Source organism: Protopterus annectens, chromosome 1.part0, assembly GCF_019279795.1.
Source record: "Protopterus annectens isolate FY-2018-M chromosome 1.part0, PAN1.0, whole genome shotgun sequence".
NCBI classification, from domain to species: Eukaryota; Metazoa; Chordata; order Ceratodontiformes; family Protopteridae; genus Protopterus; species Protopterus annectens.
Window position 1 is genome coordinate 1,947,618,370 of NC_056725.1, and position 72,089 is coordinate 1,947,690,458.

The 72,089-nt window shown below is 38.0% G+C and overlaps 1 pseudogene; it reads left to right on the forward strand.

Moving 5' to 3' along the window:
* Positions 1–16,520: 16,520 nt before the first annotated feature.
* Positions 16,521–17,105, forward strand: LOC122801876 (annotated as a pseudogene).
* Positions 17,106–72,089: the final 54,984 nt, after the last annotated feature.

Consider the following 72,089-nt stretch of genomic DNA (forward strand, 5'->3'; position numbering starts at 1 on the left):
TTTCTATGGCAATACTTGGACTCTGCAATGCCCTTCTAATCATGTTGTTAAACTGTCCTGCTACTACTGACCTACCATACTTCCACTTATATACAAAATCCCGCCCGGCCCGCATGCCTAGACTCCTTCCCACTGCCATTCACTTCAGTGAGTACAACATATTGTCCATGTCCTTGCCCAATGTCACTTGTTGTTCTTTACAAACCTGGACTGTTTTTGCCCGACTCACCTAAACTGCAACTCCTACCTTAGTGATACATACATCCCGACATCTAAGTTTTCCCAACAATTACCCTGAATTCACCTACATACATACGTGAAAGGGTAGATCACAAGACACACCCACCATAGCCAAATACAAAGTCATAAAAACTCTTCAGCAATTCACGCAACAATTGCTTCCCCAAAGGAAGCCGAACATGAGTGTCCAAACCTCCAAAACCTTCCCAAACTTTATCATTCATAACCTCTATCAAAAAAAAGGTCAGAGAAATTACTGCTGTCTGACATGAAGCCTGCCTCTGCCAAAACCAGTGCAAGGGTAAACTAAATTTCTCTAAAGTGGTGCAGCCCATTATCATGGCCTTGTCAAAGTAAAACTTACCCTGAAGGTGCATACTTAACAATGGCCAATCTTGATGTCACAAAGGAAATGTGAAATATTGACTCAATGTCCAATTTTGCTAACCATGGATCAGAGAACTCCTGGATCACTTGCACTGTGTCATCTAAGGAAACATACTGTATGTCAATATTTATGTTGTTGATGCAATTGTTGAATGAACTGCCCCGCCCCATTAATGAAAGATGATATATCAGAAGAATTCCACTTGCCTCATTTTCAAGACCAGTGAAATTGGGGAAATCTTATAGGAATCACATGGAGGGACCTCAAGAGCCATCAATACCCTCCCAGCCTGCACCTCTTTGTGTAACAAAATGTAGAAACTGATCCTCGGGTGGAGGGGGACTGGAAGAATGTATTGGTTAAAAAAGAATTGCAGTGGCAGTTAAGGATTGCTGCCACTATACTGCCAAGTTTAAATGATTCTCTCTGTATAGCCCCAATCCTTAAAGAAAGAGCTGATATGTTGTGATGAAACAAAACTTTAAACAGAAAAAATAAGATGGTATTGTTTTTGTAATTATCTTGACTTCATGCTACATGGTTATATGGTAGTCATGACAGTTTTCAAAATGTAGAAGTTTTTAGTGTGAATTTTATAACATTGTAAATATTTGGTTTTAATTTATTCAAATCATTTTAAGTTGCAATTGGTTAACATTTGACCACTCATGAATTATGTTGTGGTACTTAAAGAGTTTTATGGTAACAATGTTTTTATTCTGATGAAGTCCCTGGTGTAGAAGGACGAAAGTGCTCAGTCATTTTAAATAAATGAGGTTTACTTTGTTGATTTCTGTGGTGCATTCTTTAATATATTGATGCCTGATTTATGCACTAATTCTCAGCTTTTTGGTTTTATTGGTGATTCTACTGAGATCCGGAATATCAGCATGGATACACTGGATACTTTTCATTTGATTCCCATTCCTACCCAAGATCCAGAGTTTTAAGCTCTGAAGGAGGATGTTGGAATACTAAAAGTGGAGCTTACATGATTAATAGAGCTCCTTTATCAAAAGAAGCTAGTACCGAGTACTTCGTACAACAGCCTTCAATGTACCAACTCATTGGACATGGCAGGTGTCCCTGGCAACTCCAATAGGGATGAGAACTCATGTCATGTGATCAGTGTAAGTGAAACGCGTGCTGACATGGATGCACGCAGTCTAGGGATCACCGAAAATGGAGGAATCAATGAACTTACACTCAGAAACCCGCTGCATCAACAAAGAACAAAAAAGACATGAGGGACAAAACACCCAACACACCTTGACAGCACTAACAGGTACTGTTTTACAGCTAGGCACTGATGTTATGCCATAGGATGCTAGCATTTTTACATGTTTAGTACAGAGAACTAATGGAACTGAAAGCAATACTATTAATATTCAGACAGACAAGTTCTCCAATATTGTGGCAGATATGTACTGTTTTCATAATCGTAGTTCTGCCGAAAACACCAATTGAACTCACAAAGAAAGTGACCATTTACAGTTCAATTCATTAATATTTTATTTTGAAAAAAGGTTGGTAAAGTTTAAAAGTGTACAAATTGAAATTGCCTATCTAAGAGAATGCATTAAATTGAAAGTGGTGCCACAGGGGTTACATATACATACGTTTCCATTTGGTCTTATTTACGATGAAGCTATTATAGATTATTTTGTGTCAGTGTTTGATATGTGAGGGTTGGAATTTTTGAACAAGTTTATTTTTTATAATGAACAATTAAGGATTAAAACTGAAAAAGAGTTACAGGAATTAAATAAAAGAATCACAACTGATGTAATATTTCCACAGTTTGATGGGCTGCATGACAGAGTTATTGGAAGGGTTGAAAAGAGATGTATCAACCTTTTTCATAAAAAAAAGGTGTAAACTAGATAGGTACATACAGCATTATAGAAATAAGATGGCATACCCCTCAGGTCATTTACTAGTACACAACAGCAGTTACAAGGACAAAATATACTACAATGACTTCAGATTTTCAGATAGTGAGTGGATGGATATGGCAGGGGAACAGAATTATATAGGGATAACAAGTAATTCTACCCATTATAACAATTACCAGCAGGATTTTCAGGAGGTCTGCTGCTCAGCAAGAATAGCGAACAAAAACAGATGGAAGAACTGTGCACCCACCAGTTTATCCAGCAAAGGTGCAGAAGAGGAATTACTACCCAGGGAAGGTGAAATATTAACCACCATATTATAAATTTCTATCAGGGATACAAAATATATAACTACACTGATAGAAAAATAACTCACAAATTTTGCACATTATTTTTTAAAGTTTTTAAGTATGTGCCTTCCATGGCTCCAAACATAGTGGATAGTGTAAATGATTTCAAAATTTATACTAGAAAACTTAATCTGGACATTTTGTTTGCTAACAATGAGTCAAACACTTGGGAGAGCCACAACATCAACAAGGGTGTATTAAAGAAAAAAGTACATATAACCCACCACTGCACCCTTTGATAAATACCTCTGAATCTGCAGTGGTGGAAGACATGTACTATCTTTGGGCCAAAGAAAAAAGATTTTATAACAATTTAACCAAAGAGGTACGTGTCTTATGACACAAATTAAGACAAGATAAAACTCTAAGAATTATGGCACCGACATATGGGAAGGTGTTTAATTCTCGGGATTACTCTAATGTTATGCACAACGTATTATTTGATGAAGCAGGTTATACCCAAGTTTCCAAAAATCAGATCAATATTTCATATGGTTGTATAAATTCTTATCTTGAGGAATGCTTTATTGATACAGGCACCTAAGAGTTTTCGATAAATAGTAACCCCAAAGTACCAGCTATGTTTGGGGTACACAAAAACATCAATGAGCCACCTTTTAGACCAATTATTTCAGCTAGCTGTTCAAAGATACATCCGCTGGCACTGATGGTAGATAGGATGGTTAAACACGTAGTAGAAAATGCACCCCCATCTAGTAAGGGATTCTTGGCAATTTTTAGGGCATCTAAAAAGGGACATATGGTCACAAGATCTAACATTTCTAACTGTTGATGTAAGATTTGTTTTCATCCATTCCTAAATCTGAAGGATTGAAGTTATTTGAAGAGGTGTTACATGCCCGTTCAACATTAAGTCATGATGACGTACATTTGGCATGTGAGTTAATGGCCCTAATTTTGGAAAACAACTACATCTTTTTTGAAGGCGAATATTTCCAACAGTTAAAAAGTGTAGCAATAGGGGTAGCTTGTGTCCCTGCATATGCCAATATTGTATTGCTAGGATGGGAAATGCATTATGTGTTTAAGAGTCAGTACTGGGCCGACATAGTAACATATATTAGATTTTTGAATGACAGTTTTATTTTATGGAGAGGTACAAAAGAAAGGATCTTGCAATTTATTAAATATTTAAACAATATTGCTGATTTTTTGCAGTTTACTTTTTAACGTGATAGTGTTAGTATTAATTACCTAAAAACTACTATTTCACACTCAAAGAATGGATTTAAATCCAATATTTTCACAAAAAAACATAATGTAATGCTTATCTACACTTTACTAGCTGTCATCCTTTGGTATAGAAAAAAATCCTAGTAAAAGGGCAAGCTATAAGAGTGACCTGCATGACATCAGAATTTGGAGATGTAAGGAAAGAACTAATTAATTTAAGCAATATTTTCCAAGATAGATGCTACCTCAACAATTTACTGGATGACATTATACAAAAGGTGTATGAACAACAGGGTAAAAATACATGCCCCTGTTAGGGGTAGACCTTACCCCTCAGAGCAATTGACAGGTAACTATGCAACATAAAATTTTTGAAAAAGCATGTGTCCTGCAATACAGTTCTTTTTCAGGAGACATTAAAGATATTATTAAAAAGAACTGGAATATTTTTAGGGTGAACCATGATATAAAAAAATTGATGTGGGAAGAACCCATATTTATCAACAGAGTAGGGAAAAACATCAATGTTTGTTAGAGAGAAAGTTAGAGATTAATAATGGACTCACCATGGGTACAAGACCTTGCGGTACTTGCAAGCAGTGTAACTTTATAAATAGAGAAGCATTCTTTTTTCTGAACAATATAATGAAAAGTAAGGTTACACTAAAGAAGGGGAATTGCCTTACATCTAGGGTAATTTATGTGGGCATGTGTGAATCCTACAAAGCATACTATGTGGGTAAAACTGAACAATCTTTGAGAAACAGAATCTACAAATTTAATTATGATATTAAAAGCAAAAAAGAGATGAATGTCCTTTATAGACACTCCCTACTATGTGGTAGATTTGTGAGATTTAGATTTGGAATATTAGAAACTGTAGAAATGGATCCGGGGGGGGGGGGCTGGAAGAATTTATTGGTTAAAAAAGAATTGCCTTGGCAGTTAAGGCTTGCTGCCATTATAACACCAGGTTTAAATGATTCTCTGTCTATAGCCCCAATCCATAAAGAAAGAGCTGAAAACTTTAAACAGAAAAAATAAGATGGTATTGTTTTGTAACTATCTTGACTTCATGCTACATGGTTATATGGTAGTCATAACAGTTTTCAAAATGTATAAGTTTTTAGTGTGAATTTTATAACATTGTAAATATTTGGTTTTAATTTATTCAAACCATTTTAAGTTGTAATTGGTTAACGTTTGACCAATCATAAATTATGCTATGGTACTTAAAGAGTTTTATGGTAAAAACATTTTTATTCTGATGAAGTCCCTGGTGTGGAAGAATGAAAGCACTCAATCATTTTAAATAAATTAAGTTTATTTTTCTGATTTCCGTGGTGCATTCTTTTATATATATTGGTTCCTGGTTTATGCACTAATTCTCAGCTTTTCATTTTTATTACTTCATTGTCACTAGAAATGTTACATTCACAGTTTACATTACTATACATAACCTGATCACCCAAACAGTGGGATTAAATAAACTGCATGTAGGCTTCGTGCAAAGCCTACACAGAGTTCACATGTTTGTGTGGTGAGCAACAGCACTAATTACATATTCATGCTGCACACTGTGTTTAAACATGAACAACCATGGCTTCATGGCTAGCAACAGTGTTTCTGACCAGGAAACCATTATAAAACAACATGGATCACAGCAGACATATAGACCTGTTTACCTACTGGCAAACTAGGTCTGCGGGATTGCACATAATGCCACAATGATTACCAGAGTTAATAATATAGCAATGCATATGGTCCAAATTCATTACAGGAAAGTGTATGCAGTGCACAGTATTGTGGGATACAATTTTATATTTCAGACATTCTAAACAAAAGTTATGTAAATGATCTGTAATGGTACATGGACTGCCATTTAAAATAAACCATCAGGGGAATTGTGTGTACTGAATAGAGACACACACAGATAAATTGTAGGAATGAACTCAGGGAAAGAGGACAGGGGAAACATTGCAATGTTCAACAGATAAGGGCATGTAAATGGAAGACAGTTGTAGCAGGAACACTAATCATATATTGACATGGTACAGTATGGACTGCACAGTGAAAATGTACAGTATATTATGCGACTGCCAGACAAGGTAACATAACAATGGAGAAGATGCCTTTGTGATATAAGCATCCTGACATCAACAACGGAGAAGAGACCTATCAGGGATGTTATATACAATCAAGGTTCGGTGCATATTGTGAATCTGTACAAACTGATTTGCCTGACTGACTGTAATTTCAGTAGAAGTCTCCAAGTGGAACATAGTTACAGACTCATGGACAACAGTAAACAGAAGCAAGCACAATAATGGACAATATCAGAATAATACCACCAGTAATCCCATGTCAATGATATCACATATGTGATTCTAAGTGATCATAGATGGTTCTGCGTGAACAAACTTGTACAATGATTATGACATGTCAGCAATCTATGAGGGTAATCAAGCACACCGTCCTGACACTGTAACATCTCTAGGAGGTGTTAGTAGGGATGTGGCTCTACCTGTATGTGACATTATGATAAATCCAGGCTAGTTGACTGGTGTGCATGGCATATATATGGTACAATCCACACTGTCACAAATCTAGCCCATGCCAACAATGTTGTCAAACAGTTATGTATGTACTGTGTGCATCACAGAAACAGATATCACACATGCATCTGGTATAACACCCTAATGGGGTTTCACCATCAGGCAGTAATGTTTATCCAACAAAAAGAATACCTAGCTATGGCCAATAAGATGTGTGGGAGCTCACTGTGGCAAAGGTGGTACACTTCAGTTGCACATTACTGGAAGATGTGTAGAGATGTACATAAAGAAGGGTTAATTGTACTCAGTTATTGGTGTTGGTGTAATGAAAGATGTGACCTATGGGGGTATTATGGTCTGTGAGGTAGATGTCCTGCACATACTAGTTGTGTTACATATAAGGCAGTAGTCACCATTGTGGCCACATGCTGGTGGATGTTCACACATACCATCTACCCCAGGAAACAGGTCACATATCACTTAGTCTGCTTATCAGTGGGTTGTGCATTTATTTCCATAACATAACAAACCTCCCATGTTTTTGATTAATCTGATGTGTTATAGCTATGGCAACAATCTTTGGTGTGTGTGTTGATACTGTCTATATTATACTAATATCACAGCTGGGGCGTCATTGATTTGCCAAAATCTGTAGTCCTCCAGACAGCTGTTTGGACATGGGATGTGTTATGTCATTCTTGACATCTGTGACATATAGACAGGAAAGGGGCAAGCAGATAGCCTTGATGTATGGACCTGTTCACTGGACTCAAGATATAGACCCCTTCACACATTTCAACATATTTAGATGCCACATATGTGATCCAGTGGTCTACCCACTTGGTGATATAGGTGTTTATGTCCACTTCTGACAGTGTTGAGTGAACACCTCAGTGTGGATTTGTGCCAAATACCTTGGCCTTGTCAAGTTCTACAGGATGATAGTGTTGCCATCACGCATGCCCTTGATGACCTCTTTGAGGACATTGTAAACCACCAACGACCAGCAAAAAATGATAGTGAACACGCAGTCATGAAGAAATAATGATTATTTATTTATAATTCCTTCAAATCCAGACCGGTTTCGGCTATTCAGCCTTTATCAATGAATACAATAAAGTTTTTTTGAACGAAATGAAGCAGCCTGCATTTATACCAGTCTCTTTGAGGACATCTAACAGGTGTAGCAGACATGGATGTAGCATTATTGACTCACACATGCCTTTTTCACACAGCCGGGATATTACCATTGTGCATTTAGAAAAGGCCCATGATTACATATTGGTCTACCTCACAGATGAGGAGAGTCAGGATGTGTCTATACATGCATGCATCAGGTGCTGTCCCCACTGCCCACTCCAATGGATGCATGTTGATGTACACCCTTCTATAAGAAGATATTGCATCTGGAGGGTGTGTTGGAAGTGTGTATCCAACCGTGTCAGGTAGGTGTATGTTCTGAGTCATGCTATAGATGATCTGTGAGATTGTCACAGCCTATTGATTCTGTGTGATAGGCCTGGATAAAGGTAAGACAGTGCATATTGCCTAGCTTGATCTGTCCTAGGGTTTTACACACTCCCCCACTCAAGTATCATTGAGAAACTCTCCCAGCTGAAGATTGACCCTTATGTCACTAGATGATTAACCAATTGACTCACTGACAGAGCACATACTGTGAGAGTTGGTGAATCAACCTCTACCAGTAGATCTGTCATCATTGGAGTACTCCAAGGATCTGTGCTGGGCCATTTACTTCTTGGAATCTATTTCTTGACACTCCAGGCTAAAGTGTATGTCCTTTGGCTTACCAGGTTTACTGATTATTGCATACTGGGTGCAATCATTGAATCCACCACTGATGTTAAAATCCTACAGGATGGGATAACATGGACAAATGATTGGTGCCAAAGCTACATGGTCTACAAATAAATGCAAAAAAATTGTCACTGTGTTTGTCTTCTGCAAGGTGGAATTCCCTGCTAATTGCAGCATTGACAACACCCCCATCATACTCAAAGCCAGTAGTGCAAGACAGGGGAATACACGTAGACAGAAATCTGAACTTTAAACACCAAGTTTCCAGAGTGGTATGAAAAGGCTGTTTGTGCACCTCATAAGTCAGGCCATCATATCCAGATCAGAGGATGTTATAACAGCACTGTACATGACCCTCATCAGTACACTAATAAAGTATAATGCTCCCTTTTGCATGTACCTCACCATACACCTGTAGCAGCTGGAGAGACAACATGGGTTTCTCACCAAGAAAATACTGGGTCAACAAACCATGCAATGATGTATGGGGATAGACTGAAAGCCCTGTCACTGTAATCTGTATAATATAGGATGAGGTGACCTGTCCCTGGCTTACAGGCCAGGTTCCAATCCTACCATGATGAGAATACTGCACATCTTCAAATCAGCTATAACTGATGACATCAGCAGAATCTGGTGAGAGGAAGATGGCAATCGCAGTATCCTACATGCTGGTGTAAAATGCCCTCTCTAATGTCAGACAAGTACCAACACACACACACACACACACACACACACACACACACACACACACACACACACACACACACACACACACACACACACACACATACCCCAGCCCAGTTGACTGCAGTGAGAACAGAACCCCTACCTATCTCTCTGTATCTAAGGCAAGTACAACAGCACAACTCTAACTTGGAGAGTGTCAAACAACAGTTTATAGGTGATGACATCTGCAGTGGCTGGTTAGGAGAAGCTGGTAATAACAGTGTCCCACATGCTGATGTAAAATGCTCTCTTTAATGTCAAGCAAGTGCACAGACACACACACACACACACACACACACACACACACACACACACACACACACACACACACACACACACACACACACACACACACACACACCTCAGTTGACTGCAGTGAGAATAGATCCCTACCTAAGATACACAGATTAGAAAACTCAGCATTCTACGCAAGTGCCATGGCACAAGTGTGACTTTTAAAAGGCTGCAGGACAACTTATAGTGGATGATTCAGCACTGGATGTTGGAGAGAAGATGTTGGGAGGCCTGAATGAAATGGATGTTTAGGCATGTGCAAGTGTCAAAATATTGGCAGCCCATGGGACTGGAGTGGTAACTGCAGGATACACACTTATGTTCTTCTGACTAGATAGACACACACCTCTCAGTTTACTACAGTGAGACTAGAATCCTTCCTTAACTAAAGACACAAATTACAGAACTCAGTACTTAACACAAGAACCATGGCACAAGTCTGTCTTTTGCAAGGCTGCAGGACAATTTATAGGGGATGACACCATCAATGGATGTTTGAGAGAAGATGTTGGGAGGCCTGAATGAAATGGATGTGTAGGCATTGTCAGCTTTCAAAATATTGGTACTCCATGGGATTCTAGTGATGACTACACAATACACATTTATGCTGTTCAGACTAGACAGAAACACACACACACACACACACACACACACACACACACACACACACACACACACACACACACACACACACACACTAGTTGACTGCAGTAAGATTAGAACCCATACCTGAGTATACTGACTATAGAACTCAGTACTTAATGCAAGCACCACAGCAGAAGTCTGACTTTTACAAGGCTGCAGGACAATTTATAGTGTATAACATCATCACTGGATGTTAAAAAGAAGATGTTGGGAGGCCTAAATATAATGGAAAGCTAGACATGTACAACTATCAAGATATTCAGGATCTGCATGTTACCAGATGGATGAATGTGCAAAGTGTAGCATTTACTTTGTGTTTCCAATGTGCAGCTATACCTTAAATAGACAGCTTTGCAAACTATATGTAAACAGCTGTCCACATTACTACATGTATTGGAAAATCTGAATGAGTACCATCAGTATAAAGATATCCATAGTATATAATAACACATTTTTTATTTATTTCTGTAGTGTAGTTGGTATATTTGGGAACAAGTACTAAGAGACCAAGTTTCTGGTGCATGGGTGCAGGTAACACATGGCTACAGTGTAAATATGTATTCTTACCTTTTAAAATTGCCTTCCCTTTGTTTGTGTACTTACATGTACTTTTTGGGATGAAGTCTAAATGGACATGAAATATAAGTATATCTGCCATTGTGCACTTTCCATAGTGAACCACAGAGCAGCTGGTTTGCACAGTGGATGGCAAAGTGTTTGTTCATGTGATATAGACATTTCTACCACTTTCCCTGTTTGTGTGCAGTCAAACAGTGTGCAAACATGAGCCTCATTGCTAATATTATGAGTTCTCAGTATTTTGGGTATGAATCACACCCGCTGTTTAGCTGACTCTGTGGCTACAGGTGTAAATGGATCCACACATTTTTTGGAACCCAAGTGACACATGGTTTAGTGATAATGCAATGAAATTATTCTGAATACCTCATTCACGATATGTGACTGTGTGTTGATGTAGCACAGTTTGTTTAAGTGGCATTACACAGAGGTAACCAGATTATAGGTGTTAAAATGGTGTGGACTGGAAAGTGTTGAAATGGGGGGGGGGCAAGCAAAGGGAAGAACAAAGGGAAAGCAATATAGGAATGTGCAGAAGGGAGGTAGGAAAGAACTATAGCTCTTTGTTTCTTCTACAGTGTAAAATGAAAATATGAATAGAATATTAGCTGAATTTGCAAACAAAAAACATGTGAATGACTCCACTGCTTTTTTTGTTTTGTTACTCATATGTGTTGCATGTGATTCTATTTTGTCACCAGATTATAAGTGTTAAAATGGTATCGATAGGAAAGTGTTGAAATGGGGGGACAAGCAGGGGAAGAACAAAGGGAAAGAAATATAGAGATGTGCAGAAGGGAGGTAGGAAAGAACTATAGCTCTCCATTTCTTCTACAGTGTAAAATGAAAATATGAATAGAATATTAGCTGAATTTGGAGTGTCACCTCCACAAATAGGGTGACAACAACACAATCAAGTTGGGTAGTCAGCTAGACCAAATCAAGTGTGTCAAGAAGACATGCAAAATGGAGAGCTATGTATGGGATGTTATTTGTTTGTGGGGCAGGTGCCCGTTTTTTTTTTTTTTTTGTTTTGTTTTGTTTATTTGCTTCAGTAAGAGAGGAATGCTGGGTAAATGTCATTGGTATTTCTGGGTCAGGTAAGTTTATCAGGTGAGGAAGCAAATGCAAACAAACAAGACAAGACACAGGAGCTGTGAGAGACACAAAAAGGTTGGGAGTCACCATGATTGAGGTGAGGAAGGAGATGCCACAGGCCCATGCCCATCAGACAGGGGGACAGTGAGAATCTAGTCCTCACCCACAGGACTGTCATCACTGTCCCCTTGCTCTGCTGGTTGCTGGAGTGCCTGTCATCTCCTACTCCTATAGACCATAAGGGAAAGCAGCCTCTCCATCCAGCATAGCTGTACACCAATGGTGATGTGTTAAAAAAAAGAGAAAAGGTTTGGCATGAGAGAAAACAAAGAGATAAAATTAGTACCATCATATGTGACACACAATGCATTCACACAGCAATACAACTATTTTATCTGAAGTTTTACATTCAAATATACTTCCTAACAACTGCAAACTGTAATTACAGATTGCTCAAAGTAATCCTTGCAATGTGTGCATGCTCCAGTTATACAAATTAAGGTTAACAGCAGGACATTTATGCCACTTGTGTCAAATTTAAATTATGTAATATTATTAAAGTATTTCTGTATTTTCTTATGTGTTACTTGTGGCAATTGAACCCACAACCTCTGACTACAGTCTTACACTTGACTCCTCAAGTTGAATTGTGCTACAGACTGATGCATGCATAATTGATTTTACAGTTAAGATACCCCTGCTTATTTTGTGACTGCTGTATAGAAAAGAAAATATTTTTCTTTACATTTTAAAGATACAGTAATACTTCTCTTGTGCTGCATGCATACCACTTGCTTCCCTCGGTCTCTCTAGATGCTCAACATGGGCCTGCATATTTGCATCTATTTCAGAATTAGCTGTGAAAAGAAAGAAAGAAAAGAAAAGAACAGAACAGAAGAACATTATGCATACCAGTGTTGCCTATATCTAGCTTTCTATGTGTTATAAATTCTCTTTAATTGTATACTTACACAACTATGGAATGTTGCTAGCTCAGAACTCATCCAACCCTAGTTAAGTGTACCCCTCTGGTGCCTTTGTAGGTCATTAAAGTGGTGTCTACACTGTTCTCCATTGCATGGAATGCCAGTCACATTGGATACACCTTTGTCCAGATTATTCCAAGCCTCAGATTTGTACTAGGAGACGATAATGATCCCTGCAAAAGCCTTTGGCTATGGCACATTATCAGGAGTCCAATAAAGATTATGGTCTCCTGAACACCCCACTTTTGTGCCATAAACTGGGCACCTTACCCTCTAACACCAGACATGTCTAATCCCAAAGCAGTATAACAGCAAAGAGGTTAAGTTATAGGACCAGAGAGGTAGCAGCTGCATTTTCCTAGCATCTTGAACTGTGCTTTTATTTGTGAAAAGAAAATGGGGTAAAAGGAAGGATTTTTAAGAAAAGAAGTAAGAGATTCCCACAGTTTGGGGCCAAAGACTGATAAAGCAGGGTCTGTGCAGCAAAGCCTAATTTGGGGGTTTGGGAGTTGGGACATGAGTAGTTAAGCTGTCTGAGGATGTATAATAGCGTGTCTCTGAAAAGTCGAGAAGCTAGTGGAGAGAAGGTGTCATTCTTGATAAGTTTACATACTTGAGAGGCAACAGAACATCATTACTTTGTTTGCAGATAGCCAGTTAGCTTTTTCAATGGTTTTACAGTGGTGTTCATTTCTTAGAGAGAGAGAGAGAGAGAGAGAGAGAGAGAGGAATCTGCAAATTGCATTTGAAATGGACTATATGGTGGAAGCTACAGCAAAAATTACAATTGGACAGTCACTAATATCCTTGAGTTGCTACACTACAATACAAAATCTTCATGCCAACAATTTGACTATTTATTGGGAATCCTTGTAATGTTTAGTCATGTTACTGTTTTATCAGTATTACAAGTAGATACCTTTTAGGGACATGTTCACTCATGTCCAAAAATTACAGTGAAACATTTTTAAAGGCCAAAAACATACGAAAATCAGCAGTTCTGCCCAAAAACACACCAACAGTCAAATTCCACCAAAGCTCTTTATTCCATCAACGATCTGGTACCTCGGCCATTCGCCTTCAAAGGATCACAATTCAACTTTCAAAATGAACTCATTTTATACTATTTAACTAATTAATTAATTGATAAATTAATTCAATTATACTTCAAAATTTAAAGTGACCTTTGTATAAAATTTGACATTTACTAGTCTATTTTAACTATTTAAACCATGTTGTACATTCATAATATAACTATTCAGCACATACATATGAAAAATATGTTTTAAATGTATAATAATAAAACATATATAAAAAAATAAACTTATTTAATACATATATATAAAAAATTATTTTGAAATATAAATATACACATAACAAAAAATATTTTTTTTAAGTGTATATAAAAAGAGTTAATTCCATACTAATAATTATAGAATAAATCACTTCCCAAATAATGTACTTATTTTAAAGGCCTGAATGCTTGTTAATAAGATTATGGCTGACCAATAAAATGAACAAAGGCTTAACAGAAGCTGTGATGACAAAAAAAAAAAAACATTTAATAAAATCTAATATACTTGTGATTGTTACTGCATAAAATAAAATTATTTTGACAGTGATTAAACCGCTACTAAGGTGGCTTTACACTAACTTTAGAATTACATTTTTTGTCAGTATTGAAAGTAAATGCCTTTCAAGACATGTCACTTCAAACATTGTAAATTACATTATAACATTTATGACTTCTTGAATATGGCTTGTCAGGGAATTAATGAAGTGTTCGGGCAAGTGGAAGCTGGGTAAGAGAAAACAATTGAGAAATGTTAATATTGTTGCAGTTTGCTGTGAGATAGAATAAACTCTTGTCTGGCAGCAGTTTGATTCATTATTAGAGAGTTTTTGCAACATTTTATTGAATTAAACGTTTCAGCATTAATGATAGTAGGTACCTTTCAGTGAAATGTTCCTTTATTTTCTATAAATTCCATTGGAACATTTTTAAAACGATGAATGTTTAGAAGGAAGGGTAGATGAAGCTACAAATAAGCACTATGAACAAGTGGTGTGGTAAAATACAGAGTAATCTGACTGTGACTTATTACCATTGCCTTAGCTTGATATGAAATGATCCCCAAAATACAATTATCTTGAAAAGCATCACATAAATACATTTTATAGACCACCTCCGTTAGTCTGGCAAAACAGTACAGTGGTAAGGAAGCATGTTAGGTTTTTGGTGATAAAGGCTAATTTAAAATAAAAAGAAGCACTTTTACTACTCAAATCCAACATTTTTGAATAACAGAATAGCTGTTCTAGACTTTTCTATCATTCTTAACTTTACCCTTTGCACTTGGCTTTATCACAAACAAAGTAGATTGTGAAGTGGTCCATGATATTTGTGCAAAATGAATGCTATTATTAAAAGGGAACCCCTTAAGTTGATGATTATGGTGGAAACGAAAAAAAATCAGATCATGTGTTGACCTTCATAGTACTTGGAATAACAGAGTGCTGTCAAACATTTTACTTTATAGACAATGTTAACTTTATGGATGCAAGGTAGTACAAATAGTCCTGAATGGGAGGCCAGAGCATTGCAGAATATGGACAAATAGACACACGCATGTGTGTGCGCTCGCACACACACACATACACACACATTGGCATGCACACTGACACACAAAAATATACAACCAAATATATGGATATAAACAAAGACACACACACACACACACACACACACACACACACACACACACACACACACACACACACACACACACACACAATAAATACAAATGCACAGATGCACATGCTATGAACACACATATAGAAGCACACATATGTATACACACATACACATTTAAACACACTTACATACATAGGCATGCAAACTGACACACAAAAATATACAGCCACATCTATGGGTAGATGCACATGAACACACACAGATGTGCAAACACAATGAATGCAAATGCACAGGTGGACATGACATGTACACAAATACAGAAGCACACCCATGTACACACATACACACACATAAACACACACACACACACACACACACACACACACACACACACACACACACACACACACACACACACAAAAAAAAAACAAAACATAAAAATGCACACAGACACAAACCAAAATATAAAAATACACACAGAGATGCACACACAGACACACAAACATAAATGTACATATGCATATGCCATGTACACACACACACACACACACACACACACACACACACACACACACACACACACACACACACACACACACACACACACACTTCATTTGCAAGCTTTCAGATAGTTTGGAGAATCACCAATTCACCTTTATCATGTCTACGTGGGCTGTAAAACACATATAAAATCTGCTCAGAATCTACTGTAACTGGGAACAAAAACTAAAAAAGTCAATTGCTATGAGGTAAGAGTGCTAATTATTTAAGCTAAACAAAATCAGTAGATCAGAGCTGATGAGTATGCTGAATGCTGGTAAAAGTGTATGTCTAAAGATACTGATTTTACATGCTGTTTAAATATATGAAGAGACAGTTACAGTAACATGCTCCAATATTCATGGAACGAGGGAGGTTTTGCATTGGCCAAATATTTAACTAAACATTGCTTTTTTTCATTAAATTACAATGAGAATTCAAGGCCAAAGTAAAACAAAAAGACCATCTCATGCCAGCATATAGAAAATCACCACAGAAAAAATGGTTGCATCACATGGCGGCTTTGTGTGAATCTGTTAGGTTGAAGAGAGATATTTCCAGGGCAGATGAACTATTGGAGAAGTTACAGTGAAGTGGAGAAGTGTCTCCCCAGAAGCTATTAGCTTTACAATGAATCCTTTAGAGTGAATTTTACAATGCTGTGCGAGAGGTTTACGCAATGTATATGAGACTGTAGACATCAATAGAAGCCAAAGCTACTGCCAAGGCAACAATAACAGCATTTGCTGCCACCGAAGGGCATTCACATCCAAGGGTTGTTGAATTACCTAAAATGGAAGGGGGTCTCGGATTTAACATAATGGGTGGAAAAGACCAAAACTCTCCTATTTACATCTCTTGCATCATTCCAGGAGGCACTGCAGACAGGCATGGAGGGTTAAAACAAGGAGACCACCTTTTCTCCATAAATAGAGTGAGTGTCAAAGGTGAACATCCTGAAAAAGCAGTGAAGTTGCTTAAAGCTGCTCAAGAAAGGGTCAGACTAGTTGTATGAAACACTCAAGTCCTGGAGGAAATGGAATCACAATTTGAGAAAATTGCGTCTGCAAAACACAAACAGCTAAACAACTTTTCATAGTCTTGCCCCCCCAGAAGTATCATCATTTTTTTCATTTTTATAAGTGGATGCAGTGTTGTATGACAGACTTTTATGGATCTTTTGTAGCTCAGCATTACAATTTGTGTGATATCTGCAGACAACACTTTTTGCCAGTGATGTTTTTTCCATATCTTAAACAGTAGATAGTGTTAGCATTGTGTTAAGAGATAAAATAAGTACATACAATTTTCTTTTTCTGTAAACACAGAGTGCATGCTTACATTAATTACAACGCTACCCATTAGCCTTATATTAAACAATAATATTTAATGGATTCAAGAATGTAATATCACAGATGGCAAATTCCTGTACGTTATTTATCACTTCTCAACTAAGGTATTTCATTCATGAGCATTTAAAATCATGACTCTGAAGCACTAAAGCTTCACTGTATACTTAATTATAGTATTTCTTAACTACAAACACTAGTTGTAAGTCCATTATTATTTTTTTTAATAAACTCTTCTGACATACCCTGTCAGAGATTTGGGGTCCATTACCATTTTTTTTTCTTTGGAATAAACTCTTTTGATGTACCTTCTCAGAGATTTGGGTCGCATGGGTGTGGTTGCTATCCTAGTAAACACCTATGAACCTATGAATCTATGGTGAATACATGTATAAGGATCAGGAAGGGAAAGTGATACCTACAGAGAAGTGACATTCTTTGTGGAACAATACACTTCAGATTAATCCTATAAAAGCAAAGTTATGTCCAGTAATCACATAAAGTTGTAATATTCTGTTTAACGTTTCTCTTTATATTTAAATTATGAAAAGTAATAATGCCTTGAGGCTGGAATTAACCGTTCACTTACACATAATTCTACCAGTGCCAAGCTGTAATCAAACTACATGGACTAGCATCACTGACAGATGCATTTAAGAAGTAACATTCTGTCTCAATTTAACCCTGCCAAGAAATGAAGAGCAATTTAAATATCATAGATGAGCTGGGGCTATAACAAGACATGATTTTATTCTAAATTTAAATATGAATCTTTTCATTAGTGTTGAATGAAAACAAGGGTGAAGGGATGCGGGCAACCATACTTTGGTTAAGTGCTTTCGTTTGTCTCAATGGCCATAAAAGGGTTGGGAGGGTGGCCTAATGGTTAAGATGTTTGCCTTGCAAACACAAGGTGCAGAGTTTGAGTCTCACAAGGAACAATTGGCTAGGCTTAAAATGGCTTGCAAGGGCAGTTAGCTTAGTACTAATCTATGAACCTATTTGATACTTAATATGGAAATTAGCATTACATTAAACTAATCTGAAATCTCTGTGTTGTAGTTGAAATAATTAATGAATTTGGTCATGCTTTTTCTTTAAAGTACAACACATAGAGAAGATGCATTTTGAGTAGTTAAATGTAGAATACTTGAATGATGGGAGTGGTTGTACAATACAAACACTGAAATTAATTACACACAAAGCAATTTCTTAGTGAAGGTGCAAAGAGTATCTGATGTTAGCATTGAAGGAATACTGCTTTTTAAAGGTTTCACTATCAACAATTATCTTAATACTTATGTCATGTTACAGAAAAACATGCCTAATTTGCTGCCCAAGTACAATAATGAGGCTGATAATAAAATATAACTGAGAAAAGTTCAGACAGATCAGACCAATAACGCAAAAGAATTGCATTACACATAACAATCAGAAATTACCATGCCACTATCTTATAGTTATCAATTAATAATAGTAGCTTGTTATGACATAGCTGCCATTCTTTAACTAATCTTATTTTGTGTGCATTGAACTTCAGAGAAGAATATATCACTGCATTTATCATTAAACAAACAAAAAATGCTTGTTCAAACAAGGGAGGTAGAAAGGCACCATGGCACAGTGAACAGAGACCTGACTGTGACTCATGTGACCATGGCAAAGTTAGCAGACTTGGCACCAGTGGTGCTATGCTGGGGGCATAAAGGTTTTGACCACATAACTCCAACTGGAGGAGTGGTCAGGAATATGCGCACTCCAAGGCATACCAAGAATGCACAGTTTTCCTCTGGAGACACAGAAAACCAGCATTCATGCTGGGGTGGGCAGAATTTAGTGGCTGCCTGAGAACACGTGTCCCCTGTGGAATTAAGAAGAACCCTTTGCTGTAGCTGATTGCCCATCCCTACCTCAGCACTTTGTTGGCTACATATGTGGGCTAGGTCAGCGTATAAAAATCTCAAGCCACCTAGATGACTGTCCAAAAGATGACTTCTCTAAGCTGACTCACTCCCTGGTGAATGGAAACTAATGGAGAAATTGGCTAAGGAATTGATATTCAAGAGACAGTGTGGGCAAAGAAAAGAAAAGAAACACCAAGAGATATGTTTCATTTTGTAAAGCAGATAATCAAGAGAGACAATGACGTCCTCTGTCACAGATTACAAATGGTTCCCATCCCACTTTATAAACAGGGATCTATAATTTAACATCTTTGATAGCCAGAAAAAAAACCACCAAGAGATATGTTTCATTTTGTAAAGCAGATAATCAAGAGAGACAATGACGTCCTCTGTCACAGATTACAAATGGTTCCCATCCCACTTTATAAACAGGGATCTATAATTTAACATCTTTGATAGCCAGAAAAAAAAAAACACCAAGAGATATGTTTCATTTTGCAAAGCAGATAATCAAGAGAGACAATGAGTTCCTCTGTCACAGATTGCGAACGATACCCATCCCACTTTATAAACATGGATCTATAATTTAACATCTTTGATAGCCTCCCAGTGTTGACAATTACCTAGATTTAATTTTTTTACATAATAGGCAAAATAGAACATGGTCTTTCAATTTGCTTATTTTTCTAGGAACTCTTTAATCTCATCCACAATGTTACATTGTGATGCATCAGAAGTTTAAAATGTTTTGTTAAAGAGTAATAAATATCTTTAACTAAATTTGTCTGATTTAATAGAAAGCCATACTCAGGTACCAAGTTGTGGTTTCTGCAGTACTTAAAACAATTATACCTGTAATATTTCTGCATAAATAATTGTAAATACTAGTTTTTTACAGAAGAGCTCCAAAATTAAATAAAACTAAATAACAGAATAGCATATGCCCCTTCAATTTGCTTATTCTCCATAAAATAATTAATCTTCTTTAGCCTTTGCACTGGTAAAGTAGGAGATATTTACAAATTCCATTTGAAAAATCTAACACAAAAAAGTGGGCTAAAGGCCCTGAAATAGCAAGCGTACACTCCACAAGTGTCATGTTATAAATCTAACGCAAAAAACTGGGCTAAAGTCCCTGAAGTAACAAGCGTATACTCCACAAGTGTCATGTTATAAATCTAACACAAAAAAGTGGGCTAAAGTCCCTGAAATAACAAGCGTATACTCCACAAGTATCATGTTATAATTTGCTCAGCAGCCTTATCTGTAATATATTCCTTCTATTTCTTTGCCTGCTCAAAGTCCCAAAAGAGATGAACAGTTAAAACATGGTTAACTAATCCATATTTGCTAGGCTTCTCAAAGACAAAACTGATAAACCATAGTGTATATTTTATCTCATACTTTCATTCTCACCAGAGATAATAAATATGAAAATCATGCATGGGTATGTGTGTGAGTTTCTCTGCATCTGTGTTTTGGTGTATACGTGTGTGTGTGTGTGTGTGTGTGTGTGTGTGTGTGTGTGTGTGTGTGTGTGTGTGTGTGTGTGTGCATGTGTGTGCGTGTGTGTGTGTGTGTGTGTGTGTGTGTGTGTGTGTGTGTGTGTATGTGTTCGCTCACATGTAAATCAGCCTTCCACATGCAATGTACCAAAGAGAAAGAACGTTTGACAAAAGAAAACAGGCAATTTTCTTTTCTGTATCACTTTCATATTCCTATTACTGCATTCTTTATCAGACAATATAATTTTTTTCATTAATACAGTCTTTATTAGGAAATTCTTTTTCTTCAGAATCTGAAAAAAATTGCAGTCAAAAGCAAATAATTTGCAGCACTGTAAAAGATATTTTACAACTAACAAGTAGCACTATTGTAATTTGCTAACTCCGTTAATATCCTTCATTGTGTTTTATAAATGCAATAAAGCATGAGAGTGCACATTGAGTGTTTTCAGGCACAAGCCAAGATGGACTATTATTTCCCTATAATCTGCCAGGCATTATTGCATATATATTGTACATAAAGGTGTTATATATATTTAAGACCCAGCAAAGTAACAAATAGTACATTTTAAGATCCTCTCTTAAATTAGGAAATTAGACCACTGTAGTAATAGGATTATCATTACTGCTTCACTAAGGTATGCACAAATTTGGATTGACAACTAATGTGCAATAAATCAAGCATACAACACAAATTGACTTAACAGACAAAAGCAAAGCAACAAAAAATGCTTACACTAAAATTCATTTTAAGAGGGAATCATCCAGATATTATCATGGTTCCACAACACACCTGTGAAAAATCTAACTGACAAAAGCAAGTTTCTCACAGTCAGAAGACAAAACAGGTAAAAGAAAAAGAAAAGAAAAGAAAAAACTAGATCTAAAGCAGGCTTACCAAAAGAAAACAAAAAAACACTTTATCTGATGCAATAAAGGCATTGCATTATTAGGGGCTTCCTGTACCATCTGTCTTTGTATAATTAACTCTGTGGTTACTGAATCTTGTCAGAAGAAAATAAATGGGCATCTGAAATATTGTGAGGTACACGAGATTTTAAGTGGCACCAAAGTTTGACAAAAATACATACAGAAAAATCTATCAAGCTTAGCAGGGGCCTGATATGTGAGCAGAAAATCTAGCCATGCAAAAATGGCAAAATGCTTGCTTATATAATGACATACTAAGGGTGGAATAAACTAGTGATATGATGCCATATATCTTAAATGCTATGTCTGATAATATGTGTGTGTGTCTGTCTGTGTAATACATGGGGCTCTGCTATGTAATACATGAAGTACGTTACTGTAAAGCTTTGTGATGAGTGGGAAAAATACAACATTGGAAGTAAATCCCTTAATTGTAAACAGGAAGGCATTTGATTTGTTGTACAGACCAGATACATATATTTGTCCCTTTTCTTCTTTATCTATTTTAGAGCTGGCCTTCCTACTTACAACAGTGGACACATTAGATAAAATGTTTGTTCTATGACCTTGTGCAGGTTTACTACATTTTAATATGTATGATGCCTTGTTAGTGATTTTCTACCTAGTTTATGAGGTAATCTCAATTGATTTTTTAGAGCTTGAGAGCATATTTTATAAAGTAGGCAGTGTTTACTGTCATAAAGAGAATGATATGTTGGAAAAGTAGTTTTAGTAATTTAAATTAACTCAATTACTAGTTGTAGTTTTAGGTCTATTTATAAGTAATGCTGATTTATGATTACATGAATGTGGTGTTTTTGTCTGATTTTTTCTCCTCTGTTTTACTTTAAATGTTTTCGTTGATTAAAAGTAGATTTCATAGCACAGTTAACATTATGTAGTTTCAATGACAGAGCAATGTGAAACATAGGTAATATTTATTTATTTATTTATATATGCATGTATATATGTATTTGTTTGTTTATTTACTTATTTTCCCTTAAAGGTTGCTTAGGGAGATGCTGCAGGCTACTGACAAGTTGTGAATGAAAATAATGTGCTTGAGGACATGCCACCCATAGGTCTGCTATGAGTGCATGAGTCCTTTGCTTCTGACAAAACCTGGAGACCAGCAAACAAGAAAGACTGTCAGTAAGCTCTTCCTCATTAGGATAGTGTTGGGTGTACCCACCTGTCACTTGTTAGACCAGGATTTGATTCCCTGGTTGGGAGTAGATGCACCATTTTTTGTCAGGCCTCAGTAACCTAATGATAAGGCATTGAATTATTAAGCTAGGGAATTTGGGTTTCTAGAGAGATATAATCTTGATACAAGTATAGCTTTTTTGTTTCTTGGGCTGGCGTGATGGCTAAAGTACTTACCTCACATATCTAAGGTGCAGGGCTTGCTTCTGACCTCTAGGGAAGCTTGGCTAGGCTTGTAAGGGCCATTGAGATCATTAGCCTAGTATATATTGATAAACAAGCCCCAGGGATGACTTTATCAGAAAAAGAAAATTGATATGTAAGCTGTGGAGAACCAATAAATTGAAGAATAACTGAAACCAAATAGATGTAGGCATTTTTCTTAATCATAACTTGTAAAACAGTCTGGTTGTCTGAATGAAATAACATTTTCTTGTTGTGCAAATTGTCCTTCCAGACCAACCCCTGCTAACCAAATAGATAGAACGTCTTCCTCTCAGGGGATGAGGTAAGAGCCCATGTTGTGGAAAAACACCACCCTTTGAAAGAAGCTCTCATCCCATGGCATGCCTCCCTGTTGCACCTGTAAACAACTGCAAAGTATCTGTTGTAACAAACTTGTCCTGCCAAATAGACAACCTACTGAAGTCCATCAAGAAAATGGACCACAAGCAAAAATCTACTTTCCCTCCTCTGGGTACCCAAACTCTGTGGTGCTTCTGTTGTCCTACTTAAAACTAGTTAGTTACAGATCCTGTGAATGCCCTCCCCAAGCCAAGTGCTCTATATGCAAAATTAGGAGACCCAGAAACTGTATTACTTCCCTAATTCTAACTTTTTTGCTGACAGAAAACTCCCAATCGCCAACCACATATCATACAATTTGGCTTTCAGAAATTTGAATATGGAGGAGGATACCACAAATTCTTATCACAGCATATTCTCTATATATGGAATAATCTATTCCTGCATATTAGGCAAAATATTACCATAATTACATTCAAGACTAAGCTACACAATTAAATGTACACTCACAAATTGTCCCCAAGCTTTCCATTTTTGACACTCCTTGAGGCAAGATGTAACTCTTCATATTGGGTGTTCTTAGTAAGTCTGTTAATAGTATAATGTCTGACTGCCTAGTATCTACCTATGAGTCTATAACGTTTTGGTCCCATATGTATGACCTTCCTATATTTCTGTCCAAGGCATACCTTTTCTGATATCCTCGCTATTAGTCCATTATCCCAGCTCTTTTCTTCTTTTCTGCTTGTTATTATTTATTAACAACCAAAACTTTTTACTTTATTTAATTTATTCATTTCTTAACTGCATAAGTGAAATGTGTGTGTGTTGTGTGTGTTGTGTATGTATGTGTATATATATATATATATATATATATATATATATATATATATATATATATATATATATATATATATATATATATCAGTAGGGATCTGACTTGAGTCTGTTTATATTCATTTTATTTTCCTCATTAGATAGCTCTTCCAAACCACTCTTCACATGAACCAGTACTGAAGAGCTATATGGCCAGCCAGCACTGCTTTTGTTTATGTGTATCAAGCCCCCCCCCACACACACACACACACACACACACACGCACACACACACTCATACACATAGATATACATAGTGAAATCCATCTATTCCTGGGATTCAGATATTCATGAAGGCATGCTGCCATGCTGCAAAACGTGTACAAGTGTAGGGGGTGTGTCTGAGAGCAGTGCTCTTACAATACACATGCCCTCTGCACACCAGAATTGCCATTTGGAAATTTAAAACAAGAGAGAACACTCGTAACACCCCCAACCTGTCAGGATAAGAAATCTGGTAAAAGCCATAAGGGACAATTGTCCCTACCAAGGCAAACGTTGATAGAATAACACATTTAGCATAAGCACATAGTGCACACCTTACAACCTGTAAGAGTAAGGAATATGGACAAAGCCATAAGGAACAATCATCCCACAAAGCAGAAAGTTGATAGAATAACAGGTTCAGCATTAGCATGGATATTCTAAAGGGTACAAATAAAAAAACGCAACAGATAATTTTTTTTATACATGCAATAAAGTTTAAGTGTATCTGCCCAGATATGCCCATTGCTTAGTCCAGCGTAAACAGCACAAGAAGTTAAATAGCAAGAGACATCCAACATAAGCAGTACTGCAATAGTGTAGTGGTTAGACAGTACACTTTACAAACAACCATTCCTGGTTCGATCCCCACTGTAACCAATTTGCATTTGACATGTGAAAGCAGTACATAAACATTTTTTTTATAATTAGCTACTAAATAACATATATTTGTTAACCAGAGTACTGTAGTAGGTCCAGATGCAAGGTGTCAGTTTAATAAAGTTGTGAAACCCCCATTTAAACACAAGTGCCCCATACAGTATAGTTACACATGAATAAATGTAATGAAAGCACATTGGGGGATGTCAGGGACAGTAAACATATTTATAATATATAATGAATGATGAATCAATCCCATACAGCAGATAGTCTATAAAATAAAAAAATAAGCAATGCTAAGCATTGCACAGCTCTGCTTACCAGCTGTAAGTGTTGTGTAAATATGACTGCTAAGCAATGAGTAGCCCAGCTAAGAGGATTTTCCCATTGGTAAGCAATGCTGAACCTGCCCCTTTAAGCACTGCCAAACTTAGCTAAGCTCAGCATATTCAAAACCATCCAATCATGGTAAAGGGCAGGAAATCAGCTGTATTTAAACCCTGCAGGTGGGAATACAGCTCATAACTGGTTGCAGCTTCCCACTGTAGGCAGCATGGCAGGTGTTGGTGAGGGCATGTGCTTCTGGGCACAGTGATGGGGCATACAGGAGTCAAAGGTCATGGTAGGACTCCTGGTAAATAACCATGATGAGAGACTGCTGCAGGGCCAGTGCCATGGCTCCTAATATAAAGCAGAAGCCTGGGACTGTCTCGCCTGTGATCTCACCAGTGCCACTGGTATCCCTCAGACTGGTGAACATGTCTGGCACCACTATGCTGACTTGAAGCAGAGGAAGAGGGAGCTCTTGGATGAATGGGTCCAAGAAGCAAGGTAGAGGGGTGATGTCCCAGCAGTGTGTAAGTATTCATATCAATAACTCTTTACCAAAGTCCAGCCTGTGTATGTGATGGATTGGTATGCCTAAATATTTCTTTATTCCCTTTATAGCTGCAGCTGAGTGGGTTGTGAATCAGGAAGCCCATGCCAGTAGGTTGCAAAGGCTGTGTTGCAAGGCTGGTGAGTAACAATCCTGCTTGTAGTAGTCATACCAAATAAATATAAAGTAGTAGAAAGTCACCCAGCAGTTTAAAAACTGTGTAAGGGTTGTACTGAATAAACCAGACAATATGACAGTGATAGTTCCATATAGGTGATATTTAAATAAAACCGTAACTGCCTGTCAATAAAGTTCTAAATCCTGGACTGGTTGTGTTTACTCTGGTATTGTATGGCATTTAGTGTTGCAGTCTCTAAATAGTAATGTTGTGTTAACCACTGTTACCCACACTGTACTACATAATACATTTGTCTAGGAATGTCTGTATAAGACTGTTGTAAGTACAAGGTCAGATTGTACAACCAAGAGAGACTTAGACAGAAAGCACGATAGGAACAGACAGCAGTTTCTAAATAGCTCACTCTGATGAAACACTAATTGTTGTATTTTTAGCACACACAGCCATGGTTCGAAGTCTGGGAGTGGTAGTAAGCTGCATGCACATATGTTTAACTGGGAAGTTGGGAATATGTGCAGAAGCAGTCAGTTAGTGTTAACAGACATTCCCTCCAAAGGTCATTCAGATAAGAAAACTGTAACCGCCTGACAATAAAGTTTGAAATCCTGGACTGGTCATGTTTACTCTGGTACTGTATGGCCTGACATGTAGCATTCACCAAGATCTGATATCAGAAAAGTACTGTTGAGTCAATCACTGTTTCTCACACTGTGCTACATAAAAATATGTCTAGGAATGTCTGTATAAGACTGTTGTAATTACAAGGTCAGATTGTACAACCAAGAGAGACTTAGACAGAAAACAGGGAAGGAACAGACAGTGGTTTCTAAATACCACACTTTGATGAAACACAAATTGTTGTATTTTTAGTAGATACAGACATGGTTCAAATCCTGGGAGTGGTAGTAAGCTGCATGCATAATCATACCTTTCAAATGTACAGATTTTTCCAGAATGTACACATATTTGGCTCATATTTTTGGGCTGACTCTCTCTTTTCCTGGCAAATCACTGAGATGAACTTAGGATTGTAGTCATCAAATAATGACATACATTTGAGTGTCAGACTTCAAATCCTTCAGAAAATATATATTAAAATACATCTTGTTACTCAAGCAACTGTCTAAAAGTTTATAAGAGCACTATTCAGAATGTGTCCCTATTTATACCCCCATGTTGTCAAGCTTTGCCCAGATGTTATGCATTAAGAGATTGAGAGGTATGTGCATAATTTAACTAGTAATCTAGGAATATGTGTAGAAACAGTCAGGTAGTGTTAACAAACATTTCCACCACAGGCCTACCAGGTAAGAAAAGTAGAACTTAGCTATAAGACGGTTGAAGTATACAATGTGTACAAACATACCACTGCCCAAACCAAGGCCATATGGTGTTGTAATAATACCTGTAGAGCAATGATTAGAGCAATGATCATTAAAGTTGTGAGTACTGCAAGGATATACAAGTTAATTGACATCTCTCTCTCCCCCCACCATATCTGCAACAATAATCTAAACACACAAATCGAGGGGTATGTTTACACCAAACCTACTGTTGGGACATATGTTCTATTGTTCAACAAATATTGAGATGTGTTTCTATTAATGTTCCATGCTGAAATACTATCATTGGTGGCCTGTTGCTATCAATGCAACCTGCATGCCATTGTAATGGCCACTGTGGTTCCATATATGCATGTGTTCTGTTTGCTATGCAGCTGTTCCAAATCTGTTGTTTTGGGTTAATGGGAATATCTATGCATGCTGTTATAACTAATCCTGGATTGTGTTGACTATTACTAACCCACATATGTTCTAAAACTGTAACACCATAGCACGTTTAGGAAGGCCGGTCCCAGCAGACCCACCTCTCCCACCTCATCTGGCCATGGCACCGAGCCCCAGCAACATCTCTGGGACCTCCTCATCTGCTGGTCCTGCACCACCTTTGGGTCTAACCGCCTCAAGGGATAAGGCTCATCCCCCTGGGAGTGGGTGCGTACAGGATCCTATCACCCATAGCCAGGTCCGGGATTTGGTGCATAGTGAGCTCCAAAAGGAGTTTGGAGATCTGCTACACCAGCTTGAGGGCCATGTGGCACAATTAGAGGGTCAGCCTGCCCCTCCTGCTCAGCCCCCAGCACAGCCAGCTTCTGGGGCTATGAAGGTGCAGTGGTGACTGCCCATGGGTGGGGACCTCAGTCACATTGTTTCCATTTGGGGACTCAGGCACTTCCAATTTCCAAACACCCCTCCACATCCAAGGTGTTTATCCCCCCACATGTGTCATATACTGCCCCTGTATGCTGTCTTGTATGTCTTCCTACCCAACCTACCTCCACAAATATACCTACTATCCTTCCCCAACATTCCACTCTCACCTTAAAAAAAAATAAAAAATCTTGCCCCATACATAGCTGTCCATTTCGCACATGTGTCCACTGGACACCTGTAATTTGGTCTAACTGGCTTCTTGACACATTATTGTTGTCCTCACCCCTCTCTCAGGGGTTTGAGTGTCCAAATATACCTGCAAATTCAGTATATATGCACAGATGTTGCTGTAGAAGATATGGACAGCTATGGACCTTCCCTACACCCGTCCTGCAAATCCCTAGCTACTTTCCCTATTGCCTTTCCCTCTTTGTGCCCCCCTTTTCACCACTTTCCTATCACCCCTTTTCCTTTTCTTTTAAAGAAATTAGCATGAGGGTAAGCAGGAGCAAGCTCTTTTAAGCAGTATTAAGCAGGATTAAGCTTGTTTGTGCAGCGCTAAGCAATGCCTACACAGATTAAGCACTTTTAAGGCTAACTGTCTGTAAGAATATTTAACCTGAAGTTAGCATTGCTTACCACTGTGCAAACCCATGCAAACCCATTTACAACTGCTTAAAAGTGCCTTAATCACTCTGTATCCAACAGCCCTTGTTCTGCTCAGCAAGAAAATAATGAGTCTGCCCATTCTTGAACCCAAGACCCTGTATACCATAGTTAGAGCAATGTACCACTACTCCATCAGAGCTGTACTACTGAATGATTTTTTTTAAATATATCATTCACTACAGGTGTAGAATATATGGAACAAACACTGCGGAACCAGCATGTTTATAATATATAAATATACAAATATGGATGTGCATGGTGATAGATGTATATGAAAAGTGTATACATCAGATATATGTAGCTGTACATATGAAATTACACATATAGAATATGTACATATATATCATAAAATAATATAATGTGTAGATAAATAAGAAATATACTGATATATCAATAGTCATATAATATATATATATATATATATATATATATATATATATATATATATATATATATATATATATCTATACAGGGATAATATATATAGTAACATAATGTATTCATATAAATAAATATATATCTAGGTATATATATATATATATATATATATATATAAATATATATATATATATATATATATATATATATATATATATATATATATATATATATATATATATATATATATATATATACAGACATACATATACATACATACATATACAGATATATGCATATACACACACACACACACACACACACACACACACACACACACACACACACACACACACACACACACACACACACACACACACACACACACACACACACACACACACACACACACACACACACACACACACACACACACACACACACACACACACACACACACACACACACACACATGCATGCACACACACATACATATATATATATATATATATATATATATATATATATATATATATATATATATATATATATATATATATATATATATATATATATATGTGTGTGTGTGTGTGTGTGTGTGTGTGTGTGTGTGTGTGTGTGTGTGTGTGTGTGTGTGTGTGTGTGTGTGCATAACATGTACTGAGGTTATACCCAGTATCATACCTCCACCCCCCTAAGTGCAAGATATCTGGACAAAGGCTGTAAAATGGGGGGGGCAATGGACCAACACTAGGGACACACTGTACATCCTGCAGGTATAAATGTAGAATGTCACTACAGGAACAGTGTGTGTGTCAGCAGGTTTACCTTCATATTGCTGATCACAATATGGCCATCCCCGCTTCCATGAATACCGAAGTTCGACTGTCCAAAACGTTTGACACCACATATCCAAATGGCAAAATCTCACCCCCTTTTTGACACATGGTAGCATTTTTGTGGAGGTGTGGTGCAGCCAGAAATGTCGAAATTCAACATTTATTTGACATTTTAAAAGGTTTGCGGTTCTGGTTTTGCAGAAACGGTTCGACAATGTGGCCGGTCGATCATATGTGATCGACAATATGAAGGTAAACCATGTTAGCATATATGATCAAAAGGATGTCAATTATGAAACTAATGTATGTCATCATATACTGACAGACATCCCCACATGATAACAGTGATTCACCGCAGGAAGGAATAAAATTATACTGTACAACAGACCAGAAATATGGGCAATAAATGTGGACAGTGTGAAACAATCTGGCTGGTGACAGGTATGCTCAGAACAGCTTAGTGCAAGAAAGCATAACCAAGCCTGGCAAAGGGAGGAGGAGCCCCTATAGTGACTTTTTAGGCAAGGTTCAAATGACAAATTCACCATTGTAACAGGTACAAGCAAGCAAAATCTGAGGGTAATGCTACTCAATGCTAGAAGTCTAAACCTCAAAATGCACTCACTCGAGGCACTCCTTAAAATGGAGAACATCGACATCTGTGCAGTGAGAGAGACCTGGTTCAAAGCTCCAGAGAGCACCCCTACATTACCAGGCTATAATTCATGCCACACCTTTTGGCCACCTAACCCAGACCGAAACACTAAAGGTGGAAGCGTGTCCATATTCATTAAGGATGTCTACACCTCCAAGCTAGTTGCTCAGCATAATGCATCCGAGATTATCCAAGTGCAACTAACTCTGGGCAAGACCGCAATCCAAATTGTAGTTTGCTAAAGACCCTCCCCCCCCCACCACCATGCCCCAGGATTCTCACTCCTCTTTCCTTGATATACTGGAAAATATTAGGGTACAACCCAACACACTAATAATGGGTGAGTTCAACTACCCCAGCTTTAACTGGGAAAACTACTCATGCACCAACACTTTTGCTCAACGTTTTCTGTAATTCATAAATTCCAACACCTTGGATCAACTTATCCGCACTCCCACAAGGGCAAGCAATATCCTACACCTGGTCATAACCAACATAGGCAACCGGTGTTCCACACCAGAGGTCAATTTCTCATTGGTCAGATCCGACCACAAGCTAATCACCCTAGACATCCACATCCCACCCCCCATTAGGGAAACAACCATAAAAAATTTCTCCAAAGCCAACTTCACGCTTCTTAAGACAGAAGTGGAAAACTTCACAACACCCATGCAGATGGACAATAGAGGTATGACTGCTGAATCCTACACAAATACACTTTATAAGCACTTACACGAGTGCATGGATCATGCTATCCCTAACAGAACCAAGATGCTATCCTCCAAAAAAAGGAAGCCATTCTGGTGGTCTTCTGCCATAAACAAACTCTACAACAGAAGAAAGAAACTGTTGCAAAAAAGAGTAAAATCCCATGATTGGAGGAACTCCCTGGTCAGCCTCAGTAAGAAGCTGAGATCCCTCATAAAATCCTCCTAAGCTAGTTATGAAAACAAAATAATTGCCACTGATTCTAAAGACAACCACAAAGCATTCTATAGCTATGTCAAGAATCTTAATGGCAACACTCAGATCTGCTCTGAGTTACAGCATAATGGCACTAAATATACAGAACCAACTGATATTGGCAACATCCTGGTAGATAGGTTCAGTGCTAACTTTACCCCCCCCCTCACCCCCCTAAAGGACCCATCTCTATACCGGAAGAATGCAAAGTTCCTGTAATCATGGCGGCACAGGTAAAAACCTCTCTCTCCAAAGCCAAGAACACAGCATCCATGGGACCTGACAACATCCCAGGCTGCATTCTACATGAACTACAGAATGAACTGGCACCCCACCTAAATACCATGTTCAATCATAGCCTCACCTCAGCCTTTGTGCTTATTGAATGGTGCACTGTGATGGTTATCCCACTCCACAAAGGGAGAGCCACAACAGACACTGGGAACTACGAGCCTGGTCTGCAAGGCCAAGGAACGTATCATCATAGAACTCAAAAACAAAGACATTGGTAATCTCCAAACTCTGGACCCCACCCATTTCGGGTTTGTAAAAGGCAGATCATGTCTCCTAAACCTGACAGACTTCTTTGAAGCAGTCACCAAAGCCATAGATGAGGGTAAGGTAGTTCACACAGCCTATCTAGATCTTGCCAAGGCTTTCAACACCATCCCCCACTCTGGAATTACAGATACATTCACTAAACTAGTTATAAATCTCTATGTCACAAGATGGGTTGCCAACTGGCTTACTGAAAGAACTCACACTGTGAAAGTAGCAGACTCAAAATCCAACTTCAGACCAGTGACAAGTGGAGTACCACAGGGTTCAGTCCTGCGTCCTCTCCTGTTTGGTATCTACTTCTTTGAAGTAAAGAAGGTCTTTGGCTATCTAAGTTCACAGATGACTGCAAACTAGGAGCCATAATCGAAACTTCTAATGATGTGGACATCCTACAAAAGGGCCTCACAGAGACAGATGCCTGGTGTCAAAGCCATGGTCTCAAGCTCAATGCCAAAAAGTGCATTGTCATCCCCGTTGGTAAAAACTCTGTACCCATGAACTACCACAAAGGCGGTAGTCTACTTAACACTGAAAGTGTGATAAGAGACCTTGGGGCACAGGTGGACAGTAGTCTCTCCTTTGATAATCACATCGCCACACAGGTCAGGAAAACCTTCTACGTGGCACACCTCATCACAAAAGGTTTCTCATCCAGAAAAAAAGAGGTCATTGTTCCACTCTACTCATCACTCATTAGACCCATTATAGAGTACAACACCCCTTTTGGTATGTACCTCACAAGGTATCTACAACAACTGGAAAGGCCACAGAAATACCTGACAAAGAGGATTACTGGCCTCAAACAGATGCCCTACGCAGACCAGCTCAAAAAACTCCAGCTTTACTCTGTCACATATCGCCTACTCAGAGGCGATCTCTGCTTAACATACAAAGCTATGTTAAACCCAGAGCTGTTGAACATGCTCCACTTAAAGAAATCCCAATCCCTCAGAGCTACACACTCTAGGGACCTAAACCTTGTCACCACAATAAACAGAACATGCTGGAGGGATAGATTCCTGCCCCAGAGACTTCCCATACTCTGGAACAGACTACCTATGTCAAACAGAGCTCCTCATTAGCATTCTTCAAGAAAAATCTTGATGATTGGATGGGAAATAGGAAATTCACCTTTGGGATCACTTCTGTGGCTCTGTTTACAGGGGCACAGGAAAATAATTTTCTTGGGTGGTGAAAGCCAGAGTACTTTTTGGCTAGGCTTATATAGTCCCTAGGGCCAATAGCCTAGTACCTACCTATGAACCTATACACTGAGCTGCTAGCCATGTCACCAAACAATATCCAAACATGAGGCAGACTGACACGACAAAAAAGCAATCTTGCTATGGGGGAATACACATGTAATTGCAAATATACTAGGCAATCCAGGAATGTAACAGCACTGAGAAACAGACACCAGCATGAAAGTGCATACAGTATAAGGACTGTGTGAATCAAACTGTCAGCATGCTTCATACTTACACACTACCACTACATATAATGCCCCAATACACAGTGTAGTATAATGCCTGACTGTGTTATGGGGCATGTCACAGTCTTACCTTATAAAAATGTAACACTTGATAGAGCACCAGAAATTGGATCCGCATGCAAAGACAGATAGAAAAGGAAACATAATACCTACATCTACCCCTCCTCCCAAGAAATAACATATTCACAATACACTGCTACACAATCTTGACAGTCTGTCAACAATAGCCAGAAATACAAAGACCTCCCAACTGTACACACTCCCAAAGAATGTCCAGGCCTTGTCATCATATATAAGGCCTCTTACACATAAAATGTCTGGCATTCTGATACCTAACTGGGATGATATTATGAATTACGTCACAAAGTAATGATATACCATAGCTCTATGCCTCTGACTGCATGATATATGGACAAAGTTTGACATACTCCTGAATAGAGGCCTAAACACAGGTCCAGGATGGAGATATTGCTGTTATAAACTGAGAAAGTAGCTGAAGTAGGCCTATTCCTATCCCCCCGTCACACACAGTGCAAATGTGAACATCCCACACTCTGCTGTATCCGGCCCTGCATCCTGCCTGTCTGTACAATCCCAATGTCTGCAGCCAACATAATGTATCCAGTCACACTACCCTCCTGTAGACTTTACATATCACTCTTAATGATACTTGTCTGTCACAAATAACTCCTGACTCCCCTCCCCACCACACACAACCTGCCTGTACTCTCTCGTACCCCTCTCCCCCACACTGCCCATGACTCTGAACTGGTGTTCCCATGTAGTTAGACATATCCACCTTCCAAATTGTACGCCCTTCATTGTTACCATTCCTCTATCCCCCAACCCATTCACACACATAGTCCTGCTGACCATCATTCCTCCCCACTCTACAACATAACCCCACCTCCTCAGGGTCTCCCCAACCTGTCCCCTAATCTCACTACAGATGACAATGTCATCTGCCAATTTCACAGTCAACAGGGGCCCCTGTATGATCATGTCTGTCAACCTGTCCCTCACCACTGCAAATGTGAAAGGACATACAGCTGACCCCTGATGTACTCCCACCTCCACCTTAAATCCAACTGTCATGTCAAAACCAGAAATCACTGCTGTTACACTAGCCTCCTAAATATCCTGTGGTGTTTGACAGACTCCTCTGGAACCCCTGACCTCTACATACAATATCACAACTACTCTTCATGCAGCATGTCATATGCTCTCTGTAGCTGCACATAGACACAATGCAGCTGCATCTCAGCCTCAGTGCAGAGTTCCATAAACACTTGTGAATCAACATTTGCATCTGTAATGCTCTTACATGGCATGAAACCATACTGCAAATCATCAATCATCACCATGTTCTCAACCTAGATGCTATCACCCGTTACCATTACCTCATCCTGTGACCGATCGATGTTATCCCTAACTTGTTATTACAGCTCTGCAGACCACCCTTGTTCAGATAAGCAGTACCCATACATATTCGCCAACATCTCACACATCCTCTCACTTTCCAAGATTACAGTAAACAATCCAGTTAAAAATATCACTGTCAGGTCTCAGAAACACCTCCAGGCATCCACAGGTATGTCACCTGGAACAACAGCCTTTCCACTGTTAAACCTCCTCATAACTATCCTTACATTCTCCTTGATAATCTGTTGCACCTCCTGATTAACCATACCCACCCCAGCCACCCTTCCCTCCCTCCCCCATTTTCCTCATGAAACAGGTCATCAAAGTGATGTTTCCATATGTTCTAAACACACTTCTAGCTTGTACGTTTCACCCATATCCCTTTATCACCCTTTTGTGCTGCACATCCTTCCTAGCTATGTGCCTCTATCTAGCCAATGGCTACAGGCCCTATACATCATCCGTGTTGTCCAGCATTACATACAATCCCAGACTGCATATCTGTAGGTCAGACTCCACATCCACAGCCATGTCCAACACTCTCTTTGCTATGCACCCCATCTCTGTATACTCATGTCTACTCTCTACATCTGTCTGTCAATCCCACTTCTCCTTTGCCAACACATTTCTCTGCATACTCCCCTGTACTTCTTCATTTCACCACCACGTGTGTAGGAGCAGTCACCATCTGGGCAGCATGTCAACCTGTGTCTCATTGAGCATAGTAAATGGAAGAAATCTGAGTACACCACCACAGGGCAAGATGTGTGACATTTATAAAAACAATTTAATCGTGATAAAACAAACAAAACAAAATTCAATCCCAAAGGACGAAAAGCGCTTTCGGTTAGTACCTTCTTCAGTTCGTATAATTCCTTTGGTTTGGAAATTGTTTAAAAACATCAAGACTCCAATTACACATCTCAACTCATTAATAAATGGACCAATCGCAGGGCTGATATGGTAACAAGCCCAATACAGTCTATTTAATATTTATGCCTCTACTTTTTAAAATAGGTTTTAAAGGAAGCATGACATTCAATCCTGGTGGCTTATGTGCTTTTAAGTTCATAATCCATTTAATTTCACAGGTTTCTGTTAGATTTTTTGCATCATCTCCCCTGGCATTCTGATAAACAAGTTAAACAACTTGGAAATAAAAAGAATGTGTAGGAAATTCTTTGGCATGATTCGCTAGTGCATTTTGTGGATTACAGTGGGCTGTATCCCTTATGTATCTAAGAATACGGTCTTTAAACCGTTGGTCCATTTTGCCTATATAAAAGGCTGTACATTGTGTACATGTAGCAAGATATACCAAATGCTGGCTATTGCATGTGGCAGAGGCTGAAAATTAATATTGTTTACCTGTATTAGGATGCTCAAATTTAATAATGGGATTAATGTATTGGCAGGTTTTACATTTTCCACACTTCTTAGTTCCTATAAAATTTACTACTGTCTTCCTAGAATAGCCATCTTTATAGCAAAGTAGTTTTTTTAAATTCTTCTTATTCCTAAACACAAATCTTGGTTGGTCAACCACTAGCTCTGTAGTTTTCGTATCTTTCAATAAAATAGGCCAGTACTTCCTAATGACTTCACAATTTTTTTTTATTATCTGAGCTGTAAGTAAGGGCACATCGCATCAAATTAGGGCCGTCCTTCTTTTTGGTATTTAACCTTCCTTCCATGCTCATCGATGTTTGATGAAAATAAGGACATCCTTTCATCCTTCTAAGAGTTTTCAAATCCATAGTCATGGTCAATTCTTTTTCACTGTAACCATGCTGAAGAAGATAGTCCTTTAATAGATCACATTCCCTATTAAAGGTATTTTCCTCTGTACACAATCTAGATATGTGCATAACCTGCTTCTCCATAATATTCTTGTAAATATGCCTTGGATGCATACTCTGACAATGCAAATAATGGTTCTTCCAAGTCTTTTTGCAAGGTAATTCTGTTCTTAATCCATATTCTTGGGAATAGGTAAGATTCACAACTAGAGAATCAATTTCTTTGGCTGAATACTTGGCCGAAAATCTTAAATAATCAGTAGAGGATTTCAAGTATCCTATGAATAGCTTTAAGTCCTTTTCATTTCCTGTCCATATGATGAGTACGTCATCCACAAAATGTCCATAGTACATTAGGCAACTTAACCATGGATTAACTAGGTGCATAACCTTTTTACGTTCCATGTTGGAGTACGTGTTAGCACATGGTGTGCCCATAGCTACTCCCCATGTTTTTAGATAACACGTATTTCCATACAAAAATATATTGTTATGCAAAATAATCTCAAGTAATTAACAGCATAGTAGGTCACAGGTGCATTAATGTAATGCTGAGTATGAGTACAAATTGGACACATCCACTGAGGGCAATTAGAAGGCCATCCTCACAAATGTCTGCAGTCTCATAGGCAACTATCCAACCCACCCTGTAATGGAGGTCAGCCACAGCACATACACACACATCATAGCTAAAGCCGAACAGCTTCTCACATGTTTAGGACAAACATCACCCCCATGCAAATGGAGACTAGGTGAATCAAAAAACAATGCACTATAAACATTTACACAAATGCATGGGTACTGCCATACCCACTACAACCAGGACCCTCACCTCCAATAAAAGGAAGCTTATCTGGTGGTCCCCTGCTATACAGACACTGTACAACAGAAGGAAGGAACTGATATGGAATAAGTTGAAGTCCCAAGACTGGAAATCAATCCTTATCAGCCTCAACTGAAGGTTGAGATCCCTCATCAAATACTACAAAGTTAGCTGTGAGAACAGAATTGGAGCACATAGTGAAGGCAACCACAAGATCTCATACACTTAACAATCTCCATGTCAATAGCTAGATTTGTTCTGAGCTACTAGACAATGGACCCTCCTAGACTGAGCCAACAAATACTGCGAATATACTGGCTGGCATCTTGAGTGCAAACATTACCCCTCACTTCCCCCCAAGGAACCAATCACAATACCAGTACACTGCCAGGCACCCAGTATTACTGCAGCACAGGTTAAAACACCACTGTCCAAGACCAAGAATATGGCTTCTATGGGACCTGAGAATATCCCTGGCTGTGATCTACATGAACTACAGAGTGACCTGACACCTTACCTGTGTGCTCTCTTCAAGCACAGCCTCACCTCAGGCTTTGTCACTACTGAATACCACCCCAACTACATGACAGGTCTGCCATGTGAAACTATGGAATGCATCATCATGCACCTAATAAACATGGATATGGGAATCAGCAGACTCAGAATCCCACACAGTTTACCTTTGTGAAGGGTAAGTTATACCTGCTCATTCCACCTGGTCAGCTTCTTGGTGCCAGTCACCTGAGCTGTGGATGAAGGCAAGGTGACACATACAGCCTACACTGATATTGCCAAAGTCTTTGATAACATTCCCCACTCACTAACTAGATGAGAACAGAGGCACAAGCACATGGGTAGATTGGACATACTGCTGTCATACATTGAGACAGTTGCAGATGTCACTGGGTTTGTTGCAACATCCTTTATGAGGAATATCACATCAGTAATACCCATAGATGTAAGTATTTACTGACTGCATTTCCCCAGAGACCACAATTGATTTACCAAGGACATCAACTGTCTGGTGAACACACAAAATATAACAGGCAGACATGTGGCCATTCTGTGGACAGCATGCCAGTGGAGAGGTATGTCAGAGACACATCACTGTGAGTCGTGACATCACACACTAAAAGCATGTCCACACAAACCCTGTCAATCTATCAATCCACCATGTGTATAACAGCACTGATGATGTAGAATCTGTTGACAAATCTGAAGATATGTACTCCATGTTGGTTGGCTATCTCCTGATGTCCTGTTCTGTGACATATTGCCACCCACTGTATGTGAATCTGTAGGCCACTGCCTCTGTAATGTCCCTCACACAGGCAAGGAAATGGGGCAAGGCCCACATTAAGGAATGTCCCATATGTCGGAACTAGCAGCAGTGTCCAGGCCCACAGCACAATACAATGTGGGCACCTACATAATGGTATGGCCGTATCAATACCTGACATCTGCACATCTGTACAGAGGACAGACAGTAAGTAGATAGTCAACAGTTTATGCATTAGGATGAATGTTTTGCAAGATACACATCTGAAACTGAAAGGTATGCCATTACTACATGGCAGCAGTCCTCAATGACATGTCCAAAAAACCTAGTAGTCTACAGTTAATATCAACATATCAGATCAATATCCAATAGGAGATGCATATAAACATACAGCTCAAACACCAAGAACAAAATACTCAGTACACAGAGTCCAGCTTTGCATGCAGGGGTGTATGGTTCCAGTACTACAATCTGAAATCTACTTTTACTTGAAAAAGCACTGTTAAAAGTACTAACATAATGATACAATATGTGTTAGACTATTTCTGTCAACCAGTGCACTGTAGCTGGTGTAACATGCAAGTGTGACTGCATATAACCTGGGATACTGTCCATGTATGAAACAAATCCAAAGAGAAAAGATTGTGGCACTACCCATGTATACCCAGGTGACCCATATAGTATACTCAAACCCCTTGCAACTGTAATGACAGTACATAGAAGAATGTTATGTACAGGGAATGAAATACACTTATTAAAGATGTCATTACCCTGTTATTTTATCAGACTGGAATGTGATCACTGGTTACCAGGGCTGAGATATCCTTAGCAGGTGTAAGCAGTGCTTAAATGTAAATGCTAAGCAGATTTGCGCACTGGTAAGCAAAGCCTACATGATGTAAGTACCTATTCATTTAACCATACATTAGCAGTGCTTAGCTTTGCGCAAACCTGCTTAAAGCTGTTTTAAAGTGCCTTAATCACCCTGTCGCCATCAGCCCTTGTTCTGCCCACAACAAAATAAATACCCCATGCAGGTCATGAACCTAGGACCCTGTACACTACAGTCACAGCACTTAACCACTAAGCCATCTGAGCTGTGAAAATGTCAGTTGGTTTTTCAAATATATCATTCAGTACATATACTGAATAGTAGTGAACCACTGATTTGACTACTACAATTGTTTAGTACTTGTAAGTGAAAATAATGTTGAATCAGTCATGTTCTTATATGTAAATATACACATTTCAGATTAATATGGTGGGATACATCTGAGAAGGTATATACAAAACGCATGTTTACACATAAAACGATATATATATATATATATATATATATATATATATATATATATATATATATATATGTAGATGTATGTATACATATTCATACACACACACACGCACACACACACACACACACACACACACACACACACACACACACACACATATATATATATATATATATATATATATATATATATATATATATATATATATGTATATAGTTCCATATCTCTCTCTCGCTCTCTTTATATATATATATGTGTGTGTGTGTGTGTGTGTGTGTGTGTGTGTGTGTGTGTGTGTGTATATATATATATATATATATATATATATATATATATATATATATATATATATATATATATATATATATATATATATATATATATATATATATATATATATATATATATATATATATATATATAAAGCACGGCAAACAGGTTCTGAACAAGTAGGTAATAATCCAGAGGTTTATTCAAACTGTGAAGTGCTTTTCGTCTTCTCTTTTAGGAAGACTTCTTCAGACAAAGTTAAAATCACATTCTACACTATTAAAAACAAAAAATGGCGCCAAAAATCAGCGCTCCATAATTCATAAAATCACTTGCAGCTGCCTTAAAAAAGAAGCACACATTGCCATTCTGTTTGTTGTGCTTTAACAGTTGGTTTTGTTGCCGTTGTGATATATATATATATATATATATATATATATATATATATATATATATATATATATATATATACATATATATATTGGTATATATTTCCATCTCTCTCTCTCTCTCTCTCTCTCTCTATATATATATATATATAGATATATGTGTGTGTGTGTGTGTGTGTGTGTGTGTGTGTGTGTGTGTGTGTGTGTGTGTGTGTGTGTGTTGTGTGTGTGTGTGTGTGTGTGTGTGTGTGTGTGTGTGTGTGTGTGTGTGTGTGTGTATATATATATATATATATATATATATATATATATATATATATATATATATATATATATATATATATATATATACACAACATATGCCCATGACATGTAGTGGAGTCATACCTCAGCACTATAACTCTCAACCTCTTAGTGCAAGGGAATGTAATGTATGTATTGCAGTTATAAATGTAGAATGTTGCTACAGTGACAGGGATTGTCTCAACATACATATTGTGAAGGAAGGCTCTTCTTTAACTGAGATGTATGCCATCAGTTACTGACAGACATCATATGTTCATAGGTAGGTACTAGGCTATCAGCCCTAGGGCCTATGCAAGCCCAGCCAAAAAGGTACCCTGGCTTTTGCCACCCAAGAAAATTATTTTCCTGTACCACTGTCGAGCAGAGCCACAGAAGTGATCCCCGGGGTGAATTTCCTATTTCCCATCGATTCATCAAGATTTTTTGATGCAAATTACATCATAGTGAAGTACCACACAAATCATAGTAATGATCCTGTGGAATACAGAAGAAATATGAGCAATAAACATGGACAGTCTGAAACAATCTGATCAGTCAGGAGGTATACACAGAACTCCTTAGTGCAAGAAATGTGGAGCAAGCCTGACAAAGGGGATGTTTAAAGCCATGAAAATGAGGATAAATCACACATACTGGACTAGATAAGCTCACACAGTTGATGCATTCACACCCTCCTGTTTTCCTAACACATATTAACTGGAGGAGCAGTGGTCCCAAGCCACATAATTCCCACACATTAGTGACATACATCTTCACAGCAGCCCAATGTTTGTCAGAAATGCACAACTCATATGGTGTCTAGGCAACAGTACATCTGACAAATATCTGGACATAACATCACACTAGGGTAAATAGACTGAGCTGCTAGGCATGTTACCAAGCACTGTCTACACTACAGGCAGACTGCCACAACACTAAACCAATTTACCTATGGGGGAATACACATGTAATTGCAAATATAGCAGGCACTACAGGCATGTAATAGCACAGAATAACAGACAGCAGTGTGAAAGTGCATACCCACAAGCAATCTCAACACAATCACAGTCACATAATGGTAAGCCTAAGTAATAGTGCAGTATATGGACTGCGTGAACAACAGTCATCATCATGTTTGCTACTCACTCACTAACCCTACATATACTGGCCCAATACACAGTGTAGTCTGATGCCTGACTGTGGTATGGGACATGTCTCAGTCTGGCCTTAGAAACATATAGGCTGATAAGGTATCAGAAACTGGGTCAGCATGAAACATTGGATAGAACAGAACCAAGAACACTGACATCTAACCTAGTCTGTACACAGGCCAAATAATCACAATACATGGATACATAATACAGACACTCTGTCAACAATCACTGGAAGTACACAGACCTCACTACTATACAGACTACAACAGAATGTCCAGGTTTTGTCCTCAAATATTAGGCCTCTTATATATTACATGTCTGGCAGTCTGATATATCACTAGCTTGATATCAGGAATTATGTTAGTAAATAATGGTATACTGTACATATCCACTTCTTACTGCATGGCATATAAACAAAGGGTGACAGACGTGGGGGACAGAAGTGCAAACACAGGGCCAATATTGGCATATTGCAGTTAAACTGAGAACATTGTTGGTGTAAAAGGGTTTGTTGTGACATATCTCTTCTGAGGGCTATGAAGTCAGTAACACACATGGATGTTACCATTTACTGACTACAATCATCAGAGTATGCTACTGCATTTATAAAGACAGAAAATGTGTGAGTAACGCACCAAATCTAAGACTACAAATTCTGGCCAGTCTGAAGATAGCCCTACAGGTGTGCATTTTCTCAACCACATAACACTGTCATTCCAGACTTTAAATCATGCAGAACAGCCATATACACACAAACCCTATTAAACCAACATTGCTTCAAATGTACAACAGCAATACTTACATTCTGTCCCAATGTCTGGAACATCCCCCTCCAGTTTGTTGGCCTGAGTCCACAGTGTTTGTTGTAAGAGGTATTTCCAAGTACCCTCTGTGATGCTGTTTGTCACACACCCATATGAAGGCCTGCTCACAGTGAAGGAGAAGGGCCAACACCCACTTGCAGTCCTTACTTATAGGAGTGGGTTTCCATGCAGTTAGCTATAGGAATGATGCCACAGGTGTTCCACATGCAATTAGCAGGTGGAGGACTCCAATTCATGCACAGGCCATCAGCTGATCATGAGCATTAACTACCAATATAAAGCTCCTGCCTATGCAAAACAGATGCATTTTTCCACATCTACCAGAGAGGAGGAGGAGGATAGAGAGAGACAGAGCCAGAGGGAAAGAAAGAAAGGATGAGAGAAATAGCCAAGCGTGTTTGTGTATGATCTTTGGGTGGGGAGAAATCTCTGGGTATTATAATGGTTGTCTATATATACATTTATGGCTGTGGATTGTCTACAACAACCTCTACATTGTTTGACAACTGTTGGCCTTGTAATGTGGCATTGGGACATATGGGTCCTCAATATGAAAATGTAGCAAAATCCTCCCTGCAATGGATTCTGTTATTGCACAATCACAACAACACCCACACAGGATACCGCTGACACACACACACACTTGCCAGTACTGTGTTTCAAGCCCCTACCTAGCTATATATTGGTACTACAGTGTTACGCAGTTATTGCAGGTGCCACGGAGCTTATATGTTAAAGAACTGTCCAAAGGTATCTTTGAAGGTGAGTGACATTAGCTGCAGTGCTAAAGGAGGGGTAAGGGAAGTGTAGGAAGTGTGAATGATCACAAAATCAGGTGTTGACAAAGACACACACACTCTCACACACATTATCACAGTTGCCAGGACCAGGATTAAAACTCATACCTAACTAGTTTGCTACACTACAGTATTACACAGTTATCACAAGTGCCACAGAGCTTATAAGGTTGAGACTTGGCCAAAGGGGTTATGCTAAAGTAGGGTGATGGCAGGTGTAGTGAGTGTAAATGGCCTCAAAATCATTAATCTCCACCCATTATAACAGTTGCCAGGACCAGGATTAGAACTTCTACCTAACTAGTATGCTACACTACAGTATTATTCAGTTATTGCAAGTGCCACACAGCTTATATGTTGAAAAAGCTGTCCAAAGGTATCTTTGAAGGTGAGTGACATCAGCTGCAGTGCTAAAGGAGGGGTGAGGAAAGTGTAGGATGTGTGAATGACCACAATATCAGGTGTCAACAAAGACACACATTCTCAAAGCTGCCAAGAACAGGATTTGAACTCCTACCTAACTAGTTTGCTATACTACAGTATTATGCAGTTATTACAAGTGCCACAGAGTTTATAGGGCTGAGACTTGGCCAAAGAGGTTATTTCAAGGTGAATGACATCAGCAGGCATGCTAAAGTAGGCCAATGGCAGGTGTAGTGGTGTGAATGGTCTCAATATCATTCATCTCCACACACACACACACACACACACACACACACACACACACACACACACACACACACACACACACACACACACAAAATCACAGTAACCAGGACCAGGATTAGAACTCCTACCTAACTAGTTTGCTACACTACAGTATTACATAGTTATCATGAATGCCACAGAGCTTATACGGCTGAGACTTGACCTATGGTTAATTTCAAGGTGACTGACATCAGCAGGAGTGCTAACATGGGCAATGGGAAATACAGTGTGTGTGAATGGGCCATAAATCATTCCTCTGGAAACACACACACACTCAGTCACACACAACTTTACATGTGACAACACCAAGTATACAAATGCTACATGAGTACTGATTTGTACTATAGTGTTACACAGTTATCACAAGCACTACAGACACTATAGGGCTGAGGGCTACCAGAAGGAATGGGTACAGGGATTGACATCAGCACATCATGTGATATTGTCCAATTGGATGTGTAGTGGGTGGGACAGGCCTCATAATGGAATTCTCTCTGTCACAGTCTGTCTCTCTCTTCCCCACATCTGTGTGTGTGTGTGTGTATGTTTGACATATTACAGTGTGTTGGCCTTGGATATGTGAGTATTCCTATCCAATGTGTGTGTGAAGCATGAATTGGTGTACAATTTGGTGTGTGTGCACAGACATCTGCGAATGGTAGATATGTACAGTCTACTGTGTTGTCAGACATGGGCTTCATTTCTCTAAGTGTAGGAACATGCCCAGTTTAACCTTCTGTATTGACTGTGTGAATCAGTTCCAGGTAGGGTTTTACTCCAGTCCAGGGCTTGGTGTTCTGCACATACAGCTAGCAACCTGTTTCTGCAGGATATCTGTAGATAAGTTGACAATATGGAGTTACAATGGATGACAGCTAAGGGGGGATACTGTAACTATACATTGCATAATAAATTAATAAAATGAAAGCATCTATAGTGGCAAAGACATCATTTGGAGGCCTGTTTGCAGTTTGGCATAGTTCCCAGAGGCCTTTGTGTACTGTGTATGCCTTCGCAGGGTGAGTACTATCCAGAACTTTTAGCCAAGTGGCAGCATTTAAATTTAGAGACTAGTTTCTCATATATGCATTTATTGCTAGACTTTCATGCTCCACAAGAGAATATTTTGGTGAAAGAAATTGAGACTTTACAAAAAGATTTAGAGCTGGAATATGTTGGTGATTTTTACATGAATAAACTGGAAGAGATATATTATTTGGTATCTATCTTAGACATGAAATTGCAGCAAACAAAAACTAAGAAACTGATGAGAGACTATCATGATTTTAAACAGGGCAACATTTTTATATGGCCAAAAGAGAAACCAGTTCAGGCTGAAGCATTTACTTCTCCAGCAAAAAAAAAAAAACATTGAAAACACCTACCCACCAGGGCAGGCACCCTCATTCCCATGTACATAATCATAATGTTTCCATGACTACTATGGAGGAGGTGAGCAGTACACAGGTCAGGTCCACCATTAAGTGTCCAACTGCAGCACCAGTAGAGATGACACAAAGGTGGATGGATGACCAACCTTGTGGGGATGAGACCATCATGACAACCTCCAATCTGATTAATCAACCAGGACAGGAGTCAACTACTGACACCATGGGAGGACAACTTTCAGCATGGAAAATGAGTTGGCATGGCTAGGAGCATGACCAAACGTTTTTGAGATGGCAAAGGGTTCTTTTCCATCATTGCCTTTACCAGTCAAGAAGAAGAGTGAGTGGAGATAGAGCCATATGAATCAGAGAGAGGCAAAGAAGTGTCGAATATCCACTTGGCTGGTGATACTAACTGTATTGTTTATAATATATCTGACTATTTTTTGTCTGCAGATCAACAATATGTTCTTAACAAAGGCTTAACATTTGTACTGAGTACAGGAACTGTATATTCTCAGGTTATTCTTGACTTGATGTTATATGGTAGGAATGTATCACTTAAAATTTTATATGGTAATTCTAACCTGCCACAGAACAAGGAATTGAGACAGTCTAGCACTTTTACTCCACCTATTAACTCTACTGTTAACACTTTTTTGAGACTTTGTGAATCAGATATAAAGCGTTTCCTAGAAGATAAGGGCGATAGCAAGTTTTTTACCTGTCCATTTCACAGAGGCAAGCATTGAATTCATTGAAAAACAGTGCAGATATTGTGATAAAACCAGTGGATAAGGGGGAGCTGCAGTAGTAATTAATAAGAGTTTCAATCAGAGAAAAGTCTTACAACTCCTACAGGATGATCAGACTTTTATTTGTATATCCCCTATAATGGTTAGTCATACAGCTGACAAGGTAAAGCAAAGGTTTACAGAATTAAAACAATTGGGGCTAATGCCAGAGGACCTGCACACATTTTTATGGATAGAACATCCAATGGTACCCATATTTAAGGCACTACCCAAAGATGCATAAAGATCTGGTTGATCCCCACTGAGACCTATTGTCTCAGACAGGGGTTGGGTCACAGAGAATGCATCCATTTGGACAGAATGTACATTGAAAAAAGTTTTAGATAAACTTCCTAGTATACTAAGGGATACAGGACACTTTTTAACATTGTTGCATGAGTGTATTATACAGAATGAAGGACAGATCTATATTATGGTTACACTAGATGTAAAGAATTTATTTACTGTCATTAGCAATACCTATGGCATATCAGCCACAGAATGCATACTATCACAAGTAGCTAACTTTGAGCTTGATAACATTAAGCTGATAAGTGAGCTGCTTAAACAGTGTTAGAAAATAACATATTTATGTGTCAAGATGCATATTATCGCCAGAAGCAGGGGATGGGTATGAGCACCCCCTGTGCTAATACTTATGCAAATTTAGTGTTGGCTTACTGGAAGAACGAAGTTATATATGGAGGACAACATCCATGGAAGGAAAAGTTAATTTTCTATGTGCATTTTGTGGATGACGTTTTCTGTTATGGGGGGGGGGGGTCGTGGATTTACAGAAATTTGTTGAATATTTAGAATCTACGACCACTTTCCTTAGATTCACTATGCAGTATTCCAGTAGGCTTTGGATTTTCTGGATGTTAAATTACAGAGGGATGAGAATGGAGTTTTGGACATGACCTTATTCAAAAAAAACTGTTGGAAGACTAGCATGCTATCTTATGACAGCATGCATCCAAGGTATACATTCAATGGTATAATAAGAGGGCGGGTTGACAGAATTTCACGTATATGTATGCAGGATACAGATTTTGAACAAGAAACAGACAAGTTCAAGAGTAACCTCTGTTGAAGGGGATACAATGAAAATAGAGATAAAGATGCTATTACTAAGAGTAAGCAATATAGAAGTAATAGGTCTAGACCTTGGTTCTCCCATAGACAACAGGATGGAACACCTGTTTAGTCTAGGGCCTCACAGATGGATAATGTGAGGCTAATGTTAACATATAGTAACAACACAGGGGGAATATCTGATATAATAAAACAAAGTTGAATGTCTTGCTGACAGATGAAAAAATAGCCAAGGTTGTGAGAGAAAAAACAGTTTGGGGCTTTAGAAGAAATAAAAATCTGAAGGATTTATTGTGTCATGAAGGGAAGACAGAAAAAAGTAGGAACAATATTTTACAATGTGCAGGTACACAAAGGTGCAGAAACTGCAAAGCATGTGAATACATTGTGGAGGCAGAATAATATGTACACCCTGTCTCAGGAAAACAATATTGTTTGAATTTGAAAAAAAAAAAAAAATGTATCTGCTTTTACTGTATTTGTGTTTCTTCCTACTTTATTTTGATTTTGCGTCATCTTAAAAGTATTCAATTGTATTTATTACTGCTTGGTGTAACTCATTCTAAGCCTTTTATTTTAAGCACTTGGGCTTCAGACCAGTTGTTTTACATTAGGAAGGTTTGTGGTCTGTACTGTAGTGGCAGAACAGGTCGCTTACATCCTTCTAAGATGGGAACTGCTGATTGAGGGCTCAGTGTCTGTTATTCTAAAAGTGTATTAATTCTGGTTTAAGCACTTGGATGTCAGGCCAGTTATTTTATATTAAGAGGGTTCGTGGTCTACACTCTTTTGGGAGAAGAGGCTGGACTCTGCCCTTCTGAGCTGGGAATTTCTGGTTAAAGGCTTATAGTGCCTGCATATTTGAACTGCTTCTTACTGAAATTGGTACACCTTGTTTGCTGTAGCATAGACTAGATCCAGGCCTGCTGAATTTAGCTTTGTTTGTATAACTTGAGCACTAATCCAGGCATTCTTTAAAGTATTCAATTGTATTTATTACTGCTTGGTAGTAACTTGATTAAAGTGTAGCTATCATTCTAAGTCTTTTGGATTAAGCACTTGGGCTTCAGACCAGTTGTTTTACATTAGGAAGGTTTGTGACCTGCACTGTGGTGGCAGGACAGGTAGCTTACATCCTTCTAAGTTGGGAACTGCTGATTGAGGGCTCAGTGTCTGTTATTCTAAAAGTGTATTAGTTCTGGTTTAAGCACTTGGGCTTCAGGCCAGTTATTTTACATTAAGAGGGTCCGTGGTCTGCACTCTTGTGGGAGGAGAGGATGGACTCTGCCCTTCAAAGCTGGGAATTTCTGGTTAAAGGCTTATAGTGCCTGCATATTTGAACTACTTACTGTACTTGGTACACCTTGTTTGCTGTAGCAAAGACTAGATCGAGGCCTGCTGAATCTAGCTTTGTTTGTATGCTTGTTGTTGTTTGATGTTATTTCCCTGAAAAGCTAATTCCACCTAAAACATGGCTTTTCAGTGCTTCTGTGGATCCCTAGTGATATCTGCATTGCTTACTGTACTTATTTCCTTGTTTCACTTGAAAGAAAGTTACTGTTTGTCGTTTTTGCATTTAAGTTACCTGTAACACATTGCATTTAAGTTACCTGGCACTTGCTCACTAAAGCAATTATATAAGTCAGCACTAAAATAATTAAAAGCACTGCACCCTCACAAAACTCCCTTTGAGTACCTTGTTCCCCAATGGCCCTTTTTTCAATTATAAAGGAATTCCCAATACTATTCTAGCATGTCCAAAGGTCAGTTGTCACTCTCCTCTCTGGTCCAGCTGGTGAATCTGGGAATCTTGAGGCAGTGTTACAACTGCCTCATGTACACAGACAACCCTCTCCTCCTCCCAACAAATTCCAACACATGTGAGAGATGCAACCATATAGCCAAACTGGAGGCTAAGCTCTCTCAACTCAGTACTGGCGTAACCAGTCAGGAGGAGAAGGAAAACACACTCACTACAGTTCCAGTCTCACATAGACCTACCACGACAGCAAACCAAACACATAAACACACAAAAACATACTCGGAGGCTCTAAATAAAAATCTGCCTAAGCAGCAGAGACCTCCAAAGGAGACACCCAAGCAACCGCTACCCCAAAACAAAACACGTGCAACACATAGCTCACAAAGCCAGTGTAACAAACAGTCACAGCCCTTAAGGCTAAACAACACACCTGATACACTTGTAATAGGTGACTCTTTCATCAGGCACACTGACGTCCCGCTCACCAGGCTGAACAAGGAGAAGGTCATGGTGAGCTGCCTGTCGGGTGCTAGGATCCGCCACATAACACAAGCACTCAGGTCACTCCAATTTAAGTACAAATATGACTCAGTCATTGTCCATGCTGGTGTGAATGACCTGAGACGTACCTCCCTGGACTACATAAAAAGAGACATAGAGGAGCTCTCTGAGCATGTAGCCCAGGCCGGTATGACCTTGACCTTGAGAAGCATCTTACCCTCACCAAGAATGATGCCACAATATGAAGACAAGATGATCAATTTCAACAATTGGCTTAAGTATTGGTGTCATTCAAAGGGGATCCAATGCCTGTCAGCCTGGGATGACATGCTCGACAAGCCACGATGCTTCGCTAGGGATGGCTTGCACCTCTCACCCCTGGGCTTTCGGATATTGGCAAAGGCTCTTGCTACCCCCATAGTGCCTTTTTTAGGCAAGGCTCAAAAGACAAACCCACCTTCATAGGTATCACAAGGGATAAGAAACTAAGAGTAATGCTACTCAACGCCAGAAGTCTAAACCTCAAGATGCATGCACTCGAAACTCTCCTTAGCATGGAGAACATCGATATCTGTGCAGTAAGGCTCCCGAGATCACCCCAGCACTACCAGGTTATACCTCATACCATGCTTTTCAGCCGAAAACTTGGACCGAACCACAAAAGGAGGGGGAGTATCAATATTCATCAAAGATACTCACACCTCCAGGTTGGTGGCACAGCACAAAGTATCAGAGACTATCCATGTGCAACTAACAGTGGGTAAAACTGCCTTCCAGTTTATAGCCTGCTACAGACCACCCTCCCAAACCCAGGAACCCCACTTGGCCTTCCTGAGAACACTGGAAAATATGAAGGTCTCTCCAAACACCATTATATTGGGCGACTTCAACTACCCAAACATAGACTGGGAGCATTACTCTAGCTCCAACACCCTAGCCCAAAGGTTCCTAGAATTCATAAACTCATATGCTATGGAACAACTTGTTACCACTCCCACAAGAGGGGAAAACATACTGGACCTGATCATCACCAACATGGGGACTTTATGCTCCAGACCAGAAGTGTATCCCTCACTGGTAAGATCAGACCATAAACTAATCTCACTGGATATTCACATCCCGACCCCACCCCCTGCCCAGAAAACCACAGTGAAAAACTTCTCTAAAGCAAATTTCACACTCCTCAAAACCGAGGTGGAATCCTTCAAAGCCCCCAGGCCTGTGGAAAATATGGCCCAGACTGCAGAATCCTTAATAAACGCATTCTATGAACACCTTCAGGAATGCATGGATCTTGGGGCATGGCCAAGGATGAACAAAGGATAGCAGCAGATTTATTCAGCTCCACCAATTTCATTACACTGACAGGAATTAATTACTTAAAAAAATAATTTTTGAAGTAATTTTCTTTCTAAATATGTTTGTTTTATATAGTTCTTGAACTATATCTAAAAAAGAAAGGAAATTTTAACAATATTCCTGTCAGAAATCACTTTGGAAATTTTCCTGTCAGTTTATCAGTCTGAAATGAGTTCCAGTAAGACAAATTCTCAAGACTCCAGCATCAAGAAAGAACTTCAGTCTCTGATAACTATAATCCAGCAACTTACTGCTAAGATGGATAAAATGGATACTAAAATAGATACCTTCATAGAAAAAACTACAAAACAAATAGACTTGTTACATATAGACCTGCAACAACAGAAGATCCAGATGACAGGCATAGAAGAAGCTGTGAATGACATGGAAAATAGAATCCAAGAAGAGGAAATCAACATTGAGTTTCTGCTGAAACAAAATACACATTTACAAACAAAGCTGGATGACCTGGAAAATAGATCTAGGCGCAATAACATTAGCATTTTTGGACTGCCAGAAAATATTGAAGGTAACAATATTACTTATTTTTTAACAACATGGCTCCCTAAAACTTTAGACTTACCAGAAGCATTCTCTTTTGGTATCGAAAGAGCACATAGATCTATAGCTAATACTAACTCTAACAAAAACTATCCTAGATCAGTTATAGTTAGATTTCTATCATCTTTTGATAAAGAGATGATTCTTAAATCTGCTTGGGCTAAAGCTCCTGTTAAGATTAATGAGATAACTGTGCGTTTTGACAATGACTATTCTTCCTTGGTAATAGCTAAAAGAAAAGTTTTTCTGCCACTAATAAGGGAGCTTAAAAAAGCACAGTTTAAAACATACCTTCTGTTTCCTGCCAAGCTAAAAATCTTCCTTCCTGATGGTCCTAAAATTTTTGATGACTTAGACTCTGCTTTACTGTTTATCAAAAAAAATAAGATTTTGGATAAAATAGAGGAAATGGAATGGGCTAGTCCTTCATTAAAGAGATTGGCAACTGAAACTTTGTGGAAGACTTCAGAGAAGAAGAAGAGACTAAAAAACAAATGATTTGTTCTATGTTTTTTTTTTCTTTTTTTTCTCTCATCATTTTACTTCATTATTAATATTTTTAAATATAGTTCCTGCATTTCCAGAAAGTCACAAATATTCTGAAAAAGATTTAATCAAAGTTATTCTCTGTGTGCAAAGAAATGTTTTGTTTCATAACCAGTCAAAATATCTGAGGAACTAATAACAAGCTATTATTCAATTTGTTTCTCTTTCTGAAAAAGAGAAGTAAGGTCAGTAATTTGATACATTTTTTTTTCTTTTTTTTCTCCTTTTCTTCTTTTCTTTGTTTAAACAATGACATTCTATTTATATTATGTAGTGGGTAAAGGGTGGGGGAGGGCAGGGAGAAGAGTAATGAAAATATGATAAATGGAATAATAACATATTTATTCCTTGTAAAAGTTTATATGTTCTTCAAATGCTATTCCTAATTATACTTTCTTGATTATACTGCTTATACTTGTTTGTAAATAATCTGTCATGCTTTAACTAATAATAATTAGAACTAAATAATAGTAAATAATATGTTTTATTTTTAACTCTATTAATATAAACAGTAAGTAATATTCCATTGTATATACTTCTTATAGCTTTCTCTTACATTTTTCTATTTCTGCTTTACACTCTTTTATTTTCTACTCTCTTTTTCTTTTCTTTATTCTTTCTCTTTATTTTTTTTTTCATATTAATATATAGAAATGCTTTTGATCATATAGACACAGTAAATAATAAGATTTGCATAAAAATTGAGTTGGGACAAAAATATTGAGTTTTATTACTTATTAATAACTTTGGGCTTAATTTCACTTACATAGAGGCTGTAATAACCTGTAAAATACATCGCGAAGGTTTTGTCATGTTTTGATGCATTTACACTGCTAAATGAATGTTTGTCACTAGTTTTTAACAGGTTTCCTGCCAAAATGTTAAGGGAGACAATCTGGGATGTGTGCTGCCTCATGAACAGTGTCCTCGAGTTGTTTTAAAAGCTTCAACTCTCAGAATTCTCACAGAGAAGCTGAAAGCAGTCAATTTGACCTTTGACCTAGATATCACACTGACACATTGCAGATTCAGGAAGAACACTCTCCCAGGAAGTAGAACTGATGCAAATGCGACTATGTGAAGGAAAATGAACTCTTTAACATTTAAATGTGAGTTATTTTATATAATTACTTAAATATCTATGTTATAATTCATAAAATATGTCAGTTATAATGATTTTAAATGATGCAGTTTCTTGTAGTAAGTAAATGTCTTATTTTAGAAGGCATAGAAAATGAAACATTTATTCAAGTGTTTTTGAAAATCTACTTGACTGCAGCATACTAATCTGTGTTAAAAACTTATGTTCCAAACATATACATTACTATAACTCATTTAATTCATCTGATTGACAAGCATAAATAACTTTATAACTCTATTCTGGAAGAAATTGTCATGTGATATATTTTAAAGCAGTAGTATAGACATACAAAATACAGATGGCTTTTTTTACAAAAATGCAAGTGTTTCTGAGAATTTGCATAACTATGCAGTATGATTTATAACAATTTCTATAAATATAATATTTTATTCTATTGACAATAATGAGTATGAGTAAAATGCTCATATACAAGCAATTCAATGTTTTTTTTGGAAGCTGTTGACTGCATTTACATGACAGAAAATAGATGCATCTTAATATATGTAATGTCTGAACCATATTAGCCAAAGTTTTTGATTTAAATGAATGTTAGAACTTATTTTTACATACTTTGAATAAATTAATATGTAAATATGCCTTCCTTTTTTTTTCTCTCTCTCTTTCTTTCACTCTCTCTCCCTCTTTCACGTCTTTTATTTCTCTCTCTCTTCTTGGTTCCTAATATCAAGATTATTTGAATGGTATTTGAATACAAGTGTATTATATTACATAGATGTATATAGTAGTATGAATAGTTTTTAAAAAAAAAAAGTTTATTTTAGTTTATATGATGCTGTTTTATCAAATGTGTAATTTTGTCTTGCTAGATAATTGAATTGAAAGCTGTTAAATTAAGTTAAATATAACCAGTATTAAATTGATAAGGTGGTAGCTGAGGTACTGCTGCTTAGGGTAGGGGGTTAACTTGAGTGGTAAATACTACTCTAAGTTGGAGTTTTTAACTCCAGGCTGGATGCAAAGTTTAATCCTTACATTATTTTCACTTGTTCATTGTTATATGTATATAGTTTTGACATCCACAATATATTTTGTACACTCATTGTCACTACAAACAAAATTGAATCCTATACAAAATCCCATAAGAGATTCAATAAATACAGCTATATTTAAAGGTACACCTAAAGGATGAGATGTAACATTACTTATGTTGTTATTTGTTATTTTGATCATAAGATTCTTAAGTTTTAAAATGCCAAATGACATCTTTAAAAGGAATTTCTTTAAACATTAATGGATTGAATAATCCATGTAAAAGGGCAAGCCTAATAAGATACATTAATTTACATAAGGCCAACTTAGTCTTCCTGCAAGAAACCCATCTCTTGAAAAAAGATATTGATAAACTAGCCACAAACAAATATACAGTATTGGTTAGTTCAGAGCACACTCAGAAAAAAAGAGGAATGGCTATTTTATGGAATAAAAGTATGCCCATTCCTAAAACCATTAAGTCTTATCAGGATGACAAAGGAATGTTTTGTATGGTTACAATACAAATTAATGGGAAGACTTACACTTTAATTAATGTATATTGGATACCTGGAATTGGTATTAATACAGTGAAACATCATCTTGATAAGATCATATCATTCTCTATAGGAGATATTATTTTAGCTGGTGACTTTAATTGTATACTACATGAAAGTGATACTACCACTATAGGAAAAAGAAGAATTACATCTAATGCAAAACATTTAAATGATTTTGCTAATTCTTATCATTTGAATGATATTAATAATCAGATAGATTCAAAATCATTACCATACACCTTTTTTTCTAACAGATACAAAACTTATTCAAAAATAGATAGGGTCTTTATTTCTAACCAGATGGTAACAGATTTAATTAATTCCAAAATCATTTCATGTCCTATATCTGATCATAATTCAATTGTTTTTGAATTAATGATAAAAAATACTCATAATGTTCAGATCAAAAGGATACCAGCATACTTAACTCAACTAAAAGACTATAAAGAATATATACTTTCAGAAGTAAAACATTTCTTTAGACATAAATAATACTCCTGAAGTCTCCATTGTCTATGTTTGGGATGCCTTAAAATCATATCTATATGGACAAAGTATCAGATGGTATAATAATAAAAGGAAATCTTGGGATAAGGAATTGTTAGATATCCAAAGTAAATTAGACTCTTATAAACATAATAATAAAGAAAATATTATGGACAAGAAAGTTATTGAAGAAATAACCAAACTAAATGAGAAATACAAAGAAATTTTAACTCATAAAGTTTAGAGAAATACAAGTTTTTGTCTTATTCAATAAGCCCCAAATACTTACATAGACTTAAAAATAAAACAAAAAGGTTGAATAAACAAAACCATATCAAAGAAATCTTTTCTCTAAGAAAAAAGAAGAATGTTTCTAGTATACCAGAAATACTAGATGAATTTAGAAATCACTTTCACAAGATTAACCATAATAACATTAACATGGAACCTAAAGATAAAATAAAGGAGTTTATAACCACAAACATGAATAAAAAGCTTAATAAACAACAGATTAAACTATTGGACAAAAGTATTTCATATACAGAGGTTATTACACAAATAAATAAGCTTAAATCAAACAAAGCACCGGGTAATGATGGTATTATACCAGAGATATATAAAATCCTTTCTAAAAGTACATATTCATTAATACATAAGGTTTTTATTTTGGCCCAAACTGAGTTAATAACCCCCATCTTGGCAATATACATTTATTTCCAATTTTTAAACCTAATAAAGATCCAACTAGATGTACTTCATATCGGCCCATCTCATTACTTAATGTTGATTATAAAATGTTTATGAGTATTTTTGCTGATAGATTGAAGACAATCATCCCCGGCATTATAGATATAGATCAGACAGGCTTCATTGTAAATAGAAATACTTTTGATAATATAAGAAGAACTTTAACATTAATTGATTTTGCAAATAGGAAAAAGAAAGATTTAACACTTATTAGTCTTGATATAAGTTCAGCATTTGATTCAGTAAGTTGGGACTATCTGTTTACCTTACTAAAGTGCACAAACTTCTCAGATGCATTTGTAAATCCAATTGAGCATTTATACAAAGGAACATTGGCTTATATTAAGGTAGAAACATATGTTTCACAAAAAATACCCATTTTTAAAGGTACAAAACAAGGATGTCCACTTTCTCCACTATTATTCACTTTAGTAATGGAGCTTTGGGCTAATTTGATCAGAAACAGTACTGACATAGAAGGTTTTGAAATAGATGAAAATACAACATCCAAAATTCAACTTTTTGCAGATGATGTTCTAATTACATCAGCAGGATCTAATTCTTCTATGCAGTCTCTATTTGATAAAATGATGAATTTTAAAAGTATTTCTGGTTTAATATTCAATGAAGAAAAAACTAAAATACTACCTATATATACACGAAAAAATATTCTCATTAGTGATTTTACTAAATATGTACCCAATTCAGGTCAGATAACTTATTTAGGTATAATACTATCTAAAGATATTAAATCTATTATATATAATAATTATAATACCTGTTATCTTAATATACAAAATCTATATAATACCTGTAATGATATGATTATTACTATGGAGGAGAGACTTACAATTATTAAAATGATAATATTCCCCAAGATTTTATACTTAATACAATCAATAATATTTCCACCTACAAAAATAATTATCAAGAAACTGAATACACTAATGTTAAATTTCCTATGGGCACCTAATAGACCTAGGATTGCATTAAAGAAACATACTAATAGCTGGTCTCAAGGGGGTATTTCTTTTCCAGACTTTAATTTATATACTATCTCTTCTATTGTAAAAGTTATTACTTTATTAATAGATCAGTCATATGTTGCAAAATTTCACTTCATGAAAATCTCCTTAACACATAAAAATATGATTGTAAATAACTCCATGTTATGGTTACTAAAGGAATTTTGTACTTCACCTATTACACCTAAACATATGGTTTGTTACCCATTAAATATTATTATTAGCTATCGTAACTTTATATTCATGCACCCTAAGTATAGGGAATGGAATTTTATTATATTCCCTATAATGTATACTCAGGGTATGCTTTTGTCATCTACTTCTGAAGGAACTCATTTAGCTATAGATAATGATCTAAAGTACTGGTATCAGTTGATATCTGATAATAAAGTTAAAAATCTAGATTTCTTAAAACAAGAATTTGATCTAAGAGAAACTTGCTGGTTAGAGGTTCAGACCTTTAGACAACATCTCATTAATAAAATAGATCTAATGTCTATAACAGTTAAAGAATCTATTCCAACACTGATTGATTACTTGATATTAAATTTACAACATAAAGTTTCTGATAAAGGTAAACTTTCATATATACATAAAATTATCAGATAAGAAACTTTTTACAGTGTAGATACATACTGGAATTATTTCACTTCTATTAATGGGGACCCACCAAATCAACAAGATAAACAATATATATTGGAATCTGCCTATAGAACTACGTCTTCCATTGTCTGGAGACTTTATACATGGAAATTTTTACATAGATCTTTTTATACACCTTTGATGATGAATAAAATAAATAATAAAGATAATCTATGTAAGAGGTGTAATGTAGAAATTAATGCTGACTGGGCTCATATGTTTTATGACTGTATAAAATTGAAAGAATACTGGAAGTCAATTAATGAATTTTTGCAGGCTCTTTTTACAGATAATTTCATTATTTCTAAATCTCTTATATTATTCAACACACCTGTACCTCAAAGTGTTAAAAAGGTTAAGCTTCCCTTGTTATGGTCTATTCTAGCAGTGGCTAGGAAAATAATAACCAGAAATTGGATTTCAGATACACCTCCTTCATTCAATGAATTTAAAAATGTTATGAATATAGTGTGCCATATGGAAATAAACACAATTAGGTCAAGAACAACTAGAAAAACATCGTATTATATTGTATGGGATAATTTAGAAAATTTGTTAAAAAAATCCTAATTTCAATAGCATGGTATTTTAGTTTAATTAATTGATCTGACTGTAGTGGATGTCTTTGTAAAAACTTTAGTTGTTTTGTTGAATGTTATAATTATATCTATTTTTAATTACTTGTATAAAATTGTTATGATATTTCTCTTGTATGTTAAAACAATAAACCTGTTTTGAAAAAAAAAAAGGAATGCATGGATCATGCAATCCCAAATAAAACCAAGACCCAATCCGCCAAAGGCAGACGTCCTGTCTGGTGGACCCCAGCCATAAGCAAACTATACGATAGAAGGAGGAAGCTACTACATGATAGAGCAAAATCCCAAAAAGGGAAGGCATCTCTGATCAGTATTAGCAAAAAAGTACGGGCACTCATAAAATCGTCTAAGGCCAGCTTCGAGAGAAAAATTGCACAGGACACTAAGAATAATCACAAGGCTTTCTTTAGTTATGTTAGTAACCTGAGTGGGATTTCCCAGATATGCTCAGAATTAGTCCAAAATGACAAAAAATACACCAAACCCACAGACATTGCCAACATGCTAGCTGACAGGTTCAGCCCAAACCGCCCCCCTCCCCACCAAAAGGGCAAATATCTATCCCAGCAGAGTGCTGCCCCCCTGACATCTCAGATGCTCAGGTAAGAGCCGCCCTCTCCAAAGCAAAAAACACAGCATCAATGGGACCAGACGGTGTCCTGGGCTGTGTCCTACATGAACTCCAAGAAGAGCTAAACCCAAACATAAAACTGCTGTTCAATCTCAGCCTTACGGCAGGATATGTACACAAAGAGTGGCGTACAGCAACAGTGGTCCTTCTCCACAAAGGTGGTGCCTCAACGGATTCTGGAAACTATCGCCCCATAATCCTGACTAGCTTGGTCTGCAAAGCTATGGAAAAGATCATCATGGACCTCATAAATAAAGATATTGGGGACCTACAGACACTGGATCCTACCCAGTTCGGCTTTGTTAAGGGCAGATCCTGCCTCTTAAACCTGGTCGATTTCTTTGAAACAGTCACCAAGGCCATTGACGAGGGGAAGGTGGTCCACACAGCCTACCTGGACCTCGCAAAAGCCTTCGATACAATACCCCACTCGGGCATTATAGATAAGCTCACCAGCTTAAATATAAACCCTATGTCACTAGATGGGTTGCAAACTGGCTCAAGGACAGAACCCACATGGTTAGAATTGCTGGAGCCATGTCAGACTCCAAACCAGTTACAAGTGGCATCCCACAAGGCTCAGTCCTGGGACCTCTCTTGTTCGGTATATATTTCGCGGAGGTACAGGCCAACATGGAAGGACTGTGGCTGACCAAGTTTGCAGATGACTGCAAACTGGGTGCCATAATCGACTCTCCAACCGACACAAGCATCCTCCAAAAGGGCCTCATAGAAACAGACAACTGGTGCCAGAGCCATGGCCTCAAGCTAAACGCCAAAAAGTGTATAGTCATCCCCTTTGGCAAAAACAAAGTGCCCACAAATTACCACATAGGTGGTAATCCATTAAGTACAGAAGAAGTAATTAGGGACCTGGGGACCCAAGTTGATAGCAATCTCTCATTTGACAACCACGTGGCCAAAGTGGTTAGAAAAACAGTTTATATAGCCCACCTAATCCTGAAGGAATTCACATCTAGATCAGGGGAGGTCATTGTGCCTCTTTACTCATCCCTCATCAGGCCCATAATTGAGTACAATGCCCCTTTTGGGATGTACCTTACCAGACACCTGCAGCAACTGGAAAGACCCCAAAAGTACCTCACCAAGAGGATCAAAGCACTCAGACAGATGCCATATGCTGCCCGGTTAAAGAAATTCCAGCTCTACTCAGTGGCATACCGCCTGCTCAGAGGCGATCTGTGCCTGACGTATAAAGCCATGTCCAACCCAGAATTAGTGGACATGCTGCACCTCAGAAAATCCAAATCCCATCGAGCCACACGCTCGAGAGACTTGAACCTCAGCACTGAAATAAATAGGACATGCTGGAGGGACAGATTCATAACCCATAGGCTCCCTTCACTCTGGAATAAAATCCCAGTCCAGATTAGGCAGAGTCCCTCATTGACTCTATTCAAGAGGAATCTTGATGAGTGGATGGGAGATCATAGGTTTACCCCGGGTATCACTTCTGTGTTCACTGTTAGACAGAGGCACAGTATACTAACCTCGAAAAAGGGCATAGCAAAATTAATTTAAAATGGGTGGCGAAAGCCAAACACACTCTGGCTAGGCTTATAAATGCCCTAGGGCAGATAGCCTAGTATGAACCTATGAACCTATGTATGGAGATTGTAGAACAAAGAATGCTGTTTACCTGGCTGTCTGTCAGGACTACAGGTCATTCTATGTAGGAAAAACTAACTGCATGCTGAAAAACAGAATATTGAACCATTTATTCTCTGTAAGATTAAAACATGAGCATAATGCACTTTTTCAGCACATTTCTCAGTATGAAAATCATAAGTTTAAGGTTATGGTTATACAATATGTAAATAAAAACAAAAGGGGAGGTGACTTGATCAATGAGACCGAGTTGAATGAAACTAAATGAAACATTGAGCTAGCAGCATACAAAACCCCAGGTTTAAATGGGGTTGTACCCATACCACTCAACCTGGAAACATCTAAAATCTGGCCAAGGCCCATGAATAATAGGTACAAATCTGTATGCTAATTAACATCTATTTTGCATACATAATTACGTAACCCCACCCACTCCAATGGAATTGTGGGATACCAACTTTCAAATGCAAACTAAAGAACAGACAACCAAAATAGGGCTCCAAAGTCCCCCTGCAGCCATTCCAATGTCCCATTACCTGGCAATTTCTCCCCATTTATTATAAACAATAGTGTGCATACTGTTTTACATCTACAATGATTATTTGGATTTTATTTTTACATTTTGCAGCACAACAATGCACAAAAACTAACAGACATCTCCTAAACAAAGCAATACTGTCTCACAATGAAAATACACTTGGCATTAAAACGTCTCTGTCTTTGAAACTCACATTCATTGAAATAGTATTGAAACCCACACACCACATCCAAGGAAAATGCATCTGGTCAGTGGTGGATAAAGATTACCTTTGGGCTGTTTTCAAATCATTGGCCCTTTGCACGCAAAACAAGAAACATAGATGTGTTCTTTTCTTTGATACACCTTCCTGACTTTATTAAGTTATATTCCTTGTATAATACAGCACACTTGTTAGACAGAGCACATTTTAAATTTATTGTTTGAACATTTATCCAGTAGGCTGTACTGTAGGCAATGAAACAAAAGGCATGAACCAATAATGACAAAACTGCCCAATTCAGAACATTTCCATCATTAAAGTCTACTTCCACACCAGTACTATAAATGAAATGACAGTAGTGTAAGCCATAGGCATCTTGCACAGCTACTCACATTTATTTTCAACTTCAGTTTTTTTTGGGGGGGGGGCAAAAGGTTAAAAACCAGGGACACATTTTAAACATTGCTTGTATAATTTTGGAAAGTTGCTAGAATTAGATGTTGTGTTACCACCGTGCATTTTACTGTCAAGTCTTGAACCCAGGACCCTATGCACTACAGTCAGAGCAACATACCACTATGCCAAATCAGCAAAAAATAGTAAGACTGAAACTTAATGGCTATCATATAGTGAATTCATTTCTCACTTCTCATCATGGCTCTCAACCTCTTAGCACAAAAAACCTGGACAAAGCCAATAATGGGTGAATACAAATTCAGTTTTCACTTCTCACTCACCATAGCTCTCAACTCTTAACACAAAAAATCTAGACAAAGCTGAGAAATGGTGGTGGCTAGGGACTTTAAGCTCTTTTTACCCTGTATCAAAGGTACAGGGTTTGAGCCTGAATACCTCTAGCCACCAGGTGTATTACATGTGTGAGTTAACATCATTGAAACAATGTCATTTAGGGTGTGATATTTGACAGAGATTTTTGGGGCATTTAAGGTACCCAATTTGAAGCAACCTTTCAAGAAAAAGAAGATCTGTAAATACTGTCATCAAATGAATAAGTATAAATACACAGAATTTGGTCTGAGTAGATGTAGCAAGGATTACATGGACCAAAGACATGGGAGAAATAGATGTAGTTTTAGCTAGCACAAAATAGTGTACTGGACACTGTTTGGAGGGTTATACAATTCATATGGTAGACCAAGGGTTCTCCTTTCCAGCATTTAAGTCTCTCTCCAGTTCTTGCAGTTCAAGGAGCTGTTTTAAGCAGTATAGGTTGGAGGCAGACTTATTTTAGTAGTGGCACTGTGTCACGAGTAAAAGCTACAATAGATTCAGTAAGTAATATCAAGCATCACCTGGAAAGGACACTGTGTCCATTTCTGAGTCATGTGACACATCACATTTAGTACATATCCTTGTTTATCGGACATTACAATCAGGCTATGGGCCATATAAAATGAAGGCATTCACTCCAAAGTCTAAATGCTCAGGAGGAACTATTTTTCTAACATGCAATGGTCCCAGAATGAGGAGACTCAAATATTCCATTTCAGCAGAAAGTAAACAATGCTAGATTCGAGTTTTGTTTGTGTGCTTCAATTTGAAAACACCATCTGCCACAAGTTCCACCCTTTTCCTAACAGCACAAATGATCTCATTATTCAAATTTCTAATTTAAAAACATCAGCAAACAAGATGTCTCTGCACTATGTAACAAAATAGACTACAATTTCATACATGATTTTCAAACTATACAACCAAAAGCTGTTAAGACTAGGAAAACAAATAACATGTCAGCCTGTCACCTTTATTTATAATCTCTTTCTCGCTACTGTTTCATACCCAAATAGCTTCCAACATACCCTCATTGCCCCAGTGCCCAAAATTCCATCACCATAATCTGCTGCAGGCATTAGACCAATTGCCAAACTTTGCCTATCTGCAAAAGTTCTTGAAAAAGAAGTCTGTAATCAAATTTTTGACTGTGCCAGTAAATAGAAAGTTTTGGTTGATAGCGTGGGTTATGTTCTAGGTTCTGTACAATCACAGTTTTATATTGCCTCAGTAATCATACATAAGGAGCATGGACAATAAATTACTAACTGGTGCTACTTAAATTGACATGAAGCATGCATTTTAAACAGTGGACCCCACCCTTCTTTTACAGAAGCAATAAGACTGGATTTTTGAATGAGGTAAACACTTGGTTTAAAAGCTACTACTGGCATAGCACTCAGAGTAAAAGGACTGAAATGGCAAACTTAAATTGCCCAGCTAACCTTAGGGGACCACCAGAGTCTGTTCTCCTTATTTTTGAATGATCTACCCTGGGATCATCCACAGGTTAACTGCATCATTTATGCAGATGATGTTATCATTACACACTCTAACCCACATGCCAACACCACCAGTAAGGGCTTACAACAGGACTTCTTGCAAATCTGGGGTTGGTTAACAACTAGAGCTACCTCAAAATACCTCAACAATATAGGTGATATTGTCTGGAACCTCAAATTGCATTAACATACATCCAATATAATTGTCATTGACCCCACAAATATACCACTGTCATTTACCACTATCCCCCGATGTCTAGGAGTCGCATTTGATCATTCTTTGTCAATTACCACACACACACACACACACACACACACACACACACACACACACACACACACACACACACACACACACACCTTGAGACCAAACCAAACCTGTTCCTTCACTTGATTTCTTTCCAGTCCTGGCTGCTGATCCAATCCTGCCCAACGAGTGCATTCGAAATCCAATCCTGCTCGCTCTTAACGACGGCTGCTGCTAATACATCTAGAATCCAAGCTGCTAACATTTTGTGCTCTTAGCTGCTAATAAATGCAAATTGAGTGCTGTTTCCAGCTCGCATTTGCAGCTGGAAATGATGACATAAGCTCAAGGAGCTCAATTCTGACTGGCTGATAGCCCTGATGGAGCTGACGTCATCTCGCACGTGATGACATCAGCTCCGACAGCTCGATATTCGAAAAAAGTATGAAACTAAAGAAAAAAATCGGAAATGAAGGGGTGCCACTTGGGAATCATGGCACCCCTTCATTTGGACTCCAAAACTTGGTAAAAACGAGTAATTTGGTATGGTTGAGCGGTCTGGTTGTACCTTTAAGACCTGCACTAAAGAAAAGGAGGGTGCGGTATTGAATGTTAACAGAAGAGCTATATAAAAACTGCAGTTTCATTTGAGTTTTTTATTTGAAGAAGGGCGTGGTCCCTAAAGCGCTCATTCCTGTGTTTTTAATTGTGTTTTAAATAAAAGTTTTGAAGCTGTTCAGCATGGTGGCCAGTACCTGCTTTCTTCTTCTTTTCTTTAAAACACAAATGTAACCTGTGCCCCCCACACCCCCTGCTACTTAAATATATCAACTCTGAGATCGCACTACACAGAACAAAATGGCAAACATACCATTCCATGCTTCATAACTGCCTGTTTGAATTGTAAAAAACTATCCTCGACCTTCTCTTAGAAACACTATTTCACTGTTAAAGCATTACACATTACTCTATATCTCTGCGTTACTTACCAGAGTTTCATAGGGTACTTCAGTCATGTTCCCTTGTTACTTGCTAAACTACAATATAACACATCATAGTGTAGTGCAGTGGGATCTTGGAGTTAATATATTTAAGTACCAGAGGGCATGGGGGGTGCAATACAATATAACACATCATAGTGTAGTGCAGTGGGATCTTGGAGTTAATATATTTAAGTACCAGGGGGCATGGGGGGTGCAATATAACACATCATAGTGTAGTGCAGTGGGATCTTGGAGTTAATATATTTAAGTACCAGAGGGCATGGGGGGTGGAGGGGGGCTTGCCCCCTGCTTATAGTTGAAGAAGTGTCATACTGTTGTTTTTTTGTTTCTGTATGTAGTTGTACTGGAATATAGTACATGCTGATCTCCTATGTATTTTCAGTGTTATGGGATTCAATGTTTTGAATTCTCAATGTTTTAAATTTTCAATATTTTGGTCTCAATGTTTTGAATTTCAATGTTACGGGCTTTCAATGTTCTAAAGTGAATATATATATATATATATATATATATATATATATATATATATATATATAAATATATATATATATATGTATATATATATATGTATATGTGTGTGTAGATATGAGCACAATATCATTGTCCAGAATATGTAACATTGAAACAAGGAATACTGACATATCATAGTGCTCATTCTCCAAGGATTATCCCAGATCAGGCTAAACCAACAACAAGTGCACCCCCACACCAACTGCTAATTATATATACTAACAATGAGACTGCACGATCCCTGAGGAAAGGGAATATTCCCCTACCCCAGAACTGTTAAATACATGCACATGTCAACTGTTTCTTTCAATCAAATGGTTTTGACTAAACAGGTATTGTTACTGTGAACATTGGATAATATCACCATATAAAATTATATAGGTATACATAAAGATATATATATATATATGTACAGGTATAGATTTATATATATATATATATATAAATATATATATATATATATATATATATATATATATATATATATATATATATAGATATAGATATAGATATATAGATATATAATTGCATGATGAAGTATATGTGCAGGAAGATGACCCTCTCCACCTAATTACAGTATAATTTACCATTTTCTAAATGTCACTCACACATCTGCCTTGTATTATGCCAGCTCACATCTCCTCAATGTACCTGATATGAAACTACAACAAATACACCAGCATGTTTGTGGCAGCAGTTGCTATGAATATGAAGAAAACAAATCACATTGTTGATTGCTAGCTTTTAAGAATAAGCTTTCATGCTTCCAGTATTTCATTAGAAGGTCCAGGACAGAAATATTCATTCAACTTCACAATAAGATCCAGACAATAATGTCACACTTATTAAAACAAAACTTGGGTTGAAAAAATAACTCCACGCTTTGAATCAAAATGTGCACTGTATGCATGTAAACTGTGCTGCAACTCCCATTTTGTGGCTGAAATGGGTCTTCTTTGGATCAACCAACTACCTCAGTCAAAAAATGAATGAATAAATAAACAAGCAGCCAACCAACCAACCAGACAAATAAATAAATACACTTTTGTCCCACAGTTACTTATTTATCATTATCACAACGATGTACTGCACTGTCCAAAAATTCTTTCATACATTTCAGGTTCTATATTTCCATTTATACCAGCCACAGATTATGAACAACTGATCATTTTTCCCTGACTGAATCTTGCTTTATTTCACAAAGCAATCTCTCAGCCTGCATGATGTAAGAAGAGAAAACACCTTTTGTAGTTTTTACTGGTTTACACTGATATAATTTTACTCCTGAGACTGTGTTTTGCTCATGACAGAAAAATGTTATATGGCAAACATAACTAATATGATAGAGTAGAAAAAGTAAACTGCAAAGGATGAATCTAGAAGAAAGGGAGGACTGTAAAGTGTGGGAAAAATTTAGACAATGATGTGTTAGAAACCAAAAGAAAACGAAAGGCCTATAAGCAAGGTAGATGACGAGGTGAGTAAAAGTTGGGCTGAAGAACAACATTGCGGAGCCAAATAGGCTAACCAGATGCACAAAGGGCTCATGTTGTTCAGACATGTTACTGTGACAATTGAGCAGTATGCTTGCCTGAGAGTAAGGCACAGTCTAGATAATGGCTACATTTGTGCATGAGTATGGTTATTCTATTGAGACCACTGTTACAAAGAAAAATGAGGGTTGGTAACAAACCGAGTTGTCCTGGGACATCTTCAGAAGGGGTTAGACTGATTTATTAATGGGAGTTAAGTGGGTGGGGGAGGTGAAAGGGTTAAATTGAGGTAGAGATGATTGGGAGGAAATGAGATAAGGATGGGTAGGGGCTTAAGGGGTTTAGAGAAGTGTAGCTGGGTAAGTAATCATATTTTGGCATGAACTTGCTAAGGTGAAGTCACGTCCATGACGACCTGTAGGTATTACAGGAGTGCAGGTAGGCCTGGGGTTACTGGTGAATGGTAGGCTGGTCAATGGCAGGTGGTTGGTATAATGATATTTATTTATTTATTTATTTATTTTTTGTAGTTTCACAGGATCATGGTTACAAGGTTTTTGGTTTGTAGATATTTAGGCTTCAAAAAAAAACCTCTCTCTTGTTATAAATTAAGCTGAAGGGATATTTATACAATATACAGCACAGGGGATAGAAAAGGGTTGTTGCATGTGGTTGGCTGCGATTTCTTGTGGGTTTTCTGGTGAAGGTTGTTGTTTGGTGGTGTGGGTGTCAGTGTGATTTTATCGTTGGCTTACGTCCTTGTGTCGGTCTGATCAGGATTTAGTCAGGTGCTCTGTGGGACTCAGGAAATGCTACAACCCTTAATTTTCAGTTTTCTTAGCCCCATGTACAAGTGGATCTGTTACCAAGGAAAAAGAACTTGGCTGGAGCTGTCATGAGCTTTTTGCGGGATCCAACTGGGGTGGAGTGATGGCTGTTGCTGCGTATGCGCAGTATGGTGCTTATCGTCAGCTCCCTTTTTTTTTTTCTTTCTTTCCGTAAGTAGAGGGCCTGTTGTCACCAAGCATGCATGGGTGAGTCATTTCTTGGTTTATGACAAATATGGTCAGTCATGTTTTACTTCTATCAACACGGTTTGCCTTCAATAGGATAGACAGTTCCATTTATGTGGGGTTACTCATCCACACAACCTTTATTTTCTCATTGTTCAGTTTAACACATATTTATTTAGTTCCTTTGCCATTCATCACTTCTTGAGGTGGGATGCGACTTGGCTTATTGAGACCCTACTTTGGTTCAGCTTTGTTAGAGGAAGGCAGTTGAGAGGCAGATTGTTGTAGCAAGTCTGTGTTGCGGTGGTTCTGGGTAGTACTGGCATGGTTTGTGGCCTTGACTGACAGTGTGGCTTAACGCACAAGGATGAGTTTGGCTGGAGTGTGTCTTGCTGCATGGCTGGGGCCTGGTTTCTTTGTTTCAGGTGCTTGGCTGGTGTCAGGCTGTTAGCAAGAAGGGGAAGCAGGGATGCTGTGCTGTTTTCTTTTTTCCATTCGGGTCCAGCTGGGGTTGGTGGCTAAAGGTGGACTGTTTCTCTCCCACTCTCATCCAGTGGGTGACACTGGTCAGGATGAGTAAAGTGAGGAGGATGATGTTTTCTTTTTTCCGTGAGCTGTGAGGTGCAGTGAGCATGTGCGTTGTAGTGTTGTGGTTGGAAAGCAAAAAAACAAAAACTTTTGTGGCTATTCAGAGAAGTAGTATGGATAATAGGATAAAATATTAGAAATAAATCAGGCCCATGAGTACTGCTTGACTTACAAGGTTGGTATGGTGGCATCCATTTATCTTTTAAGTGTAGAGTAATGAAAGTTTATTCAGTCATCATAACAGAAATGAGAATGGTATGAAAACATTCTATCGATTCATTTGATACTTACATGTGACTGTTGAGTCAGTTTTGTGGCTTGCCATTCTCCTACGTATTGACACACAAAAATAAATAAATAACGAGAGAAAGAAGACGAAGGGAGGAAGTGCTGGAGTGCTCCATTTGGGCCTTCTCTTGTGTTCCTGTGCAAATGCGGTGTCAAGAGGAAATATTAAATTTATAGCCTGTGTATGCTTTACATCATACGGTTTTGATGTGGTGGGTTTGGAATTGACTGGTGGCTGGGAGTTGATGAATGGTGAGAGGTCTTGGGTTTTCATGGTGTCCACTTGCTCTGGATTCAGTGGTGGTTTGGCTTCCTGGGCAGTGGCTACTTTCATGGCCGGTGTGGGGCTGCTGTTTATTGCTCCAGTGGTAGGGGAGAGGGGTTGGGTGTATGTGTGGGGGCAGCGAGGGACCATTGCAGCCATTGGGGTTGGCGCCTTCATCTTTTCATTTGTTCCTACATGGCTGGGAAAGTGGGCATGCACTTAAAATTGTTTTCTTTTTTCATGCTGCAAAATGTATGGAGGCCAAAGGAAGGGGGGAGTGCTTCCTTTGTAGTATGGGGGTTGCTCGCATGTATGTCTGATTGGTTAGGTGTTTTCAGATTGGCCAGACTTGGTATAAACTTGTATCTCCAATCCCTACTTCATGGAATAGCGTGGGTGACTTCTAGTTGTGGGAATCTTATAGGCTAGTTTTAGAATACCAATAGATGTTGAGTTTTAGACCCTTTAATATGTAGCAGCATTAATTATATATAAAAAAATCTCCAGCTTTGAGTTTTACCCCACTGTTAATTATGGATTGTACTCATCCTTTGGGGGGCATGCTTTCTCTGAGAAGATTTTGCTTTTGTTATGGAGTTCATTATTGGAAGTGGATAACTAAGGGTCGTGGCAGAGTTTGCTGTTTGTGTGCTGAATGAAGGGTGCAGGGTGTGATTCGTGGAGTGGTGAGCAGTCAGTAGAGCAGCAGTTAAGTGTTATTGTACTGTTCAGGAGTGGTTACAGTTGGAGCTGCTCTGCATTTATCTTGTGGGTGCAGCAGCTAAGGGGTGTTTGGTCTGGAATGGCTTCCTGTTGAGGACATGTCTGGCTCTTGTCTAGATTTGGGCAGAATGTCCAGGTTTGGCCTCATATCTTGGATCGGCATCTCATGATTTGTGGGTTTTTGGAAATCACTAGGATGATTGGAGGTGGAAGTCACTATATAATGACATACTGTGGTGCAGGGGTCCTACTCAGTTGTCTACTAGGGTCGACAGCTGCTTTACTAAAGAAGGGGGTTATTCAGCTGGTGTAGAGCTGTGGTACTACAGGATGCAGCTACACTCCTGCAGGTGACATTTCAGTGAACTGTTTGAGGGTCTAGTAAGGCAGTATTTGACTGTTTCCTGGGTATGTGACATTAAGAGAAAATGCTGTGCCAGTTAACTCTTATGTGACCTCTGACAAATTGGGCAAATCATTACAGATGGAAGTTAGGAAGTAAGGAAAGACATTTGAGTTTCAGACTTCATACCCATTCAGAATCTTCATGCTATGCAAACCACTACAACAGGCTGACACACTGCTAAACAGTATAAACAACAATGATACCTTATTCAGTATTTAAAAAAGGGGTATGTCTGCTTTGGTATATTGATAAGCTAACTGTTAATGAGTGCCCAGGTATGACATATTTGTATGTGTGGCAGGCTCAACACATGTATCATGACAGCCAGTTTGCATATGGGAGCACTTGGTTATGTTCACCTCTTACATAACATGCACAGCTCCTACCAACAGTTAAGTATTGGCATTCCTTTTCCTCTGTTTGATTTACAATAATAATTGATGAGCAATGTGGCTCCTGGCAGTGTCTACTGTTAAGGACTTTGGTTTGAGCATGTGCACAGGACTTAACTTGTCTTTTCTTTGCAGGTGGGAAGCGCGGAGGGCCATCAGTTGGACTATAGGAAGTGCTCTGGGAAGGTGATGGCTGCTGTTGCAGTGGATGTTTTGACTGCTGGAGTGGTGTGTAACGCATTGGCAGATGGTGGTGTGCCATGTACCAGTTGAGGCAATATAGTGAATTCACAGATGATGGAAGCAGTGGTGAGCGGGGAGGTTACACATGGGGAGCACAAGTGGGCAACAGCTACTGATGGAAATGGGGTCTTGGAACATTGCAGCTGTAATTTGCAATAGGTGGGTATAAGGTGGAGCCTTCTCATTATTATTAGAGGGTTTAATTTTGTTCTTTTCTTTGTAGATGGTGGTGTGCAGAGTACCAGCTGTGGCGATACAGTGAATTCACAGCGGATGGAAGCAGTGGCGAGCGAGGAGGTTATGCATGGGGAGCACAAATGGGCAACAGTTACTGATGGAAATGGGGATTTTGGAATGCTGCTGCTGTAATTTGGAATAGGTAGGTATAAGGTGCAGCCTTTTTCTTTACATTTTAGAGGATTTACTTTTCCC